Raw genomic sequence first — 70,328 nt, 5'->3', positions numbered from 1 at the left:
CCGGATCGGGGCCGCATGCACTATTGCCGTTGCATCCAAATTTCCCCTCCTCGGCAAAGCCCATACCTTGCGATCGCTACGTAGTCCTAGCAGCACCCAAGCAAGTTCCCGTGGGAAAGACGACGACGGGACAGACGGAGCGAATAAACAGCGAGATTAGAATAAGGGGGACTCTTATTATGATAGAGACGCGCAGCGCGGCGCCCCCCGAGCATGCTCACTAGCAGTCACCGAAGGTTTGGCTTTGCCCTCATTCTGCCCACACTATCTCCTCCCCCAGTCTCCCCTTTCAAAAAGATTTTGCTGACGCAGACCCACCTAGGGTTCCCAAATCCCCCGCTAGGCCTGGAGACTTCCGATTTGGAGCCTCCTCCCCCCGCTGGCCATAAAAGGGAAAGCGGGGGGGAGGGGAGGGGGGAGAACGGCAGCCCTTCCCACCCAGCCCCGATCGCAGCAGCCAGAGCTCTTCCGTTTTCTCAGGCTGCTTCCCACCCCCAGTCAGCTGGCCGGTGAAGGGAGGGGAGCCCAGCCACGCCCCCAAAGGACCATGTGCCTTTGCACCTCCGGAGGTGAGTTCTGTTCTCCTGCATCAGATTTCCCAGAAACGGGGGGGGGGGGGGGGGGGGGGTGGAGAGGGAAATGTCTTCTCATAGGGTATAATGGGGAATTGATCTGGAGGTTTCGGTGGCTCTGGGGGAGCTGTTTTTTGAGGTAGAGGCACCAAATTTTCAATATAGTATCTAGAGCCTCTTCCCAAAGTATACCCCAAATTTCAAAACGATTGGACCAGGGGGTCCAATTCTATGAGCCCCAAAAGAAGGTGCCCTTATCCTTCATTATTTCCTATGGAAGGAAGACATTTAAAAAGGTGTGCTGTCCCTTTAAATGTGATGGCCAGTACTCTCTTGGAGTTCAGTTATGCTTGTCATACTCTTGTTCCTGGCTCCGCCCCAATGTCTCCTGGCTCCACCCCCAAAGTCTCCTGGCTCCACCCCCAAAGTCCCCAGATATTTCTTGAATTGGACTTGGCAACCCTAGACCCACCCCCCTCCGGATGAGGTGTTGTCAACAGGCCAGGTGAAAAATATCCTCCCCCTTTAATAGACATATGGCACTGAAGCCCTCTGGGATGGGGGGCTGGAGGTCGCCTCCAGGTGGGACCTGGGGATCCCAGTCCAGACTACAGAAATCAGTTCCCCAGGAGAACATGGATGCTTTGGAAGATGGGCTCTATGTAGCATTGCACCCCACCGACATGCCTCCCCTTCCCAAACTAGGCCCCTCCCCAAGTTTCCCCTCCAAATCTCCACGACTTTCCCCAACCTGGATTTAGGGAAAACTATGCTATTTAGGGTTGCCAGGTTCCCCCACTGCAGCCACTGACAGGGGATGAAGGGGTAGAGTTGCCATATCCAGGCTGGGTAACGCCTGGAGATTGGAGGAGGGAGACTGGAAGGACAAGGACCTCAGTCGGGTGCAGTGCCACAGAGCCCACCCTCCAAAGCAGCCATTTCCTCCAGGGAAACTGATGTCTGCAGTCTGGAGATGAGGTATAATTCTGGGGGATCCCCAGGTCCCACCTGGAGGCTGGCATCCCTATTTAGGCCTCCATTAAAGGGGAAAGACTTTTTCCCTCTCCAACGCAATTGCCTTCCCTAGCCCAGTGTTGAATCCACTGCCTGCCAATTTCATTAGGCATCCCAATTTCGAGTGCTGTAAGAAAGAAGGAAAAGAGCCCCGTGGCGCAGAGTGGTAAAGCTGCAGTACTGCAGTCTGAACTCTGCTCATGACCAGAGTTCAATCCCTGGCAGAAGCTGGTTCAGGTAGCCGGCTCAGGTTGACTCAGCCTTCCATCCTTCCAAGATCGGTAAAATGAGTACCCAGCTTGCTGAGGGGAGAGTGTGGATGACTGGGGAAGGCAATGGCAAACCACCCCGTAAAAACGGGGTGAAAACGTTGTGAAAGCAACGTCACCCCAGAGTCGGAAACCACTGGTGCTTGCACAAGGGAATACCTTTTTAAGAAAGAAGGAAAGTCATCACTATCCCACCCCTCCCCGTATGCATAATGTTATAACCCTCTATCAGGTCCCTCCCATCTCAGTAGTCTTGTTTGATAAAGGGAAAAGCCCCAAAGTCTTCAGCCTCCTGGTAGGGAACTTTCCCACTATTTGATAGTGAGATAAAAGGAAGTACATCTTCACCCAAAGGGTGATGAACACATGGTATTCACTGCCACGGGAGGTGGTGGCAGCTACAAGCATAGACGGCTTCAGGATGGGATTGGATAAATATATGGAGCAGAGGTTCATCAGTGGTTATTAGCGACAAGATATAGATGGAACTCTCTGTCTGGGGCAGCAATGCTCTGTATTCTTGGTGCCGGGGGTGGTGGGGAGAGGACAGTGGGAGGGCTTCTAGTGTCCTGGCCCCACTAGTGGACCTTCTGATGGCACCTGTTGTTGGGTTTTTTGGCCACTGAGTGACACAGTGTTGGACTGGATGGACCGCTGGCCTGATCCAACATGGCTTCTCTTATGTTCTTATAGTAGTTGCCCTGTTCATAAGTTATAGTGAATGCATGTACAATCCATGCACAGTGTACACTTTATTTTTCTTTGTACATGCGCAAATTGATTCTTATGTTACATTCAACACTTATACAGCTGAACATATGATCCAGACTGTGGCATGTATTTGTCTTGGTGACTTGGTGAAGTTGTGGGCTGCATTTGTTTTGGTGCCTCAAAACTTGCACAGGCCTACTTTCAAAAAAGCAAAAGCTCTTTTTTCTTCAGATGTGCTTTCTTCCTCACATTACGAGTGATGCTTTATCTCAGGAATAGATGACCTCATCATGAGACAAGTGTAAACACAGAAAAACAGTGTGAAGCAGTGGCTAGCCTGCTGGAACAAGAGACTCAGGTTCAAACCCCCACTCAGCCAAGACCCTCAACTGGGTCTTGTGGGCAAGTCATTCTCTCAGTCTCACCTATCTCACAGGGCTGTTGTGATGCTCAAATGGGGGGGGGGGGCGGTGAGATAAAATGGAAGCGTGGGGACAAGAACTATGTATGTCACCTTGGGATCCTTGTGGGGAAAGTGGGATAAAAATGTGATAGGTATGTTTCCCCCCTCTTCTGCCTGAATTATTCTCTTTTTCGGTATTTTTGTATTTTGTGTGTGTGTGCATCTGCACCTGGAAGTCATGACAACCTCTGGTAACTGACCCCTACTGAGGGACTAGAGGCTATTCTGAGTAAACTGAGTAAAGCCTGCCTCTGCCTCCTGACTGCTGGTATTTCAAAGAGGTCTCTCATCCAAGTACTAACCAGAGTTGGCCCTGCTTAGCTTCCAAGATCTGATGAGATCGGGCTTGCCTGGGCTACCCAGGACAGGGCTGCCTGAATTCTTTTTAAAGTACAGCATCCAAGAACAGCTTGTTCCCCACTGTAAAAAAAGAAGAAGAAGAAGATATTGGATTTATACCCCACCCTCCACTCCGAAGAGTCTCAGAGCGGTCACAATCTCCTTTACCTTCCTCCCCCACAACAGATACCCTGTGAGGTGGGTGGGGCTGGAGAGGGCTCTCCCAGCAGCTGCCCTTTCAAGGACAACCTCTGCCAGAGCTATGGCTGAACCAAGGCCATGCCAGCAGGTGCAAGTGGAGAAGTGGGGAATCAAACCCGGTTCTCCCAGAGAAGAGTCCGCACACTTAACCACTACACCAAACCGGCGGAGGGGGGAAATATAAAGATTTTTGACTGCTGGAGATGAAATATTTATTGATTTATTTGTCCCACTGCTCTTCTGGAGTGCCCCTAGTGGCCTCTCTGCCCCCAGGAGACAAATTAGGGCCATATTTATTTACCCCTCATCTGTGGGTAGCAGCAACTGTTTTAAATTACTGGTTTTATTGATTGTATGTGTATTTCTTGTTGTACATCACCTAGAGACCGGCATTGGCTGGGATGAAGCAATATATAATAATAATAATAATAGCGTTGACTCTCCAAAACTTATACCCTGAAAATCTTGTTGGTCTCTAAAGTACTACTGGATTCGAATCTAGCTCTTCTACTGGACACCAACACAGTTGGCGTCTGAAACTATCAGCAGTATCAGGTCATGTGGTGTTCTTAGGCCATTTACTAGACCCCCTTTGAGGGATCTTCCCAAATAGGGAATAATCATGGACTGTCCATCTTGTGGGTTCTTTCGTGGATAAGAAGCTGTGTTTTTTGAATGAAGCTTCTGCCGCAGTCAACACACTTATAAGGTTTTTCTCCGGTGTGTGTTTTGTGATGGTTAAGGAGGTGCGATTGTCGGCTCAAACTTTTCCCACAGACGGCACACTTGTACGGCTTCACTCCTGTGTGGGCTCTGCGATGGCTGAGAAGGTTTGATCTCGCACTGAAGCTTCTGCTGCAGACTGAGCACTTGTGTGGCTTCTCGCCCGTGTGACTTTTCTTGTGTTTCTCACAGCCTGATTGGTCAATGAAGCGTTTCCCACAGACTGCGCAAGCGTAGGGCTTGTCTCCTGTGTGGCTTATCTTGTGTCTAATGAGGCGATAGCTTTCACGGAAGCCTTTCCCACAGACAAAGCATTTGTATGGCTTCTCCTCCATGTGTGTCCTCTCATGTTTCGCCAGCTGTGAGCTGTCACTGAACCTTTTCTCGCACTCAGAGCACTGGTATGGCTTCTCTCCCGTATGGGTCCTTTTATGCTTGGTGAGGTCTGAAGTGTCGCTGAAGCCTTTCCCGCAGGTCAGGCATTTATACGGTTTCTCTCCCGTGTGGGACCTTTTGTGTTTCGAAAGAGCCGAACTGTTACTGAAGCCCCTGCTGCAATAGGAGCACGTGTACGGTTTTTGCCCCGTATGGATTCTCTCATGAACAGTCAGATCGGAATTGGCAATGAAACTCTTCCCACACATCAAACATGAAAACGGTTTCTCTCCTGTATGGATCCTTTCATGTTTGGGGAGTTGAGACCTTTGCTTGAAGGTTTTCTCGCACCATGAACATTGATATAATTTCTCTCCTGTGAGGGTCGTTATGTATTTTGTAAGAGGTGACCTCTCCTGGCTTTTCTCACAGCCTTTGCCCCCTCTCTCCCCTGTGTGGCTCTTCATGTGTCGGGAAAGGACTGAACTCTGGTTGAAGCTTTTCCCACACACTGTACATTTATACGGTTTCTCTCCCGTATGGGTTCTCTCGTGGATGGCAAGATGGGATGCCTGAGCAAAGCTTTTTGCACAAGTTGAGCAGCCGTACAGTTTCTCTCCCGTGTGTGTCCTCTCATGCCTTGTGAGGTGGGATCTCCAGAGGAAGCTTTTCTCACAGCGAGAGCACTGATAGGCTTTCTTTTCTTCGGCAAGCTGGCTGTGCTCAGGCTCTGTAGGAAGAAGCGGAAAACGTGAAACAGGCTTTGTTTGTGAGGAGAGTAGACAGTAAAACAGAAAATACAGGAAAATGAGAAAACCTACTGCCAAAGAATCAGCTGAATTCCCCCCTGTACAATACATAGCCTGTTGCGATTTCAATGTGGTCACTTCAAAACCCCTTCGAAGTCTGCTGGATCTCCTCCACCCATTTCACTTTCACCCATCCGCTCCTTAAGTTCTGGTATCTCAACCAGGGCTTGTTTTGTAGAAAAAGCCCAGCAGGAACTCATTTGCATATTAGGCCACACCTCCTGACACCAAGCCAGCCAGAACTGCTTTCCTGTGCGTTTCTGCTCAAAAAAGCCCTGGTCTCAACTGATTGTGTACGCTGCACCCTTCCATCATTCATCTTATCTCTGACATTCTTTTAGACTGAAGAAGAAGAGATTGCATTTAGACCTCGCCCTTTACTCAGAGTCTCAGAGCAGCTTACAATCTTCCTCCCTCCTTCTCTCTACAACAGATACCCTGTGATGTGAGGTAGGTGGGGCTGAGAGAGCTCTTTCGAGAACTGCTCTTGAGAGAGGAGCCCTTTCAAGAGCTGTGACTGATCCAAGGTCACCCAGCAGGCTGCATGTGGAAGAGGAATGGGGAATCAATCCAGATTAGAGTCCACCACTCATAACCACTACACCAAACTGGCTCTCTGAAGCTGATCTCCTCTGTGGCACATAGCATCTTAACCAGTTTTTAGCTGTTATAGCCATTTAAGGATTCAAAGGGTTAGTTGTTATTAGTAGAAACCTATGCCATCTGGGCTCAGGAAACCATCTGAGCAGTCACTGGCAAAGTGGGTGAGCAGAAAAAGCAGGCCTTGCTCTGGGGTAGCACCAAAGCTTGTGAACACTCTCCCCCCAAAAACTGGCCTGGTGCTAGTTCTGCAAGCTCAGGCATGCCAGGAAAAACACTTTTCCTCTCTCAAAGTCTTTACATCTGCCTCAAGATACTTTAGTGGAGCGTTATATCATCTGACTTCAGCTGTGACTGAAGGCTTTTATAGATGCTGACAGTTGTCATCTATTTTATCTTCTGTCTGCTGTATCTGGTTTCTCTAAGGGCTGTTGTTTTAGCATATGCACTCTCTTCTTGGTTGCTTTTATTGCTTTTTGTTGTTTTTATTTTTTATTTTATTGCGTTTATTGTTTTAATGGAAGGTTGTACACCACTTTGAATGTATGTTTTATGGGATGGTAGGGTATACATATTATACGTAAATAAAATAAGGGTTCTCTGTCTCCAGGAATCTCTTCCCAGCCTACACCAGAAAACTACCTAATGAATCGGAATTTGCTTTGTTTCCTCTTCCCTTTTCTGACCCCCTGTTGTGTATATTGTATTGCAGGTTTAGTTCTTAATTGCAGGGCTTTTTTTATAGCAGGAACTCCTTTGCATATTAGGCCACACACCCCTGATGTAGCCAATCCTCCAAGAGCTTACAAGGCTCTTAGTAAAGGGCCTACTGTAAGCTCCAGGAGGACTGGCTACATCAGGGAGGTGTGGCCTAATATGCAAAGGAGTTCCTGCTATAAAAAAAGCCCTGCAATTAAGAACTAAATGCTCCAGGAGGACTGGCTACATCAGGGAGGTGTGGCCTAATATGCAAAGGAGTTCCTGCTACAACAAAAGCCCTGCTTAATTCTAAACCACTTTGAATGAAGTAGCAGAAAAGCCCCACTCAAATGGTTCAAATAAACAAATAAACATCCTCCTACCCCAGATGCCTCTTCCAGCTGGCTTTTTAATGCGGAATTATACCATCACTATGCAAAGCTATGTTATATTTGTAGCACCAAATTAATCTGTGGTTTTAAATTTTGTTTTATTGATGTTTTAATGTTTAACTGAGGATGACCTTGACAGGCTGGAAAACTGGGCTAAAATCAATAAAATGAATTTTAACAGGGATAAATGTAAAGTTCTGCATTTAGGTAGGAAAAATCCAATGCATGGTTATAGGATGGAGGATACTTGTCTTAGTAACAGTATGTGCGAAAAAGATCTAGGGGTCTTAGTGGATCATATGCTGAACATGAGTCAACAGTGAGATGTGGTGACTAAAAAGGCAAATGCAATTTTGGGTTGTATCAACAGAAGTATAGTGTCCAGATCATGTGATGTGATGGTATCGCTTTACTCTGCTCTGGTAAGACCTCACCTGGAGTATTGTGTTCAGTTTTGGACACCACATTTTAAGAAGAATATAGACAAGCTGGAACGGGTCCAGAGGAGGGCGATGAAGATGGTGACGGGTCTGGAAACCAAGACCTATGAAGAAAGGTTGAAGGAACTAGGCATGTTTAGCCTGGAGAGGAGGTGGCTGAGAGGTGATATGATCACCATCTTCAAGTACTTGAAGGGCTGTCATATAGAGGATGGTGTGGAATTGTTTTCTGTGGCCCTGGAAGGTAGGACCAGAACCAATGGGTTGAAATTAAATCAAAAGAGTTTCTGGCTCAATATTAGGAAGAACTTCCTGACCATTAGAGCAATTCCTCAGTGGAACAGGCCTCCTCAGGAGGTGGTGGGCTCTCCTTCCTTGGAGGTTTTTAAACAGAGGCAAGATGGCCATCTGACAGCAATGAAGATCCTGTGAATTTGGGGGGAGGTGTTTGAGTTTCCTGCATTGTGAAGGGGTTGGACTAGATGATCCTAGAGGTCCCTTCCAACTCTGTGATTCTATGATTCTAGGGTGGCTTGCTTAGGGCCACCTGGTCAGTTTGAGGCAGCTGCCAAGATTTGAACCAGTACCCTCCCAGGTCCTGATTTGTTCTCTGCAGCGCTTTCCTAAGCAGCGTTTTACCTTTCTAAGCTTTAGTGAAAGTGGAAAAGTGCAATTATGCTTGGAATTACACTGTTAGTCATTAAACTATGCTAACCAGGGCAGATAATTCCTTCAGAAGATTTTTTCTCAGCCCTAATCTGACACTTTGTGTAGCACACCACAGTGGAGAGTGTGTTTGTGTGTGCATGCTAGATTTACTCCAGGAACTGTGCAGTATTCAGTAATTTAGGCCTGTGACTTCTTACCCTTCAAGGTGGCGTCCCTGTCACTGTCCTCTCCAGTGGGCTCAGCTTTCACACCGTCCAATGGCTGCTGCTCAGTCTTGGACAAATTCTCCAACTTCTCCTCCTTGGCAAACGACACCAATGCCTAGAACAGAAATATCAACAGAATGTCCCAAAGAATGTCTGACTTACCTCAAAGGCCAGGGCTTTTTCAGCCCTGGCCCCGACCTGGTGGAATCAGCTCCCCATGGAGATCCGGGCCCTACTGGTAACCATTCCGTAGGGCCTGTAAGATGGAGCTGTTCCGCCAGGCCTTGGCTGAGGCAAGCGGGCATCCTCTCTTTTTATTGTCTATAATATCACCTATTGTCTTCCCCCACCATGACTTACCATCTGAACAATTATATTTGGGCTGTTAACTATGTTTTAATTTGCAAAATGTGCCCTGTCCCGCCTGTATTACATTTTTTAGTGAGTTGTAATTGTTTAATTGTAGACTATTAATTTATTGTGTATTTTATCTGTTTTTATGCCTGTAATCCACCCTGAACCCATATGAGAAAGGGCAGAATATAAATCCGCTAAATAGAATAAATAAAATAAAATCCAGAAGCTGGTGCTGGTATATCAGGGCTAGGAGGTAGTCACACTTCCTCTGTATTAGTTAGGTGAAGTGTTACTGGTTTGTAGGATTACTTGACAGAACGCCAAGTCTGCACAAGTCATGGCTCAGATATATGGATTATGTGGACTTCCCCCACTGGAGGTGGGAGTGTGTGGGAAGGTACCAAGAGCAGCAGATAACGGACTGGTTTTATTTGTGACTCCCTGCACAAGTAAAATCTCTCCAAGCATGACATTTTAGAAAAGAGCTGGGGCAGCAAAAGTCACACTGTTGAGTTGTTTGCTTATAAAATGTTTTTATTGTTTTTTATTGTTTTATCATATGTTGTACCTACGAGGAATGGACAGAATACAAATATACTAAAATAAATAAAGAAAGTATAGATGAAAAACCCTCCTGTAACACCTGTGCGGCAAATACTTCCTGACCTGGCCAGTCAAAATCTTTTCCACCCGTGTTGTAACACGGTAAAGGCTTTCATCGCTGTCTCAGCGATGAAGCCTCTTGTGACCCCAAGAGGCTGTCTTGGAATGTTCAGAAACATTCCATATTCTTGGGGAATTTGCTGGTATAAACACCTAGGTACATAGGTCACAGGAGCCCTGTAGTGCAGAGTGATAAGCTGCAGTACTGCAGTCCAAGCTCTGCTCACTACCTGAGTTCGATCCTGGCAGAAGCTGGGTTCAGGTAGTTCAAGGTTCAAGGTTGGCTCAGCTTCCGTCCTTCCGAGGTCAGTAAAATGAGTACCCAGCTTGCTGACTGGGGAAGGCAATGGCAAACCACCCCGTAACAAAAAAGTCTGCCAAGAAAACATCATGATGTGACATCACCCCATGAGTCAGTAACGCTTGGTGCTTGCACAGGGGACTACCTTTACCTTTTTTTTACATAGGTCATACACATGACATCAGACAGACCATGAGAAAGCTCAACGGAGTTCCTGCCATTCTGCATGAGAGGGACAGAGGCGTGGAAGCCATCCTTGGGCCTCCAGGGATTGTGATAACAGCCTCACCTGTTGTTCCTGCGTCTCGGTTTCTTCGGGCCTTCTCCTCAGGAAATCCTCTGCCAAGCTCACTGCCCAGGTGCAACTCTTGGGGTCATGTTCCTTCACCCAGCTTTGCATTTCCTGTGGAAGGATGACTAGGAACTGTTCCAGGATCAGCAGCTCCAGGATCTGCTCCTTGGTGTGCCTCTCTGGTTTCAGCCACTGATGGCAGAGTTTCTGGAGATGGCCGAAAGCGTGTCGAGGACCCCCGTGCTCCTCATAGCAGAAAGTCCTGAAGCGCTGCTGCCATACTTCCAAACCAACATCGTCCTCATCCACAGTCTCTTCTTTCACTGTCCCAGAAGAGTCTCCCAGTCTCCCAGAGACCTGCAGAGTGTCTCCATTCAGGCTCAGCAGGCTGTGGGACTCTCCCTCTCCCCCAGACCTCTGGTTGGCAGCAGTTTCTCCATCAGAGGAGGGCTGAAAATCTTTAGTCTCACCCCCGCCTGAGGACTCCAGCTTGCATGGATTTCCACCTTGTGAGGGGGGAGATGCCACTGCCTTGAGAAGTGCCTGCCATTGGTCTTCCCAGGGCTGTTGAAACCCCTCTTCAGTTTTCTGCTTAACTTGTTGTAGGCCGGGCCCAGGGAGAAATTCCCTCACAGTCCCAACCTTCAGGACATGAAGGTCTCTTCCTCTTCCTTCCAGCCTCTCCCGAAGAACTGCTTTTGGTGCATTCGCTTCCTCCATTTTCACTCCTGAATACACATAAGACACTGGAAGAGAAAACCAATTTGGCTAGGTATGCTTAGGGAAGCTGACCATTCCATGCCTGCACAGTTAAGGTACATGGTAACCACAGATGGGGCCTTTTTAGGGGTGGCACCGTACCCTGGAATGTTCTCCCCACTTGAGGCTCACCTGATGTTCTTTTAGACACTAGACCAAAACACTTCTTTTCATCCAGATTTTTAACTAAGCAGTTCCATTGTTAGTTGTTTTCATGGCCTGCCTAACATGTTTGTTCAAAAAAATATGTTAACACTTGCATATTTTTGTCTTTGGGATTTTCCTTGAACACACGTAATTACATTTTGAATCTTTATTAATGTGTACAGTCTAGTGATTAGCTTTTGATCATTTGTAGATACTGTTTTATGGCATTCATGCTGTTTTTATATCCTTGGTTTGTTTTTAATGTCTCATTGTAATATTGATGATTCTTATTTTTTAAATGATTGCATGATTTATTTTTTTAATCATAGTTACCTTAGGGAGATCCAGGGCTTTTTTTGCATATTAGGCCACACACCCCTGCTGTAGCCAATCTTCCAAGAGCATACAAGGCTTTTAGTACAAGGCCTACTGTACGCTCCAGGAGGATTAGCTACATCAGGGGGAGTGTAGCCTAATATGCAAAGGAGTTCCTGCTACAAAAAAAGTCGATTTAACAAATACCCAGTCAAAACTTTGGCCTACATATTTCAATATTGTCTACTTTTGCCAGAATTTCAAGAAGAGAAAGATTTTCCCTCACACTGTCTGAGAAGTAACAATATATAATCCAAATGTCTCTGAGCATATACATGATGCTTTTCCTTCATCACTGAGCACTGGAGTAAAAGGGTGAAAGAAGTACTTCTCAAAAAGTCTTTTAATATATTTTTGACATTCAGAGAGCTGGCATTTAATAACCTGTGCAAGTCCACCATCATTTTTAACTTGCTGAGGTGCCTGTTCCAGGTTGGTGACCTGGAAGCTCGCATAGTTCCAGCTCAGGTAGTTCCAGACACAGAAATGACCACGCAAACTGAGAGGTCTGTTCTTCATTGCAGCTAGTCACAAAGAAAACTGCTATGTAGAATCATAGAGTTGGAAGGGACCTCTAGGGTCATCTAGTCCAACCCCCTGCCCAATGCAGGAAACTCACAAACACCTCCCCCTACATACACCTGCTATGTGGTGTAGTGGTAGTGGGAGGAAACCATAAAGAAAGCATCTAATTTGATGCATAGAAAACCATAGAAGCATCTGCAATGGGGTTAGATAAAAATATGGAGCAGAGGTCCATCAGTGGCTATTAGCCACAGTATGTGTGTGTGTGTATATATATATATAAATTTTTGGCCACTGTGTGATACAGAGTGTTGGACTGGATGGGCCATTGGCCTGATCCAACGTGGCTTCTCTTATGCTCTTATGTTCTTAATGCTGTTGCTGTAGTCACCAATTCAAAGTCCTCCCCTCCCCTCCAAAAAAGCGTGGAAAAGCTTTTAAAATTAACTTTTGAAAGAGAGAATGTGGAAGCCCCTTCGGCTTGCGCAGAAGGGACGTGTGGGGCTATCAGGTCTGTGTTGGAAAATACCTGGAGACTTTGGGGGTGGATCCAAGAGAGGGTTTGGGGAGGGGAGGGGCCTCAACATGGTGCAATACTACAGAGTCCACCCTTCAAAGCTGCCATTTTCTCCAGGACAGCTGATCTCTGTCAGGTGGAGATCTATTGTGAAAGCGGGAGGTCTCCAGGCCCTACCTGGAGGCTGGCAACCCTAGCGGACGTGGGATTCAATCCCTACAACGCCATAGGGGGACTTCCAGGCAGCCAGTCGCTCTTTCTTAGCCTACACTACCTCACAGGATTGTTAAGAACAGAATCCCAAGACAGACCAGGGATGGGATAGCAGCACCACCATCCCTATTCCCCGCCTTCTGCCTTACCTGGGAGCAAAGCTCAGCGGTCCCCTGGCCCAGCCGGAAGATCCCTTTTGGCTCCGTGATCGTCTCATCCGTTTCCATCAGATCGGATTCCGCCCGCGCCGGTCTAAACGCGCAGCCAAAGAAAAAGGGATTTCTTTAATGCATTTTTTTCCAGGCAACGGAACCCGCGTTCTTTTGCAATTTCATGGGGGGATCATTTAAAGACTTGTTACTTTTTTCCGCTTCCCGTCATGTGACAGAGTAGCGGGAAAGCCAACTCTTTGCATTGCTGGAGCAGGGTGGAGGTGCGAGAGCCGGTCATTGGGGAATAGCGAGAAAAGCGTTTCGCTTGTACGGGTGGGGCTGGGGCTGGGGCTAGGCTTTCGCCCCCTCCGCGTAATCATCCTTAACTCAAGACACAGGTCTGCAAAGATAGGGTTCAATACTAATGCAGATGGGATTGTCCCTGAGAATGTGCAGAGTGCTTCCCCTCTCGCTGCTGAGGAACCACAGCCAGTCCACTCTGCACACTTAAATGGAGCAGATCAGAATTAGGGATGCCATCCTTCAGGTGTAATTCCTGGGGATCCCCTGGAATTACATCTGATTTCTAGACTACAGAGATCAGTTCCCCTGGAGAAAATGGCAGCTTTGGAGGGTGGACTCTATGGCATTGTACCTACCCCCCCCCCCAAAGGTCCCTGTCCTCCCCAAGTCTCCAGGAGTTTTCCCACCTGATCTGGCAACTGTACCCCGCCCCTCCCAATCCCCTGCTGGTTGCAAGGAAGTACCTGACAACCCTAGGGGGCATTCTAGAAAGGCTTTGGCCCCCGCATCTCTCTAGCTGCTGCATACAGACATTTCATCCTTAAAACACAGAGCAGAAGAAAGATGCAAACCTAGTATTTCTCCCTCTAGGCTACCTGTTTTGAGTTTAACCAGCATGATGGGGTGGGGTGGGGGAAATTGCAGGAGGGCCCCTGTAGATTGCCTGGCTTGAGGATAATACAGGCCTCATTTTGGGCAGGAGCTCACAGGAGCAGAGCTCTGGAACCTCTAAATTTTATTGTGCTCTTTTTTTCTTACCTGCTCCCCCAAAATACTTGCTTCTGGGCTTCATTATTCAAACCCCCTGTGAGAATTTTGCCAAACTCTTAAGATTTGACAAATTTTCTGGTATTTCCCCCCCCCCACACAAAAAAATGGGAAAATAATCAAAACGTATAAAGCAGACAGATGGAAATCTTCATCATGCCACTGTGGCCATATAGGAGAAAGTAATTTTAAAAGTCTGATGGGAGCAAGGTTTTATGCCAATTATAATTCAAGAAGTATTTTAGGGTAGATGCTGAGGTGATATAATTTAGTACACTGTCCGGTGATGTCAGGGGTGTGTGGCATGTGCAAATGAGTTCCAGCACCTCTTTTTCTACAAAATGACCCCCATAGGTATTGATTATGACGGAACCTCCATGTTCAGAGGCAGTGTGCTTACTGATGGCCGGGGGATAGCAAGGAGACATTTTGGCCTCTGTAGTCCTGCCCTGTGGGCTTTTTTGAGGGCAGCTGGTTGCCCACTGAGTGAAAGAAAATATCTGACCTGTTGGGCTCATCTAAAAAGGCAGAGTTTCACCTATCAAATTCTCCTGATAGAAACAGGCTTTGACTGGAGGAAGTCTTATTAAGGATTCACTGGAAAGGTGCAAGAGATGTGTTTGCCCAGTTGAGGTCCATGCATCTTGAGGAATATTTCTCTCATGTCAATCAGAAAACAACACTGGTTGAATTTTTTATTATTAAACAACAAAATTCAAAAAAGAACAGCATAAAATTTAACTGTACAAAACTATAGTCATTATTGGTTTTGACCACCCCACTTCAGTCTCTCCGGTTGTTTGGCGGCTCTAACCATTTTGTCCTCCATAGCTCTCAACTGAGCCTCAAAGGCTGACTGTTAAGGAAAAGGAACATCTGTAAGTGTCTGTTGCTGGACATTAGGATCCTCTACCTACAGTACCCTCTGTAAGGGAAAATGCATGTTTAACTTACTAGCTTTTATTACTTTCCATCACATGGACTCAGAATCTGTCACCTGCCTGAATGAGGCAGCGCTCTCTATTTGCCTGGAAGGAAAGGAAAAGTCCCCTGTGCAAGCACCAGTCGTTTCTGATTCTGGGATGATGTTGCTTTCACAATGTTTTCATGCCAGACTTTTTACAGGGTGGTTTGCCATTGCCTTCCCCAGTCATCTACACTTTCCCCCCAGCAAGCTGGGTATTCATTTTACCAACCTTGGAAGGATGGAAGGCTGAGTCAACAGCGAGCCTGCTGCCTGAAACCCAGCTTCTGCCAGGGATCGAACTCAGGCTGTGAGCAGAGCATAGGACTGCAGTACTGCAGCTTTAACACTCTGCGCCACGGGGCTCTTTCCCCCACTGGAAACAAACATGGTAATCAGTAAGTACATGAGCACAGAAAGCTACCCTGGTGCATCAAAAGCACAGTCATCCTCTTAGAATGAAAGTGGCTCTCCTGGTTCACCAGCAGGGGTTCTTTAACATCACTTGCCACCTGATCCTTTTACCTTAGCATAGCAAAGATTGCACCTGGAACCTTCTGCATACTAAGCAGAGGCCTTCCCAGCAAGCCATGTCTCCTCTCTACAAATCACGGTTGGAAGAGACCTCCAGGGTCATCTAGTCCAATCCCCTGCACAATGCAGGAAATTCACAAGTAATTTCCTCTCACACACACCCTGCTCCGTGCCCAGAAGACTGCAAAACACCCCTCCATGATCCCTGGCCAAACTGGCCTGGAGAAAAATCTCTACCTGACCCCCAAGTGATGTACAACATTTCCCTAGGTGTGCAAGAAAGGGCCACAAGAGCTAAGCACTGATGCAACCCCTCCAGCCCGCCCTCCCATGATCTGCCCAAGTTCACAGAATCAGCATTGCTGTCTGTCAGAGAGCCATCTAGCCTCTGTTTAAAAACTTCCAAAGGAGAGCCTGCTACCTCCCGAGGAAGCCTGTTCCACTGAGGAATCATTCTGTCAGGAAGTCCTTACGTTTAGTCGAAAACACTAATTTCAACCTGTTGGTTCTGATCTGACCTTCTGGGGCAACAAAACAACTCCGCACAATCCTCTATATGACAGCCCTTCAATTACTTGAACATGGTGATCATATCACCTCTCAGCTGCCTCCTCTCCAGGTTAAACATACACAGCTCATAAGAACATAAGAGAAGCCATGTTGGATCAGGCCAATGGCCCATCCACTCCAACACTGTGTCACACAGTGGCCAATATGTGTGTGTATGTGTGTGTGTGTGTGTATATATATATATATATATATTATATATATATATATATATATATATACACACACACATACACACACACTGTGGCTAATAGCCACTGATGGACCTCTGCTCCATATTTTTATCCAATCCCCTCTTAAAGCTGGCTATGCTTGTAGCCGCCACCACCTCCTGTGGCAGTGAATTCCACGTTAATCACCCTTTGGGTGAAGAAGTACTTCCTTTTATCCGTTTTAACCTGACTGCTCAGCAATTTCATTGAATGCCCACGAGTTCTTGTATTGTGAGAAAGGGAGAAAAGTACTTCTTTGTCTACTTCAATCTTCAACCTTTCTTCATAGGACTTGGTCTCCAGACCCCTCACCATCTTCATCGCCCTCCTCTGGATCTGTTCCAGCTTGTCTGTATCTTTCTTAAATTGTAGTGCCCCAAAATGAACACAATACTGTTTGCAGCTGGGTGCTTACTGCTTGTGGCAATTCTTGGGGCTGGCTGTTGGTTCAGCTTGCTCATCTGCGCAGAACGCTTTAGGTCAGTGAATCAAGGCCGCCTATTTACCGCTATTTACCACTCAGGAGGTGGTGGGCTCTCCTTCCTTGGAGGTTTTTAAACAGAGGCTAGATGGCCATCTGACAGCAATGAGGATCCTGTGAATTCAGGGGGCAGTATTTGTGAATTTCCTGCAATGTGCAGGGGGTTGGACTAGATGACCCTGGAGGTCCCTTCCAACTCTATGATTATTTTCCCAGTCCCATTCATTAACCTAAGGAATATTCACATACCTAGAGCCAAGGGCATCGCCATTTCTGGCGGGGGAGGGGGGGACTTGGCAGCTATAGGTCCTTTCATCCGGAGGCTTCTAAAGGGCTGCTGCGAAGATTACAGATTCGAAAGCCTTTATTAATCCAGTCACAATTTGAAATGCCCTATAAAAGGGTTCCTTAAGGACAGTGTGAGAACATTCTTTGTAGCTATGGGCATAACCAAATGACTTGGCCCTAGAAGACTGAGGCACAGTAAATTGGGATAGTGTTAATTTCCATTCCCTCAAATGTTCCGTTTCTATAGAGATACAGTTATTGCTATGCGGAATAACCGGGTATCCCCCTTCCCTGTATTTTGAAGGTGGGGTAGGTCTGGCTTAATCCTTTGAGGAGGAAGAAAATGGCTGCTTTGGTGGGTGAGCTCTATGGCATTATATCCCACTCTACCCAGGAATTTCCCAACCTGGAGTTGGCAATTGTAATGGTTTAAAGGGATCTCTGAAACAAAGCTTGAGCCTCCGCCCAGCTAGATCCCGTTGTTTCCTTTACACCCGTGGGCTAAGCATTCAGATCAGATCAAGCCCACCGATCTTTGGTTCTTGCTAACTGTTGAAAGTTTTGTATAGGATTCAATTCCATCCTCCCAGTGCCGCCTCCCGGGGTAAATTCTGGGTGCTCGCTTGCTCCGACCTTCCGCTCTTTTGGGAAAAGCTACAGCCCTTACCAATCGGAGATCTGAGCGATGGATGGGGAAGGACTCGGAGGAGGCAGGATGCTGTACGCGTCTTCCGGGGGAGGAAAGACGGGGAAATGATGGGACGCCTATTGGGGGTGGGGGAGACGCTGTAATACTAGATTGGCGTAATCCCGCGAAGGATATATCTAAATGAGTTATTTTGAAACCCTTGCACGCCTCCTCCTTCTGGGGTGAAAAATCCACTAGAAGCATAGTAAAAAAAGCTAAAGGTAGTCCCCTGTGGAAGCACCAGTCGTTTTCGACTCTGGGGTGACGTTGCTTTCACAACGTTTTCACGGCAGGCTTTTTACGGGGTGGTTTGCCATTGCCTTCCCCATAGAAGCATAGTAAACTGAAATAGAATTTTGATCATCGGGTGTGGAGGGATTCGAACTCGCCTTATCTCGGAAGCAGCAACTGTCTGCAAAGCCGGAGAATACCACGACCACCACCGTCCTGCCCTGTCACTCCTTCCAATATATTGGCGTCTGGAGGGGTGCTCAAGGAGTTAAAGGGAGAGGGGACTCTAAAAGCTTGGGGGAGCGGGTTGGGGGGCTGCCGAGGTTTCTATGCAAAGCTTATATAGATCGGGTGAGTAAAGATAGAACGGGAGAGCGAAGGAGGAGGAGAAAAGGGAACTGTGCAAAGAGATCTGTCTGCCTTGCAGTCGATGTTCCTTCTAAACTGCAGAGTCTTGTGAGCAAAAAAATCTACTTTGTGAGCTACTGGCATTAAAGTTATGAGCTGCTGGCATTTAAGTTGTGGGCTCCTGCATAAATTAGTGTGCTCTGGGATCATCCTTCCTGAGCTAAGACAAAAAATGTGCGAGCTGGAGGCTAAAAATCTGTGAGCTAGCTCAGGCTAACTCAGTTTAGAGGGAACACTGCTTGCAGCAGATCCTGCCTGAAGTCCCCTGGTCTTCTCCCCTTCCCCTACTGGACTGAGATCAGGAGCAGAGCAATTTGATTAAAGGAGCCGCCCTACGGAAGCACTTTGATTCAAGGGGGTAGCCGTAATGGTCTGGAGCAGAAGGACAAAGTTTTGAGTCCAGTGGCACCTTTAAGAGCAACAAAGTTTAATTCTGGGTAGAAGCCTTTGTCAGAATGAAGTGCACACACAGGAAAGCTTCCACCCAGAATTAAACTTTGTTGCTCTTAAAGGTGCCACGGGACTTGTTGGTCTTGTAGGGTTGCCAGATCTGTGTTGGAAAATACCTGGAGACTTTGGGGATGGAGCTGGGAGAGGGTGGGGTTTAGGGAGGGGAGGGGCCTCAGCATGGTTCAGTGCCATGCCATTTTCTCCAGGGGAGCTGATCTCTGCCAGCTGGAGATCAGTTGTAGAAGCAGGAGATCTCCAGGCCCTACATGGAGGCTGGCAACCCCATTTTCCATGCATCTTCAGGAAGAATTCTTAAGTCCTCTTGGCTTTTAAAGATAACGAAAAGGAGATTTGATAGCTCAGCTAAACTAGGGTTCATTAACTACGGAGGTTTGGAAGCCATACTTTTCACAAAAGCATAGAAAAAACTAAGCTTGTGGAACATAATTCAGCTTCCTGAGAACCTATGCTTGAAGTCCAAGACCTCTCAAATCACAGCATGTTGTAGTGTTGCCAACCTCCAAGCGGTAGCTGAAGATCTCGGGATTACCACCAATGTTCCCTCTAAGCTGCAGAGTTTTATGAGCAATGCCAGTGAGCTACTGGCATTAAAGATGTGAGCTACTGCATAAATTATCATGCTCTGGGGTCATCCTTCCTGAGCTAAGACAAAAATCTGTGAGCTGGAGGCTAAAAATCTGTAAGCTAGCTCATGCTAACTCAGAGCGAACACTGATTACCACAGACTGTTGGAAATTGTGCCTTCGGAAGGTGGATTTTATAGTATTATGCCCTACTGAGGTCCTTCCCCTCACCCTGCCCTACTCAGGCTCCACCCCCAAAATCTCCAGGTATTTCCCAACCCAGAGCTGGTAACTTTATGAGCCACGTTTTAGCTGCAATTTTCTTATGCTTTTATTCAAATTTATGCTGAAATGCAGGTGGAACAAGCATTCATAAATACACCTGGCCGACTAATGGACCTCCTGATGGCAGCTGGGTTTTGGCCACTGTGTGACACAGAGTGCTGGACTGGATGGGCCATTGTCCTGATCCAACACGACTTCTCTTATGTTCTTAGGTTCACCAATACCAAGGTGAACCTGCACCACTAGGGTTGCTACTTGCCAGGTCTGTGTGGAAAAATATCTGGAGATTTTGGGGGTGGATCCAGGAACAAGTGGGGTTTGGGGAGGGGGAGGGGTCTCAGCCTGCTGCATTGCCGTAGAGTCCACCCTTCAAAACAGCCATTTTCTCCAGGGGAGCTGCCGTCTGCAAGTTGGGAGATCAGTCGTAAAAATGGAAGATAACCAGGCCCCACCTGGGGGCTGGCAACCCTATGTGCCCGTTTTGATCCAGAAGAACTCCCCTAGACATGAGCAAAGCAATGTTTTTTGTATTGACATACTCAAATAGGGATACTGGCTGTTTATCTCGTTACATATACGAACCCATCTTCCACTATATTTTAATGTATTCTTTTTTTCTAATGGCGAACTAGAATTATGTTTATATGTGTGTTGCATGTTTAAATCAAACCTCTGAGAAACCTATGCCCTCGTTTTAACCCAGAGCTAACATTACAACAGACTCTCATTTATTGCACTTCACACCCAGGATCCGTAATGGACATCAATCTGCTATTCCAACTTAATTGTTGTTTCAGCCCAGTTAACATAAACTAACAAGCACCAGACCCCAATTTGTGACTCTTTTAATCTGCTAAAAAACATTTCCATGACTCTGCCTACTAGCTCACTGCCCGCTTTCTCTATATTTAGGACTGCTTGCCATTCCATCCTACTGTCTGATGAAGTCTGCTTAGAACACACAAAGGTTACATTCTGAATAAAACTTTGTTGGCCTTAAAGGTGCTACTGGACTCTTTCTTTGTTCTACTGCTTCAGACCGACACGGCTGCCCACCTGGATCCATCAGACAGAACAACAGTCCACTGTGATCAACTGCAGAACTGAACATTTCCCCTTTCCCCCTAACTGCTGCTCAATCTGTTCTGTTGTCTTAGGAGGAGTTGGCAGGGGCATTGCAAAGGCTGGCAGCCCTGAAAGCGGCTCCTCACTTGTGTGAATTAAAGCAAAGTCCAATGAGTTGGTTGGCAGAGGGAGGGCTTGCTGCGGCCCTCCAGCCATCCATGTTCTCGGGCAGCGACTTGGTAGCGCTTGCTTTGCCCGGCTTCTGGCTTTGCTTCGGTCACATGATAGGAAGCGGAAAACAAAGCAAAAGCCGCCTGAATAAGCAAGAAAGGGGAGGCTGAGCTTCCTGAAATGCAGTTTTCCCAAAACGCTTAATCCGGATCTTTAAATTTACAAGCCGTTTCCCTCCCACCCTTTTGTGCGTGTGTGTTTATATGCGTGTGTGCGGGGGGAGTGCATGTATGTTGGGCATCACTTAATGCGGATTAACTATTCCGCTGCGTTCAGAAGGAGGAATTAAAAGATTGGATTTTCTTTTCTCGCTCCCTTAAAAAACCCGAAAAATTAATGCATGCTCCTGGATGAATCCGGCTTTAAAACTCCGAGTAAGGAAACCGGGGGGAATGTTTGCTAGTTGGGATTTAATCCAGGCGGAGTGCAAAGCTTTTTCGGCGTTTTGACATTGAAGGCGACGAAGGCGGGCGGGGAAGGTCTTCGGAAGCTGCAGGAACGAGAAAGCGGGGAGACGAACTGCTGAAGAGGTGAGAAAGGCGGAGGAAGGACTGTCTCCTTTGGGTTTGCAAACTATACCCCAGCTCGGTGCAACCCCGCTCCCAATGCAATCTTGCCGCAAGCCCCTTTCAGTGTTAGGTAGCGCGTTACAGACTGTCTTTAAAAGGAGCAGAGAAGCTGCCAAGCTGGTAAGGACGTAATGCGTACTTGACCCTTGGAACGCACTGCCACAGGATGTCCACAAGCTTGACTTTGAAAAGGGAGGAGGATGAATCCCTCAATGACTGTTAGCTAGGGAGCTAGATAAATAGAGTTGCCAGATCTGGGTTGGAAAATACCTGGAGACTTTTGGGTGGAGCCAGGAAAGGGCAGGGTTTGGGGAGGGGAGGGGCTTCAGCAGGGTACGATGCTATAGAGCCCACCCTTCACAGCAGCCATTTTCTCCAGGGGAGTTGATCTCTGCCAGCTGGAGAGATCCCCAGGCCCCACCTGGAGGCTGGTAATGCCATAGATAGACCCTCCCATTTCAGAGGCACTGTTCCTCTGGATGCCAGCTGGTGAAGGGGCAATAGCAGGTGAAAGTTTGGGCCGGTCAGGCTATATAAGCCTTCCCAGACATTTGGTTTCTCACTGTGGGAAACAGCATGCTGGATCCAGTGTGCCCTTGGTCTGATCTAGCAGAGCTCCTCCTAGGTCAGCAGTAAGCACATTTCTATCCCATTGTGCTTCTATTATGAAACTCAAGGTGGCACATGTGGAGTCTCTCCCCTCCCCCCCCCCCATTCACCAGAGCCAGGCCTGTTGAACTTTGGCAAGGTTGCTGAATCAGGTACCTTCCTCTCATAAGAGATCTGCGTTGATACAGTATTTATAATTTGTGTGTGTGATGTGCAGTCACCTGCTTCCAACAAGAGGGCAGCCCTATGGATCGATGAACATAAGAGAAGCCATGTTGGATCAGGCCAATGGCCCATCCAGTCCATGTCACATGGTGGCCAAAAACAAAAAACCAAGCACCATCAGGAGGTTCACAAGTGGGTCTAGAAGCCCTTCCACTTTGTCCCCCCCCCCCCCCGCACCAAGAATACAGAGCATCACTGCCCCAGACAGTTCCAATAATATACTGTGGCTAATAGTCACTGATGGACCTCTGCTCCATATTTTTATCCAGTCCCCTCTTGAAGCTGGCTATGCTTGTAGCCACTACCACCTCCTGTGGCAATGAATTAACATGTTAATCACCCTTTTGGGTACTTCCTTTTATCCGTTTTAACCTAACTTCTCAGCAATTTCATTGAACGCCCAGGAGTTCTTGTATTGTGAGAAAGGGAGAAAAGTACTTCTTTCTCTACTTTCTCCATCCCACGCATAATCTTGTAAACCTCCATCATGTCACCCCACAGTCGATGTTTCTCCAAGCTAAAGAGCCCCAAGCGTTTTAACCTTTCTTCATAGGGAAAGTGTTCCATACCTTTAATCATTCTAGTTGCACTTTTCTGGACTTTTTCCAATGCTATATCTTTTTTGAGGTGTGGTGACCAGAATTGTACACAGTACTCCAAATGAGACTGCACCATCGATTTATACAGGGGCATTATGATGCTGGCTGATTTGTTTTCAATTCCCTTCCTAATAATTCCCAGCATGGCGCTGGCCTTTTTTATTTGTGACCTCCAAAACATTGTATTATTAACAGCATTGTTCAAGTCTTGCAAAGTTTTAGTTTACAAGATAATAATTACAGAGGGGTCTTTGTGTCTAGCCCTTAAAGATAATGTAAAGTGCCTGGTAACACTTTAAAGATGCTTTTGTTCCAGAGCATTGGCATGCAGCCTTTTTTGACTCAAGTGCTGGTGGGGGGAATTCTTTGTCTGCCTCTGAAGTAGTGTTGCCAGTCCCCAGGTGGGGGCAGGGGATCCCCTGGTTTGAAGGCCCTCCCCCTGCTTCAGGTCATCAGAAAGTGTCAGGGTGGGGGGGAAATGTCTGCTGGGCACTCCATTATTCCCTACGGAGACCGATTCGCCATAGAATATAATGGAGAATTGATTCTGGGGCTCTGGGGGAGGGGCTGTTTTTGAGGTAGAGGCACTGAATTTTCAGCATAGCATTCAGTGCCTATCCCCAGAATACTGTCTATGTTTCAAAAACAGGCGGTCCAATTCTATGAGCCCCCAAAGAAGATGCCCCTATCCATTATTTCCAATGGAAGGAAGGCATTTAAAAGGTGTGCAGTCCCTTTAAAGGTGATGGCCAGAACTCCCTATGGAGTTCAATTATGCTTGTCACAACCTTGCTTCTGGCTCCACCCCCAAAGTCTCCTGGCTCCACCCCCAAAGTCCCCAGATATTTCTTGAATTGGACTTGGCAACTCTACTGTGAAGATATTTTGTGTGCTGGCAAACCAAATGAGAGGGGGGTGGGATTGTATTTGGCCAGGCCTCCAGGAAGACTGCAAACATCTCAGAGATTCATCTTGGTCTCAGCTGGTGGGTGTGCAGGTTTGGGAGGAGATCATGGGCATATGATGTGCTGTTGCCTTCTCTCACAATGGCTGGCCCTGAGTTGTTTGGTCAGAAATCTGGTTCTGGGTGCTAAAGGAAAATGGCTCAGTGAGCTGCTGTCAGCACGTGCCAAGGGCTGTGTACCCTTGAGCTAGAATACTGTCTTAAGAACAAGAGAGAAAATAGGAACATAAGAGAAGGAGGGGTCACAAATACAGTAGAAGACAGAGTCACAGTACAGGGTGATCTTGACCGACTGGAAAACAGGGCTAAAACCAATAAAATGAATTTTAACAGGGATAAGTGTAAAGTTCTGCCTAGGAAAAATATCAGACGCATAATTACAGGATGGGGGAGACTTGTCTTGGTGGCACTACGTGCGAAAAGGACGTAGGGTTCTTCATAGACATGAGTTAGCAGGGTGACGTGGTAGCTAAAAAAGGCAAATGCAATTTTGGGCCACATCAACAGACGTATAGTGTCCAGATCATGCAAAATGATGGTATTGCTTTACTCTGCTCTGGTTGGACCTCACCTAGAGTATTTTGTTCAGTTTGGGGCACCACAATTTAATAAGGATATAGATAAGCTGGAACGTGATGAGAGAAGGTCCTATGAGGAAAGGGTGAAGGAGCTGGGTATGTTTAGCCTGGAGAGGAGATGACTGAGAGGTGATATGGTCACCATCTTCGAGTACTTTGTCATGTAGAGGATGGAGTGGAACTTTTTTCTTTCTATGGCCCCAGAAGGTTGGACCAGAACCAATGGAAGAGTTTCCAGCTAAACATTAGGAAGAACTTCCTGACAGAGGGGTTCTTCAGTGAAACAGGCTTCCTCAGAAGGTGGTGGTCTCTCCTTCTTTGAAGTTTTTAAAAGAGAGGTTAGATGGCCATCTGACAGAAATGCTGATTCTGCGAACTTAGGCAGATCATGAGAAGGAAGAGGGCAGGAAGGGTTGCATCAGGGCTTAGTTCTCAGGGCCCTTTCTTACTTGCCCAAGGAGATGCTGATCACCTCTTTGGGGTCAGGCAGCAATTTTTTTCTTGGCCAGTTTGGCCAAGGATCCTGGAGGGTTTTTTTGGGGGGGGTTGGCATCTTCTGGATATGGAACGGGGTCATTGGGGATGGGGGGGGGAGGTACTTTTGAATTCCCTGCATTGTGCAGGGGGTTGGACTCAAGGACCCTGGAGGTCCTTTCCAGCTCTATAGTATGAGAAGCCATGTTGGATTAGAGCAGTGACCCATGCAGTCCAACACACTGTGTCACCCCATGACCAAAATCCAGATGCCATCTGTTTCTGACATCCTTTAATCTTGAACCTGACATCCCAAGGTCTTGAACAATCCAGGTGCCATCAGGAGGCCCAACAGTGGGGCCAGAACACTAGAAACTCCCACTGTAGCCCTGAAGCACCAAGAATACAGAGCATCACTGCCCCAAACAGAGGGTTCCAGTAGACCTTGTGGCTAATAGCCACTGATGGATATCTTCTCCATATGTTGATCCAATCCCCTCTTGAAGCTGTCTATAATTGTAGCTGCCACTACTTCCTGTGTAGTGGAATTCCATGTATTAATTACTCTTTAGATGAAGAAGTACTTCCTTTTATCTGTTCCAAGTCTACATCAATTTCATTGAGTGTCACAACTTCTTGTATTGTGAGAAAGTCAGAAAAGTACTTCTTTTGTCTCATTCATAATTTTGTAAACCTCTATCATGTCATCCCACAATCATCATTTCTCCAAGCTAAAGAGCCCTAACCTCTTTAACCTTTCTTCATAGGGAAGGTTTTCGTCCGCATAATCATTTTAGTTGCCCTTTTCTGCACCTTCTCAAATGCTATATTTTCTCCTGTGTTGTAGAGCAACAGCGATGAAGGCTAGATTCATATTCCCAGTGCTATGAGGGCTATTAAAGGCTCTCTGCTCAAGTGCCCCTACCAACCCAACATCTGGCACTCTTGGTGGCAGCAGCTTTGAAAGGACCCATAACCCAGTGGTCAGAACACCAGCTGTGGATGCCAGGGTTCTCATATCCATAGGTAGCATCTCCAATTTTAAAAAGTAATGGTGCTGAGAAGGCAAGCCTTCCTGAAACCCTGCAGAGAAAGTTGGCCCCTACAGAAATTGCCTTATGAAAGACACAAGAGCCCTCTCTGTCTTTGCACCTGATCATCCTGTTACCAGTGCTGAGAAGCAAGGAAGGGAAACCAGGCCTGGCCCAAGCTTCCCAAGACCAGCGCTCCATGGTACAGTATGGGGTTTGCTAATGAAAGGTCCCAGGTTCATACAATGATGGAATCATAGTGTTGGAAGGAGCCATTACAGGCCATGAGTTGTAAACCCCTGCTCAATGAAGAATCAACCTAAAGCATCCCTGACCAGAGTTCCTCTAGCCCAGGGGTGTCAAACATGTGGCCTGGGGACTGAATCAGGCCCCCAGAGGGCTCTTATCAGGCCCTCGAGCAACTGGCTCTTGTCTGCTTCCTTCTCCCTCTCTCTTGCTTCCTTTTGCATCTCAGCTTGCTTTGCAAGGCTTGCTCAATCGCACAGGAGCTACTGAGCAAAACCACAATTTTCTGCATTGGTTGAGGCTCCTCCCCTTCCTGGGGAAGGAAGGAAAGAGCCAGAGCTTCCTTTGCCCAGTTCCTTGGATCCCATGGGAGAAATAAAAGAAAGCACCTTTAAGACCAAGAAGTACTAATGTTTTAAGCATGTTTTTTTTAGTTGTTTTTGTCTGTGTCCTTTTAAAAGTTTATATCTCTGCTACCTAATATTAAATAGATACACACATAGCCCAGCCCGACAAGGTCTCGTTTATAACAGATCCGTCCTCATAACAAATGAGTTCGACACCCCCACTCTAGCCACTGCTTGAAGACTACCGGTGAGGGGGAGCTCACCACCTTCCTAGGCAGCTGATTCCACTGCTGAACTACTCCATTATTGCAAGTCCCACCTCTGCCACCAGCAGGAACATCTCCCTGCCCGCAGCTTTTCACATACTTAAAGAGAGAAGAAGAAGACTGCAGATTTATACCCCGCCCTTCTCTCTGAATCAGAGACTCAGAGCCGCTTATGATCTCCTATATCTTCTCCCCCCACAACAGACCTCCTGTGAGATGAGTAGGGCTGAGAGGGCTCTCACAGTGGCTGCCCTTTCAAGGACAACTCCTATGATAGCTATGGCTGACCCAAGGCCATTCCAGCAGCTGTAAGTGGAGGAGTGATGAATCAAACCTGGTTTTCCCAGATAAGAGTCCGCGCACTTAACCACTACACCAAACAGAGCAGTCATGTCCTCCCCTCCTTCAACCTCATTTTCTCCACACTGAACATTCCCAAATTCAATCCCTCCTTTCTCCAGTTAATGCTATGGAAAAAGGGTTCTTCTTGAGAACTACCGCTTGTCAGAATAGAAATACCTGGCAAGATGAGCCAATGATCAGATAGCATCAGCACTTCGGTTTCCTCCTTTGTAAATCTGGTGTGATGACCATTCATTCCTCCAGGATGTTGTGGTCTCAAGTGCAAAACCCAGATCACTTTGTAGATTAAAAATAAAACTATATGTCTTCACTAACAGAAGTGGATAAGATGCATTTTCTTTCTTTCTTTCTAGGCCTGCCCAGTCAGATTTGGAGGATGTGGCAGGGCGTTCCATAAATTAAGGAGTAAGAGGTGCTGAATACCAACCCATGAATTTTCAAGTGGGTTTTGTACCAACAGGAGAATTGCAGCAACATGGCTTCTTTGAGTAAGGATTCTTGTCTTGTAGTTTTGGAATTGAAATTGGCATATAGAGATGGTGGATGAGAAAATAAAATGCCATAGTCACGGACAATATTGGGGTAGGGAAGGCAAAATTATTCTCACAGTGTCATGTGGCCTGACTGGAGTTCTCAGGGTACATCCTGCTTGTGTTCACAGAGCAGTGCTATACCTGCTCGACATCCTGTTCCCCCCCACCCCGCCCCCCACGCGTTTTAATTTTGTCATGTAGAAATTCCAGGAATAGAGAAACCTCTCTCCTAAAAGTCCTGATACCCCAGGGGAGGTTTTAGAGGCTGAGTTAATGGTGCCATTTGCTGGAATGTTAATGAAAATAATATGAAAACTTTGGATCTTAAAGTGTAATCTTATGCAGAGCTCTTCTAGTTTTTGCCCGTGTGTTTAGTGTAGGAATGAAGACTCCCGACACGTGTATTGAGGAAGTGAGGAAAGCTTGCTTGCTCTCTGCAAGTCCTCGTTTTATTTATACATCTCTAGCGGATGCTAATAATAATCAGGCAGTTAATGAAACAGGAAGCTTTTGTTCAAAAGCATGAGGTTATGTCTTCATAGCCTCCAAGATTCGATACAGCCAGCAATTTATCAAGAATACATGTGTCAGCAAAAGGAAGCGAGAATACGAGTGTAAGATGTCTGCGCCCTTTTAGCCTTTCAGACACAATGTGGGCGGCTCAGGCTGATATGCCAAATGCGTGATCCACCCACATTTCTGTCTTCAGGCTTTGTGGGGTCTGAGGGCTCAAGCGCGTGAGCCCCACAGTTTAGACCTTTGCAGAGATGGGTTTGTGCAAGCGGGGGTGGGTGGGGTCTTCCCTTAACTGCAGGAGATTGTTATATATTTTATCATTTATTTATTTAACAGTAGAAAAGGAAAACAATCCAGTAACACCTGAAAGACTATCAAATTTTATGACAGGAGATGAACTTTAGTGAGTTGCTAGAACAAAGCAGGAGTCCAGTAGCACTTTAAGACCAACCATGTTTTATTCAGAATGTAAGCTTTCGTGTGCATGCACACTTCATCAGATGAAGGAATGGTGTGCAGTGAGCAGAGTTACATACAGCTGGTGGGCAGTGGTTAAGCATGCAAAATGGCACAAAGTTATAATCCAGTAGCAAAACAGTGAAATTAGCAAATTGAAAGGGCATTTGGTCTGGATAGCTCCTGCATAGGAAAACAAAAGTGACAGTTAACATGTCAGAATTGAAGAAGGTGTTACAGGGCAATAAAAGCAGTCTGTTAATTGCTCTCTGGCTCTTAAAGTCTGGGTTAAACGGAGAACTATTTTCTCAGTTACACTGTAAAACTGAAGAACTGAGCAGTGACTCACAAAAGTTCCTCCCCTGCCACAAATTTTGCTAGTCTTTACGGTGCTACCGGACTCTTGCTCTTTCCTACTGCTAAGGACAGACTAACACAACTACCCAACTTTATTTAAGACATTTATTAGATGCCTCTCTATCTTATTAGGAATTTAAGGCTGCTTACAGTGCAAACAACAACAAAATGCAATTTCTCAGTGCCTTATTTCTCAAACATTGTTGCCTTCTCCTGATCAGACTTTCCCCATGTGGTGATAAAGCTCGAAGATGAAGAGGTCCCCTGGCTGCCAAACAACCAGGGATCGGAGGAAAGCGAGACCTTCACTGGTACCTGCTCAGGTGAGGGCTGGCTCCAGTAAATTGTGATGCACAGATGAATATGCTGAGTCTCCTCTTCTTTTTAACCTTTCAAGGTGTCAACTGCATGATAAATCAGCCTTTGCTCATTGACTCTGAACATTCTCAAGGCTGGACTGTTGGACAACAAAACTTAAGGAACTGCCTGGTTTTCTAATATTGGTAGCATGCAGAGGTGGACTGGACTGTAGTACAGCATTTTGCAGGGAGTGGCTTTCTGTTCTGAATGATCCACATTAAAAAAAATTATAGAAAACAAGCCCAGCAGGTTTCCGATGCTCTTAATTACATCTTCTCAGGATTTGGTTTTGTAATCCTGTTTAATTGCACCAGTTGTTGTATTTACTATGCCATTAGAGGCAGGCAATGGGAAATCACCTCTAAGCGTCTCTTGCCTTGAAAATCCTAGAGAGTAGCCATAAGTCAACTATAACTTGATGGCACTTTCTACCACCATTTCCCTGGTGTGTTTGTGTTCTCTGAATTTATCACTGGGTGTTCTGCATTATTTGAATCTATTATACTATATAGAACAATTGCATTGTTTTTAAATTTTGTGATCTGGTTTTATTACGTTGCTTATTTGTATCAAGCCATGTTTATTGCATCGTGTTTTAGTTGTGTGATCCGCCCTCAGTCTCAGCTATAAAAGCGGACTATAAAGGTAGTCAATAATAAGGGGCTGGAGCAAACCGCTTGCCCTCCTTTAATTGCACTGACTCTGAATTGCTCTCCACTTTCCATGACTGACTCCTGGAAAGTCCATTCCTCATCAAGGTTTCTTGGGGGGAATATTCTGTTAATTAACCAAATGAAATGCAGTCCTCCTTCCCTCCCTATCAGGAAGCCCATTGTGAATGTGCTTTCATGCCTTCAATAGGGACTAGTCACTTGGTTATCAGATAAATAAAAAGCCCCAAAGCAATTAACTATATGTTCCCTTCCTCTAATTCCAACTGATTCATCACCCTTTGGATGAGGGAACTCTCATGACTGCAGCCTTCCTCCAGAGAGAACAACCCTCCCTCTCTAACTGGGCCTTTAATTTCCTTCCTTCCAGGTCCCACCCCTCTGGCCTCGTTTTCCCTCCAAAACTGCTGCGCACCCAATCAGAGGGTCAGAAGGGATCCTAGGAAACTCCTGAAGCCTAGAATTCAGAGTCAGTGCAATTAAAGGAGGGCAAGCAGTTTGCTCCAGCCCCTTATTATTTATTTAATATAGGCTTCCCTAGAGTCTGTAGGCCTCACTAAGCCTAGGATCATGACTGGAATTTACAACAACATACCTGTTTCTCTACCCCTCCAACAGCTCTGTGAGGTTGTTAGGCTAAGTGGGAGTGACTGGGCCATGGATACTCAGTGAACTTCATGGCCAAGTGAGGATTTGAACTCAGGTCTGACAGTCTAACCATTGGTTCTCACAAGTCTTGGGAGATGGTTTTCCTCTAACCTTTCCACAAACTCTTTGTACAATCTGGTGATTAGTTCTGTTTCCAACCCAGAGATAGCTCCATCTGTTCTAGAATCAGAGCATGATTAAGATGCGACAGGTATTGGACCAAATTCCTTTTGATCAAGTCTGCTTCCTTCCTTCCTTCAGCAGGATTTGCCATTCCCAAATCTGAGGTGGTCCATGGAGGAGATCCATGGATTCCAGAGCCTGTTTCAGAGGAAAGGGAGATCCCAACGGACTATGGGTCAGGTGAGGGAACATAAAAAACATGGGGACAGAGACTCCTAGAGCCGAGCTAAACTTTCCTTGTGAGAAAGAGTCCAGCTGCCCCTGTCCAAAACTCAAAAGCCTGTTCCCTGACAGGAATCTGGCAGGGCTTCTTCTCATGACAAAGAAGCTTCCAGTTGGGCTTTTCTCTTTTGTTGTTTTTTATTAAATAATATTTGCCCGATGCCTTTTTTTTAAAGCCATCACCAAAAAGTTTATAAGATTTCCTTTTGATCACTAGTAGTCCTTCTCAGCCATTTATATTCTGTTCTTTCTTCCACTCCCAACTGCTAAAGATAACAAGGTGGAGAGAGACAGAGAATCAGAATTAGACACCAGATAAACCAGCTGGATCTCCTTCCCTGGCAGGTGGACGTCCCACCCCTCCAGTCTTCCTTGGCTTTTTGGGACAGACCCTTAACATTCAAAATGGTCAGAGCTGGACTTTGTCACCTGGGAGGCATGATACAGAGACTGGGTCTTGAGCCCATCAGGACACATTTTAGGGCAGGGGTGTCAAACATGCGGCCCGAGGGTCGTATCAGGCCCCCGAGTGACTGGCTGTCATCTGCTTCTTTCTCCCTCTCTCTTGCTGCCTTCTGCATCACAGCTTGCTTTGCCAGGCTTGCTCAATCACACAGGAGCTACAGAGCAAAACCTCTATTTTCTCCATTGGCTGAGGTTCCTCCCTTGGGGGGAGGCAAAGTTTGCTTTGCCAGGCTCTCTCAATGGCACAATAGAGCTACTGAGGCAAGCCCCGCTTCCTTCTGTTGGCTGAGGCTCCTCCCTCTCCTAGTCCCCTGGGGAAAGAAAGAAAGAGCCAAAGCTTCCTTTGGCCAGTTCCCTGGATCCCATAGGAGAAATACAAAGAAAACACCTTTAAGACCAACGAGTGCTAATGTTTTAAGCATGTTTTATCTTAAGTAGTTTTAAAGAAATCTTAATTGTGTTTGTCTATGTCCTTTATAAAGTTTCTATCTCTGCTACCTAATCTTAAATAGGAATACACATGGCCTGGCCCAACAAGGTCTCATTTATGTCAGATCCCTCCCTCATAATAAATGAGTTTGACACCCCTTGTTTAGGGTTTGCACTGAAACTGTTTCCCCTGCAGCTGGAATATTTTATCTGTCCTCTCCTCAGAGCTTCCTGATGTGATTGTGAAGCTGGAGGAAGAAGAGGAGCCATGCGTTCCGTATCGCCAAGGATCAGAGGGAAGCAAAATACTCCACGAGGCTCTCTCAGGTAAGAGAGATCACAGGGACTAGCACCATTTTGACAAGTAAAAGAATAGCAGAGATTGGATCAAGCCAAGGGTCTGTCTAGTCTCCAACTCCTCACATTGTTTTCACTGGTGTTCCATATGGGGCAGTGGTAGGAATGCTGGACCACAAGTGGGGAGACCCAGTCCAAATTCCCACTCTTCTACAGAGTTCACAGAAGTTGGAGTCCTATGTAGACTTACTGGTGTAGTTCCACTGAACACAAGAGGATCTTGGTTCTGAGTAAACATCCACAGAATTGTATTTCGTGTGTCATATGGGCTAGTCACTATCTCCCAGCCTAATCTACCTGACAGGATTGTTATGGGGATAAAGTTTGTTTGTGTGCCCTGAGCCTGCTTCGGCGGGGAGGGCAGGATATAAATTAAAAAAAATTATTATGATGATGATGATGATGATGTGGGAAACTATGCCCTCCCCCCCCCCCCCCCCCGGAAGCATAGAATGAAATTCTAGTTAATAAGCTGAAGTTAATGGGCCTGAAGCTTTTCTCTGTGGTTTGTTTCCAATAACTGGTACTGTATCTCAGGGCAGCATACACAGTTCTCCTGCTCTTCTTTTTATCTTCACAACAACCCTGTGAGGTAGGTTAGATTTAAGAGTGTGAGATTATCTCAAGCCCACCCAGCAAGCTTGCATGGCAGACAGAAATTTGAACCCAGGTCACCCAGATCCTTGAATGATACTTTACCACTACTCTCTACTCTACACTCTACTCTACACAGGCTGGCTGATATACTGTCTCTGAACTTGGAAGTTCTGTTTGGTTGCCATGTCCAATAACTGTTGATAGATATTTTCTTTTAAAAAAAAATCAAATGTTTTTATTCATTCCTGAGGAATCCTCAGAGAATTCTGTGGGCAGCCCCATTTCACTACCCTCCTGATGGGCACAGAACTTTGAAGTCCTGTTATTTGCTATTGTGATGTAATGTTTGTGTGGTGTTCTTTAGCCTCTGGACAGGGCTGGCCCTAGGGTGCGTGGTGCCCCAGGTGGACTTACTGCCTGCGTGCCCCCCTTTGCAGTGGCACCCCTGGGCCATCCCCTCTTCTCTGTGGAGAAACGACGTTAGACTCGTCCTTACCCGCTTCAGCGGGCATCACAGTAGACCATTCTCTTAATAGAGAGCAGGAAGAGGCTTCGCGCACCCCTCCCTTCCAGAACAGGAAGGGCGTCACTCCTCTGAGTGCACTGGTGGGGGGTGGCCTGCCTGCTGTCCACGGCCGCCTAATTGCCGCCATGAGCCAGTGACTGCAGCAATTAGGCCTTTGTCTTGGGTGCTGGGAGGGGGGGAGAGCCCAATTCACCCCCCCCTCTCCTGGCATCCTAGGCAAATGCCTAATTTGCCTAGTGGGCAGGTCAGCCCTACCTGTGGAAGCCATTTTGAGGGAGGAATTCAGATGTAGGTCTGAAAAAGGCAACCTCTTCTTATCATCGCAGAAGTGAACAGCATTGGATCACAGCAGGGCCCATCTTTAAGCCTGTCATTTGCTTCTCGGTTGGAAGCTCATGCAGTGATTACCAGAATAGCCTGAGGAAGGCCTCTCGTTCCTGTTCATGCCAGGCCTGTAGCTATGGAGGGGCAGTGCGGGGTCATTCTCCCTCAGTCATGAGCTCTGCCCCAGCTGTTGCCAATGAGAGGGTGGAATGCTGCTCCCCACCTTCTTTTCATGGGAGGCCAGCGATCAAGCTCTCTCTCCACCACCACCACCAACCCGGCTCCCCTGCCCACCACCCAAAATGGACTTTTGCTCTTTTCCACTGGTACAGACAGACTATAATAATAATAATAATAATAATAGTAATAGATTTTATTTGTATCCCGCCCTCCCCGCCAAGGCGGCTCAGGGCGGCTAACAACATTCCATACATTAACATAAATAGGTAAAACTTTAAATTTAACAGTTAAAAAATTAAACATAAAAACCAGTTAATTGAGTTAAAATACATAATTTAAGTTACATTAAATGTATCTGGCAGCAATAAAACTGTTCTGGCGCTTACAAACGTGTCTACCCATCTTGATCTATCTCTTGGGGAGAGTGCGGTTGAAGAACCCTTTGCCTTCCTCCTGACTTGGAAGAAAGCATCTGAGGAGCACAATAGTGTGTGAGAGAATTTTTAGGAACAGGGGCAATGTCTGGGGCCAGATGGAAAGACACTGGAGCTGAATTTGGCCCCAGACCTCTAGTTGTGTATCCTGTTCCTAGGGCAATGTCTGCAGAGAAACAGTAGGAGATTCCATGCATGCATCTTCCTAAAGTTTTGTGAGACTTACTCAAAGACTGAACAAACTCAGAGATCCCTACACTAAATTCTTCCTACTAGTTTTTGACTGAATTTGTTTTTGATTGACAACGAGCTGGTAAAGACTTGCATATAATGCCCTGGCTCTCTGTTTCTTCCAGCAGGAGATGGCCGTGAAAGAATCCACGTGGGACAAATGCCATATTACTCAGGGTTTGGGAAAAGCATCAGCGTTAACCCGAATCTTATCAAACAAGAAACGCAGAATGCAGCAGAGAAGCCTCACAAATGCTCGTGCTGTGCAAAAAGCTTCATGAAAAGATCCAACCTTCGCACCCACGAAAGGATCCATACGGGAGAAAAGCCATTCCGGTGCTCCGAGTGCGGAAACAGCTTCAGCGATGGGTCCAGCCTGATCAGGCATAAGAGGAAACACACTGGGGAGAAACCCTACAGCTGCTCACAGTGTGGGAAGAGATTCAACCAGAGTTCCAGCCTCATCAGGCACGAGAGAAGCCACACAGAACAGCGTCCTTACAAATGCTTGGAGTGTGGCAAAAGGTTCAACCAGAGTTCGACCCTGGTTCGACATCAGAGAATCCACCGAGAACAGAGACCGTATAGATGCTCAGACTGTGGCAAAAGATTCATTCAGAGCTCTAGCCTCCTTGCACACGAGAGAATCCACCTGGGGCAGAAACCTTACGGTTGTGCCGTCTGTGGCAAGGGCTTCGTTCAAAGATCGAACCTTCTTATCCATGAGATGAAGCACACCGGTCTGAAACCGTTCAAGTGCGCTGACTGCGGGAAGGGGTTCAATCAGAATTCTAGTCTCGTCATACACCGGAGAATCCACACAGGAGAAAAACCGTACAACTGTTCCCACTGCGGACGACGTTTCAGCGACAAATCGAGCCTTAATAAACACGAGAGGGCTCACCGAGGAGACAAACCATACAAATGCTCAACTTGCGGGAAAAGCTTTGTGCGGAGGTCTCATCTTCTCACCCACGAAAGGATTCACACGGGAGTGAAACCATTTAAGTGCTCGGACTGCGGGAAAAGCTTCAGTAGCCGATCGCACCTCATAAGGCATGAGGGGACGCACACTGGAGAAAAACCCTACGACTGCTCTTTTTGTGGGAAGAGTTTCAACAGGAAATCAAACCTGACAAACCATGAGAGGACCCACACAGGAGAGAAGCCCTTCAAATGTTCGGACTGTGGGAAGAGCTTTAGTGATCGGTCGAGTTTGATCAAGCACGAAAGGATCCATACAGGCGAAAAGCCATACAGTTGCTCGGCGTGTGAGAAAAGCTTCAGTGACAAATCAAGCCTCATCCGCCACGAAAGGATCCACACAGAAGAGAAGCCGTATAAATGCTCAGACTGTGGGAAGGGGTTCAATCAGAGCTCCAGCCTCATTGTTCATGAGAGAACCCACACGGGGGAGAAACCGTTTAAATGCTCAGATTGCGGGAAAGGCTTCATTAGGAGAACGATCCTTAACAAACATGAGAGAACTCATGTGGGAGAGAAACAGTAAAGGCTGGAATTATGGGGGATGACTTGATAGGATGATGGAATATAGATACAAGTGTGCTCTTGCAATACACAGGAGCTATTGTATGATGCTGGCTGTCAGATTAACTTAAGAAGACATTGAAGGTCCTTCATGTATCTCTCACATTTTCACCCAGTGGCAGCTGCAATGGAGGCTGCTTTGGGCTGCTCCTAGCAAAGGGTGTTAACACTGTTTTCCCATGAAATCTCCGCACACACACCCTTTCTCCTGCCCATTTCTTGTTACAATGCAGCCTTCAGGACGTGCTCTTTGCCCCGATAGGGGAAATGTACATTTCCACCTTTTGGGAGTAAAGAGTACCTCTGGACAGAGCTGATTCCCATCTAGAAGACTCAAGTTATTTCATTAGCGTTTGGGGCGGGGGGAGCTTCTGGAGTTCTGGCTCAGCTGGTGGACCTCCTAATGGCATCTGAGTTTTGGCCATTGTGTGACACAGAGTGGTGGACTGGATGGGCTATTGGCCTGATCCAACATGGCTTCTCTTATGTTCTTTTTTTAAAATCCCAGCTGTCCTCCAGCAAACTCAGAGCAACTTTTTCCCTCCATTTTCTCCTCACACCAGCTCTGTATTGTGGGTTAGCTGAAATGGGCAGGGGGAGGGGTTCTGTCCTAGATGAGTCCCCTACCCCACCCTACCATCATGGCAGCCCAAATTAGAGGGCCTCCCCATAACTGATGTGTTTAACAAATTTTGATGAGAGATCTGCTCACAGTCCGCCAACATCAGTCTGGCTTCAAGAGGCTGTGAAACCTGTCTAAATAGCATCTTTGTTTTGATTTAGGAGGCCTTAGGCAAGCTATTCTGTCTTGGCTTTGGCACCTCAGGTCCCCTGATGAGATGTGACTGTGTTTGGTACAGTCCTATGTAGCGGTTACCTCACTGAAATTGGTGGGCTAAAAACAACTCTGTGTAGAATGTGATTAAGAAACCATTGTAATCCAACCATGATTTAGAAGTTTGACAAAGATAACTTTAAGGGGTGGGGTGGGGGGAGTTATGTTATTTGAGGGGAGAAAATGGACGTTTTGGTTTTAAACGAATGAGTTTGCTTTGCGAGACACAGGCTGCAAAAATAACAATATTTGACGTAGGTAAAATAGGACATAAAGAGTGTATTTTTGTAAAATGACAAGTATCTAGACGAAGGCTGCTTTAAAAGAATTGGTATGGGATTTGTGATGGACTATAAATATACATCACTTGGACAGTAGCACTGATATCTTTTCATATGCAGAGTTATTATCTATAAAAAGGGGAATGTACAAAATGGCTTCCGAACTGATACAAGACTGAGGTACGCTCACACTTGACACCATACCTGTTTTGTACCCTGTGCTTTTTCCCTGCCTCACCCTTTGAAACCACCCAGGAAGTTCCAAAGCTGAGAAAGATTGTTTTATGGAAAAAAGATTATTCTGGTGTTTTTTTTCAAAAATACTTCATTATCTATCCTAATAAATCACTTCTAAATGCTGGCTTTCTGATGGACCTGGTAGCAGTCGCCAAAGAACTTTGCAGCAATAATTACGGTAGCTTAACGAATTTCCTGCCATATGAGATGATCTACCTAAAATCAGGGCTGTAGCCAGGATTTTAAAAGTCGGGGGGCTTTTTTAAAAGTCCGGGGGCCCCCTTTCCCACCCACTGTAGGGACTTGCCGCTTCTCAGAAGCTTTCTGGGGTAGGTGCAAAAGCTGGAGGCTCTGAAAGTGGCCAAGTCGAGGCAGCCAATCCTAAAACTCTGGAGTGAAGAAGGGACTCCACCTTGCTTGCAAGCAGGGGGGTTTCCTTCCACTTCCCTTTCCCCCATCCCAGCACTTTACAGCCAGCAGCTCCATCCTTTCCTCCCCCCCCCCCCCCGCTCCCTGGCCCATTCCACGCAGCTTCCTCCACTTCCTTCCTCTCTGCTTGCTGTTTTTGCTGCTGCAACGCACTGTACCCTGCTCAGCTCTCCTGGCTCCAGCTACTGCGGATGACACTTCAGCAGCTCAGCAATGGCAAAAAAAAAAAAAAAAGGAAAAGAGCAACATGCCCCCCAGAAGGCTTCTCTGGAAGTCAGGGGGCAGTGCCCCCACAGGCCCCGCTATGGCTACAGACCTGCCTAAAATAATCTATGATAGTTTTTGCAATGGTGCATAGTTGGGAACAGACGAAATAGATCCTCCACCTTTGAAGGCTAGTGGGTTTCCTGAAGGTATCTGGTTTGAGATTTTTGTTTCTAAGGTGAAAAACAGATTTTAAAGCCTGCGGGAAGCACTTTGAATGCTCGCTGATTCATACTTTCTCTGAATTCTGAGGCGTCTTTAATTCAGGGCAGCAATTGAAGAAGAAGAGTAAGTTTTAATACTCCACTTTTCTGTACCCTAAAGAATCTCAAAGCAGCTTACAAATGCCTATCCTTCCCCTCCTCACAACAGGCACCTTGTGAGGTAGGGGAGCTGAGAGAGCCCTGAGAGAACTGTGACTGGCCCAAGGTGACCCATTGTGTGTCCAACCCACTTTCCTCACACTTCATGTCTGTTTCCCCCCTACTGTTAACTATTCCCCACAGCCTCAAATTTCTTGAAAAAAAATAAAGCAAAGTATAGCATTTTCATTTATATAACTAATGGCCAAATATGGCAAATAGCAAATGACCAAGGCTGATTCCACATTAGCCTTTGCTCCGGCCACGGTGCTTAGTTTCCCCCGGGGCAGACGGTTTCCGCATCTCTTGACCTGGAGCAGCAGTTTGACCCACCTCTAAAGCGGTGTCACCCCGCGTCTAGGAGATCGTCATTTTGTGAGAAGTTTATTTTTGATGTGGTTTCAGGGCTGGAGATTTATGTGCGGAACTCACACCAATGCGCTGTCAAACTTCCCGCATCAGCAGAACACACCCACATAACTCCACGTCCATGATTCCACCCAGTTATTTCATCATACTTCCTTAATTTTACTCCCTTTGAAAATTATCCAATATCTGAAATAAAGTAATTTTTTAAAAACAAATCACGTTTCGCGTTACAACGCAAAAAATATATAACAATGTAACGCGATTTTCTTTTACTGAATACATCCCTTGCTTCCACCTGCCCCCACTCTTTATGGTATTCCACATGCTTTTGATCATGTGTCTTTGCATTGTGATTACAGGCTAATGAGATCTGAGTTCCCCCACAATCGCATTCAAGAATTGCATTGTGGGATGAAGAGAGATCCCTGTAATGCTGCTCTCCGTTATCTGCACTTATTTGGGATAGCTGTCTAAGCCGGTGATCATCCATCATGCACAGCACGCAAGCAGGCAAAGATAACTTAGAATTTAATTAAATAATAATGGTATAAATAATAATGGATCGCCAACTCAGATTTCCCGGGGCTTAGATAAACTGCCAATGGCAGGGCGAAAGGAAAACACGTGACTTTGCTAGTATTATGCCTCTGGCATTACATCGTAACGCAAACAAAAACGATCGCGTTGTGACGCAAACATGCATGCGTGTTTAAAAAAAAAAGGAAAACGTATGCATGAGTAAGGAGGGAGGGGGAAATTGCTACGGTTGTGGGGGAAACTCCGGGAGCAGCAGTAATGCGGAATCAGAACACACGGAACAGATTGGGAATTGAATCCAGGATAAATTCTCTAGTGCGGAATTGGGAAATCACACCCGCATGGAACAACCCCGGAGTGAAAGGGAGGCAAACGGCAAATGCGGAATCAGCCCAAGTTAGGCAATTTTAAAAACCCTGCTCAATACAACTTTTCCTGCATCAAGCAAAAACCTTTTCAAGCAAAAATTTTAGAATGTTTTTAGAGCAGAAGTTTGGCGCCTTCTCCTTTAGAGCATTTTGTGTTAATTTAGTTCCCTGAAGCAGGAGGCCTCTGTTACCGTTTCTGATCACCTTGGTGAGTACTCAGCTGTTTATAGGAAAATGTAACCCCTGAAGTGTTGTTGCTACGAATTAAGCATTTTACTGCACCATGCACTACAAGAAGCAAACTGGAAGCTGAATCAGATGCAGGATACAGGAATACATATGAAAAAGACATGGATACAAAACCACCAGAACAAGCACTCAATGCTGCAGAATTAGCAGAAGTTGCAGTTTGTGCATCAGCTACACATAGGGTCTAACGGGGGGCGTTTTGTAGAAAAATAGGTGGTGGAGCTCATTAGCATAACGTATTAGCATATTCTGCCACCACCCCTAGCCAAAAGCAACCCAATGCAAGAAGGGAGAGTCCCAGGTGAGTGAGGCCTGCTTGGGCTGGCTAGAGATCCAGCCAACCCAAGCAGGCCTCACTTGCCTGGGGCTCTCCTGCCCCCCTCCAATCAAAAGGCCAGCAAGCCACCTGCTATCCCAAAATTACATAAGAAGTGGCGAAAGGGTGGCATAGGCTTCAGGGGTTAATGAGGGCTGCTGGGTGTGTGGCAAAGCTCGTGCTGGCTGGCTGGCTGGCTGGCTGCCCATTCTCCTAATCCAGGGATTGTTATGCAGCTGCACCTACTATTCAATGGACAAAGTAGGTGGGGAGGAAGAGGAGGAACTGTCAGGTTTAGGAGCTGTGCTGTGAGCTCCTGCTGAATCTGAGGCCTCGGGTCTAATTCCATTTTGTTCAAAGATTGAGGCTGTAAGTGGGCCAATTCAGTGCCAAAAATGTACCAGCTCAACATTGGGCACTGCAGACTCATCTTTCCCCAAATCCTGCATCATATAGTATTCCTCTGTACTTAGGCCTGCAGCTGAGGTTCTGGGGCAGCCAATATCAATTCATCCTCAAAAAACCCCCCAGAAATGGGCCACATTCTAACTTGGCTGGTAACTGCACTGCCCAGCAACAGTCTTCTTCATTGCACTGAACACCCATTCAGAGTAGACACTGGTGGGGAGGCATATCACGTTGCAGCATAGTAGCATAACTGCTGAAGTCAGGACTTTTTTTTTGTAGCAGGAACTCCTTTGCATATTAGGCCACACAACCCTGATGTAGCCAATCCTCCAAGAGCTTACAGTAGGCCCTGTACTGAGAGCCCTGTAAACTCCAGGAGGATTGGCTACATGAGAGGGTGTGGCCTAATATGCAAAGAGTTCCTGCTACAAAAGAAGCCCTGGTGCCACTTCTTCTTCTGGCATGTCAAGGGATTGCTGAGTGGTCCTCATCATAATCTCTGTTGTATGCATAATCTCTTGTATGCATCCAATTCGCACTTTGCCACAGGTTTGACACACCTCTGGTGGCCACATACCTGGCTTGTCCAGTCCAACTCTGTCTGAATCACGTGCCTATTGATTTGTGCTGTCCGTTGGGTGGGAGGAGAATGGTAAAAGGCCAGTCATTTGAAAAAGTGACCAGAGATTCTTTCGTAATGTAGCTAGCTCCAGGTTGGGAAATGCCTGGAAATTTGGGGATGGAACCTGGGGAAGAGAAAGACCTCAGTGAGGTACAATGCCAGAGAGTCCACCCTCCAGAGCACCCATTTTCTCCATGGGAACTGATCTCTGTAGTTATGAAGAGATAACTGAAGAAGTGAGTGGTGATTCATGGCAGCTCTCACCCTGCCACAAATTTTGTTAGTCTTTGAGGTGCTCCTAGGCTCTGGCTCTTTTCTCTTGCTACAGAGACACTAACACAGCTACCCATTGTCAGAACTTCACACGAGGCCCATAACTCTGGTTAAAGTTTAAGCGTTTATTGAGAACTGTGTTCAGGTAGAAGACGAGTTGATTCTGATAACGAGTTCAGCAGTGGTTAGATTCTTTAAGCTATTCTAGTTACAATAACAAACTGGCTCCCACCCTTCAGGAGGCCCTGTTCGGTTTCCAAGGCTCCTTATCGTCGTGAGAGGAGAGGGGGAGGCAGAGCTTCAAAGGGTACTGGCAGATGTTTCCCAAGGACTCCCCGTCACCCTCCGGTGATCACAGTTCGCTTGGAATGCAAAGCATTTAGGCACGATGCTAGACACAGAGCTGGCTATTTCTTAACAGTTACAATATGGACTCAGCTAGGCTAAGCAGGCACAAGGTTCAACAATTACAAGTTCTGACACCCATCTTGATCTATTCAGATGTTATAAAGACATTCAGAAATTATTACACTTTACTGGGACTGTAAGAACATAAGAGAAGCCATGTTGGATCAGGCCAAGGGCCCATCCAGTCCAGCACTCTGTGTCACACAGTGGCCAAAAAAACCCCAAGTGCCATCAGGAGGTCTACCAGTGGGGCCAGGGCACTAGAATGATGATATTGGATTTATATCCCGCCCTCCACTCCGAAGAGTCTCAGAGCGGCTCACAATCTCCTTTACCTTCCTCCCCCACAACAGACACCCCGTGAGGTGGGTGGGGCTGGAGAGGGCTCTCACAGCAGCTGCCCTTTCAAGGACAACCTCTGCCAGAGCTATGGCTGACCCAAGGCCATTCCAGCAGGCGCAAGTGGAGGAGTGGGGAATCAAACCTGGTTCTCCCAGATAAGAGTCCATGCACTTAACCACTACACCAAACTGGCTCTCAGAAGCTCCTCCTCCTTCACTTGCACCTGCTGAAATGGGCTTGGGTCAGCCATAGCTGTGGCAGAGGTTGTCCTTGAAAGGGCAGCTGCTGTGAGAGCCCTCTCCAGCCCCACCCACCTCACAGGGTGTCTGTTGTGGAGGAGGAAGGGAAAGATTGTGAGCCGTTCTGAAACTCTTCGGAGTGGAGGGTGGGGTATAAATCCAATATCATCATCATCTTCTTCTTCTTGTGCCCTCCCCCAAGCACCAAGAATAGAGCATCAGTGCCTCAGACAGAGTTTCAACGATACTGCCCCTGCTGCAGTTTGTGGAGATTACATAAGAGGAACTACATTATGTGGTTGCTCAGTGAGGCATTCGCATGTTGAGATTGTTGCCAGCTAACACAAGAGTGTTTATAAGCCTGGGCCAAAATGAGGGATCTACTGATCTCAAAGGTTGTTGTACTGCCTGCTTCAGACCAACATGACTGCCTGCCCATTTGGTTAATAAAAGTGCGAGAGTTCTGCATTTTTCAGTTCTAAAATATTGTCCTGGAGTGTCTGCGATGCCATTCCCACTAGGGGTGTGCGTGTGTGTGGTGGCGGGGGGGGGGGGGGCGGTGTCGGGTGGTGTAGGGTTGCCAAGTCCAATTCAAATATCTGGGGACTTTGGGGGTGGAGCCAGGAGACATTAGGGGTGCAGCCAAGATCAAGGCTGTGACAAGCATAATTGAACTCCAAAGGGAGTTCTGGCCATCACATTTAAAGGGACGGCACACCTTTTCAATTCCTTCCTTCCATAGGAAATCATGAAGGATAGGGGCACCTTCTTTTGGGGCTCATAGAATTGGACCCCCTGGCCCAATCATTTTGAAACTTGGAGGATATTTTGGGGAGAGGCACTAGATGCTATTCTGAAAATTTGGTGCCTCTACCCCAAAAAAACAGCCCCCCCCCAGAGCCCCAGATACCCGTGGATCAATTCTCCATTATTTTCTATGGGAATAAATCTCCATAGGGAATAACAGAGTTCCCAGCAGACATTTCCCTCCCCTCCCCCTCCCCCCCCTGCTTTCTGACGACCCTGAAGCGGGGGAGGGCCTCCAAACCGGCCCCTGCCCCCACCTGGGGATTGGCAACCCTATGTCTGTGCGATTTTGTTAGTTTTTCGCGGCACTTCTGTTCATTAGGAAGAACGTCGCCCGGCCTTTTTCTTTCCCGCGCTAGTTTTCCTCTTTTGCCTGGAGTTTCGTGCAATACAGAGAAAACAGGCGCGCCTCGCAGGCCACTCCTCCTCCTCCTCTCCAGCCGCCTCCCTTTGCAACTCTCGTCGGAAGGAGGGGGGGTGGGGGGGTGGGAGAAGGTCGTCGTGCTTTGGGATCGCTGCTTCGGGGACGCCTCTCTGAGCTGCACGGCAGGCGCCGCTTGGGGTTGCCTCCTGCTCCCGGCGAAAAGTAAGAAAGGAAAGACCCGGGTTTGGAAAAGGAGGAACACCGCGCGCGGTCCCATGTCTCGTCGCTGGGTAGGTGCTTCACTGCGCGCGCACTGCCTCCTTTTGCGAAGCGCTTCTTTAATCCAGGCTTCAGCTATGCTTATTTCTCAGTTGCTTTTGCATCTTGGCTCTAATTAGCCCTTTTTTGGCAAGTAAGCCCCTCTCCCGGGCCCATGCGTTGCGGAAGTCAGTTTCAGTGTACCTGAAGAGATGTGCGGGCGCGCATGAAAGCTTGTACTCAGAATTATGAACGTACGAAGCTGCCTTCTACTGAATCAGACCCTGGGTCCATCAAAGTCGGTATTGTCTACTCAGATCGGCAGTGGCTCTCCAGGGTCTCAAGCTGAGATTTTTCATGCCTATTTGCCTGGACCCTTTTTAGTTGGAGATGCCGGGGATTGAACCTGGGACCTTCTCAATGCCAAGCAGATGCTCTACCACTGAGCCACCATCCCTCCCGAACTAACTTGGGCTTAAAGGTGCTGCTGGACTTGAACTTTGGTCTCTCCTCACTCGTTACTTAGACTGTGCCTTGTGGTGTCTTCTGTTTGGGTGTGGGGTCCTGTTCCATAATTGTCACTGGGGGGGGGGGGGAGATGTATCTGTCACTCCTCCTGAGCAGTGAGATGGAGGAATGCAGTCTGCATATACTCAGGAGCACGCCTAATTTGCCAGAATTAATTTGGGCACTTGAGACCAATTTCCTCAGAGCTGCACTTAAGTTTAAATTAAGTCCTACAGCAACCAGTTCTTAATAAGTTATTATGGATTGAAGATTAGTTTAAATGTGTAGATGTTGCAAATGGGACCAGTGCTCTTGCTGGACTGAAGATCTGGAGATGTGCAGTGGCAGAGCATCTGCTTGGCATGGAGAAAGTCCCAGGTTTGATCCCCAGCATCTCCCACTAAAAAGACAAGGTAAGAGGTGAAGTGGAAGACCTCTGTCTGCCTGAAACTCTGGAGAGCCCCTGCCTAAGTAGACAATACTGACCTTGATGGACCTAAGGGTCTGGTGTCCATGTCTGTTCTTGACTTTGCTGCACAGGTGGGATCACATCTTGGAGTGTGCCCCCCCTTGCTAGAAGTCCCTGGAAAAACAAACAGGAACCCAATGCTGCAACAGACAATCACAGCTGCCTTCCTAAGATTACTGTCACTGAGACACTGAAGTCTAATTTGTCATAGAGACCTGTAACATTGGCTGTGGCCACACGCACACAATAATGCACTTTCAATACACTTTCGGTGCACTTTGCAACAGGATTTTACTTATTATCATATATTTCCATCTGGTTGTTATGTTTTTGGGCTGATAGCTGTTTTATTCTGTAAAACGTGCCTGAGCTGCCTATATTGTAATATATTTTATTGGAGAGCCAGTTTGGTGTAGCGGTTAAGTGTGCGGACTTTTATCTGGGAGAACCAGGTTTGATTCCCCACTCCTCCACTTGGACCTGCTGGAATGGCCTTGGGTTAGCCACAGCTATCACAAGAGTTGTCCTTGAAAGGGCAGCTGCTGGGAGAGCACTCTCAGCCCTATCCACCTCACAGGGTGTCTGTTGTGGGGGAAGGAGATAAAGGAGATTGTAAACCACTCTGAGTCTCTGATTCAGGGAGAAGGGTGGGGTATAAATCTGCAATTCTTCTTTATTGTCTTTCGGTTTTAATATTGCGTTCGTTTTAAACTGTATGTTTCAATTGTTATTTAATTTATGTTGTAATCTGCCCTGAGCCCGTTCATGGAAAAGGACGGAATATAAGTCCGTAAAATAAATAAATAAATAAAATACTGTGTGAACTGGCAAAATCCAGTTGGAAAGTGGATTGAAAGTGCATTATTTAGTGTGTGTGATCTCAACCTTTTTGGTACTTTCTTTTACCTGCTTATATCCCGCTTTCACTTCAGCAGGGGCCCAAAGGGACTTACATCATTTTCCTTTCCTCTGTTTTATCCTCACAACAACCTTGTGAGGTGGTTTACTCTCAGCCTAAACTAGATAGATAGATAGATAGATAGATAGATAGATAGATAGATAGATAGATAGATAGATAGATAGATAGATAGATAGATAGATAGATTTATTGTCATTGTTCTCCACAAAAAAGAGAGCACCTCATTTCGTTGCTCTCTTTTTGTGGAGAACAATGACAATAAATTTATCTATCTATCTAGTTTAGGCTGAGAGTGTATGATGGGCCTAAGATCACCCAGTGAGCTTCCGTGACCAAAGTGGAAATTCAAAGCTTCCAAGATTCTAGTCTGATACTTTAACTCAAGGGTGTTGAACTCATTTGTTTTGAGGGCCAGATCTGACATAAATGAGACCTTGTGGGCTTGGCCATGTCAGGTTGGGCCATGTGTGTACCTATTTAAGATTAGGTAGCAGAGATATAAATTTTATAAAGAACTCAGACAAACACAAATATATATTTTAAAAAAACTTTAAACATGCTTAAAATGTTAGCACTCATTGGTCTTAAAGATGCTTTCTTTGTATCTTTCCCATGGGATCCAGGGAACTGGGCAACGGAAGCTCTGGCTGTTTCCTTCCTTCACCAGGGGACCAGGAGGGGTAGGAGCCTCAGCCAACAGAAAGAAGAGAGGCTTGGCTCAGTAGTTCTGCTGTGCACTTGAGAGAGCCTGGCGAAGCAAGCTATTCCTTCCTCCCTGAGGGAGGAGCCTCTGCCAGTGGAGAAAACAGAGGTTTTGCTCTGCAGCTCCTGTGCAATTGAGCAAGCCTTGCAAAGCAAGCTGTTATGAGAAGCAAGCAAGAGAGAGGAAGAAGGAAGCAGATGGCAGACAGTTGCTTGGGGGCCTGATAGGAGCCCTCTGGGGGCCTGAATCAGCCCCCAAACTGCATGTTTGACACCCCGGCTTTAACTGCTACACCAAGCTGGTTCAAAAGGAGTCTTTGCCAAGCATGTTAGCTTGCTTTCGATGTCCAGGGTTTTAAAAATTTGTTTTGCTTACTGATGTGGCAGCAAGGCTGGGGGTCAACTGTGGAGAGGCCCAAGGCAGAGAGTACCCAAATCCCACCTTCACCTACCACACCACTTGTGGCACCCTGCTGTTGGAAGAAACCAACCTTCCTGTTGTGACTGGACCACATCTGCCAGAGGTACTATACTGAAATGTACAAGCAGCTGCAGGGAGAGAATTTAGTTACAATAGAGTGAGAGCAGTCACCAAGAGACCAACAAAAATAAAAAACTGACCGATTTTGCACTCACCTCATACCGCTCTCACAGTCGTTTTCTAAGCATGGTTTCCTTCTGATTTCCCACTATCTGCCCCGGGGCTGCAGCAAGCATTGGTGTTTTCGTGCAGTAAACAGAAACCGCTAAAAACCATAAGAACATAAGAGAAGCCATGTTGGATCAGGCCAACGGCCCATCCAGTCCAACACTCTGTGTCACACAGTGGCAAAAAAAATTATATACACACACACACTGTGGCATAAGAAATAACCAGTTTCTGTTTACTGCGTGAAAACTGCGATGCTTGTTGCAGCCCCGGGGCAGATAGTGGGAAATCAGAAGGGAGCCGCGCTGAGAAGACAAACGTGAGAGCGGTATCAGGTGAATGCGAAATTGCCGACTTAAATTACTATACAAATTGGTCAATACCCTTGTTGAGAAAATTACAAACACCTTTACTTCAATAAACAAATCTAGATAAATCCACAGGGGTTCACAGCATCTTATTCCTTTGCACGTTCATCCATACCCATAAATCAATATGCAGTTCTGTTGGAAGCCTTCCATTTCAGCAAATAATAATAATAATAAAACTTTATTTACATCCCGCCCTCCCCGCCGAGGCGGGCTCAGGGCGGCTAACAACATTTCATAAAATTATACAGGGTTTAAAATCACATTAACTTTAAAACATTCCAATTAACAGATTTCCAGGTGCTAATTCCAATTATAAATGATAATAGCGAAGTCTTGATTGCAGATAATCTTGATTGCAGATAAAATACAATCCTCTCAATTTTCCGTTTCAAATGAAGGCACAAAATTCATATAATCAGATTGTCAGTCTTCCAATTAAAATTATGTAAGTACTGGTGTATGCTGGCTGTCTTCCTGTTTCCAGACCAAATTCTTTGTCAGGCAAAGGATTAATCATCATCTCATATAGTAGTAAAGGCTCATTTGGATCTTGCTGCCAGTTTAGAAATTTCTATGGAGACTTTTTGTCCTTTCATCAAAATCATGCCATCTTTACAGCATATTCTGGTTACATGAAAGCAGCTGTTTCCAGATAAGTTTGTCAAAAGAAAAAGAAAGCAGTGTCTGAGAAACCCTCCTTATCAGTGTCTGGTGGTTTGAGAATTTGTAGTTCTCAGAACAATCAACAATTCTTCCTTTGTCTTTACTTACCCCTCCCACCTACTACTGCATGTAAAACTTTCTGGACCAAAATGTGGGGCCTACTTATTTTAGTTCCACACTAGTAGCAGAGAAATTTTCCAGGTTCCCCATTATAGCCTATGGGGACCAATCTCTGCAGGGTAGAATGGAATGCCTAGTGAGCATCCCCCTGCCTCCACTTTCTAATAACCCTGAAGCAGGGGGAAGGCCTCCAAACCAGGGGATCCCCTGCCCCCACCTGGGGATTGGCAACCCTAAGTCATCAGGGCTGTCAGGATAGGGATCCTGCAATAGATTATCTCATGTGTTTGTCAAGCACGCTCATTTCTGGACTTCATTTTTCTATGTAGAGAGCAGGTCATCAGCTCTCCATCTCTCCCCCCTTATTTACAGCCAGCAGGCAAGTAGTAAAACCATCTGGCCCTGAGATGTTTATGTTACAGACTGGCCATTAGTACCTTCACGTCGCCTCTCCCACCTCTCCCACGGTTTCACACAGACAGTCCTTATCTCTCCCCAAAGAAGTGTGAGGTTTGATGTTTCCAATAGCCTAAAATTCCTTAGTAACAAAACAGATAGTTGCTTAGTAACCTTTGAACCCGTGACTCAAGTATGCATCTGTAGTGTAACCTTTGATGATATCCTATATAGCAACTGTGTAACTGTTTGTACCCATAAACTTACTTTTGATTTAAAACAAAGGACTTGGTTATTGAGAAATCAGCGCTTGACAGTGTTACTGTGTATCACTCTGTGCTTCATGTTAAAAAGTATATTAGGTGGATAGGAACACTTCTGAGAAAAACTTATTCCCAGTTTAACCCAGACTCGACAGCCTATGTAGCAATTAACAGATTCTGCTTTTAATTTACCTTGTGACACCCTCACCGTCACTCTTCAGCTCTGACATGTTTAGGAACTTTGCTGATGACCAACACAACAAATGGTATCTAAACCAAACTGGTTGTTGATTCAATTTGTGAATTGTACTATTTTGCCATTGGAGTCTAACTGTCATATTTTGCATGCTCAACCGCTCCCCATCAGCTATATGTAGCTCTGCTCCCTGTACCCCCATTTCATTGTAAGATGAAGTGTGCATGCACATGAAAGCTTACATTCCGAATAAAACTTTGTGGGTCTTAAAGGTGCAACTGGACCCCAACTTGGTTTTGTTGCTTCAGACCAACACAGCTGCCCACCTGGGTCTACCTCTGTGTTCCTCTGTTATTGCTCTGCTTTCTGTTTGTGGTTCCAGCCATATATTACCATTGCCATTCCTTTTGCTATGGATTCTGTTGTAAAGGGGGTAGGGACTGGGGGGACCCTACATTTCACGTAGCCATGCCACTTTCACGTAGCATTTCACGTAGCCATGCCACTTAACTAGTTACCAAGGAAACAGACATTTGGATCTGGGGGAATGCACTGCCTCCCTTTTCTTTTAGTGTGAGTAACCTTGAAGAATGCAAAGACAATATACAGCACCATCTCTCCATGATATGTAACGTGTTTATGTTAACGGTTGTGTTGGGGAGTGGATTCAAAATTGCTTGCATTTTTGAATACTTATTTGCTGAATGTAACCTTTGGACTTTAGTTCTAGCAAGAACACCTTAGTGCATGGATCCAGCTCTTGTATCAATACTAATAAATTTCACTTGTGCTTTTATAAACAAGAGTTTGTTTTATTGATACCTGGCAGAACCTTACAAGGGTATTCTCCTGATGTTGGGCCTGTGTGTATTACTGACATCTTCCCCCACCTTTAAATGATACTTTCTAAGAAAAGACTTTAAATTCTCCCACAATCCCTCTTCCTTGTTCAGATTTTCTGTTTTACATAAGACACTAAGAAGCTCCCTGCTGGATCAGATTGGTGGTCTGTCCAGTCCAGCCTTCTGTTTCACATGACAGCCCAACCAGTTGCCCTGGAAGACCAAACAGACAACAAGGGCATAGAGGCTGAGGCCTGTCCCTGATTTTGCCTCCTAGCACTGGATTTCAGAGGCTTGCTGTCTCTGAATATGAAGGTTCCCTTTATTAACTGTCTAAGAAAGGACTTTAAATTTTTCAGCAATTCCTCTTCATCAGTGAAAACCCTATATTACGGGACACCACAAGATGCCCCCTGCTGGATCAGACCAGTGGTCTATCTACAGTTTTATTATTCATTGATGAAAAAGTGTTTGCTTTTATCTGTCCTGTACCTATTAGCAGTCAACTTCATTGGGTGCCCCAGAGTTTTTAGTATTATGGAAGAAGGAAAATAAGCTCCCTCTATCCCCTTTCTCTATCCCATGCATGTCAAGTCTGCTGTAGTTTCTATAAAACGCATCTTTGGTTCAGGAAAAGGATCCTGGGTAAAAACCACACTGTATACCAATGCTGCTAGCTTGATCTCTCCTTTTCCCCCCTCCTTCCCTTTGTTATGTAGTAATGCTTTGAAATGGGAATATGGGAACAAGATAGCAGTGCTTTCTCAGGAGAGCGTGGGGGAAACTGGTGCCAAGAAGACGACCAGGCCTGAGAACGAAATAGTAACATCAATGTGTGAATGTAGCCTGCATAGAGTACCCCTCCCTCAAGAATCCCTTTGATGTATACCTTACATGCTTGCCTTGATTGTATACTCGCCAGTCTTTCAATCTGGCTCTATAGTCTAACAACATGTTACAATAAACTAGAAACTTTTATCAAGAAGGTCTCGTTATTGAAACATCAGACTTGACAATGCATAATTTTCTAATCCTCTGCCATGTCCTCCCCTTAGCCTTTCTTTATAAACTAAGAAATCCCAAGACACTCCAGTCTTGTTTGGCTGCAGGTCAGGTATTTTCTACACATGCCTGGAGATTTTGGGGGTGGAGCCTGAGTTTGGGGAAGGCCAGAGTTTGGGGAAGGAATGAACCTCAGCAGAATATAATGTCATAGAAGCCACCCTCTAAAACAGCCATTTTCTCCAGAGAAACTGATCTTGATTGTCTTGAGATCAATTATGGTAATAGGGGAATCCTCAAGTGGCACCTGGAGGCTGGCAACACTCCTTCTGGTGGTTTTTCAGTGATGATGCCAGGGGCGCCCTTGGACAATCATTCTCTCTTGTTCCCTCTTTTTCAGGACCCTGTAACTTTTGAAGATGTGGCTGTGTATTTCACAGAAGACGAGTGGGCCTTGCTGGATCCATGGCAGAGAGCCCTCTATGAGGAGGTCATGCAGGAAAACTACAGCACTGTGGCCTCCCTGGGTAAGGCCTACTTATTTCCTGGGTCTGTGGATTCCACCCAGTTTATGCCTCAGTATCCAATTGGACAAGACACTCTCCTTTTCTTCCCCTGTCTTCTAATTAACAGGAGGTGGCTGCTGACAGAGGAAAACTTCTCATATGAAGTTGCTTTATATAGAATGCAGGTGGTGGCTGGAGATCTCCCACTATTACAACAGATCTCCAGGCAACAGAGATCAGTTAACCTGAGGGAAATGGCCACTTTGGAAAGTGGACTCTATGGCGTAATATTTGAAGTCCCTTCCTTCCTTGGACCCTGCTCTCCACAGTCTCTATGCCTAAAATCTCCAGGTATTTCCCAACACAGAGCTGGCAGCCCTAATAGAATCAGATTATCAAGCAAATTATTTTATTAGGCAGGAAAAGGCCTTTCCTGGCAACAGCTACCTGATTCCTGGGGACTGCTTTGGATGCAAGGCGTGGATTGTGTGTCTCTCAGCCATGGCCTTTAACATAAGAACATAAGAGAAGCCATGTTGGATCAGGCCAATGGCCCATCCAGTCCAACACTCTGTATCACACAGTATATATATATATATATATATATATATATATATATATATATATATATACACATACGCACACACACACACACACACACACACTGTGACTAATAGCCACTGATGGACCTCTGCTCCATATTTTTATCTAACCCCCTCTTGAAGCTGGCTATGCTTATAGCCGCCGCCACCTCCTGTGGCAGTGAATTCCACATGTTAATCCTCAAAAAACAGAACCCAACAGAAACATCAGGGTTCAGTGCTATAGCATGAAGCCTCGAATTTTATGGTGAGCCAGTGCAGAAAACTAAGTAATAGTAATGACTAGAAACTAATAGAGAGACTTTCACTGACTGATAACCAATGCCTCACTCCTGGGCTGTGAGCGCTAAAATGCTGAGACGTCAAGATTCTCCCAGATTGCCAAGTTGTAGTTCCTTACTTCAAGGCCAAGTAAACATCCTACAGCTAGCTGGAATCCCTAAGAAGAGTTGGCAAGTTCTGAGTATTCTGATTATTCAGACAAAGAAGAAAACCAAAACTTGTGGGAGAGTCTCTGATCAGAACTGTTACTGTGCTGCCATTTTAGTCATCTTTCCAGTGGGGGGGCAGTGTTGGTCTAGATTAATCTGGAGTCTCCAATCCCTACTCTGCCATGGAAGCTGCCAGGCCCAGTCACACACTCTCACCCTAACCTACCTCATAGTGTTGTTGTGAAGATAAAATAGAGGCGAGGTGAATGATGTAAGGTGCTTTAGGTCTCTGTGAGGAGGAGAAAGTAGGGTATAAATGAAGTAAATAAAGCTGGGCTTTTTTGTAGAAAAAACCCCAGCAGGAACTCATTTACATATTAGGCCACACCCCCTAACAACAAGCCAGCCAGAACTGCATTCCTGCTAAAAAAAGCGCCCTGAAATAAAGAAAATCTCTACTGGCTGCCTTTTCTCTAAGAACAAGGCCTTCAAACTGTTTTGGACACCTCTGGGGCGGTTTCTGTGAAAAGATCAGAAATGGCGGACAAATGTATGTGAAAATTAGCTTGCGCACTCCTGCTGATTGTTCCCTGTGTTGTGCTTTGGGGACAAGTTCTGTGTGTATTTTAGGGCCCATTCTCAGAGATGGGACAGAGATGACACCCAGTTGTTCTTCTCAGTGCCCTGACAAGACCCTAAAAATGGCCCAGAATCCTCTGCAGTGTGCAGAGCTCTGACAGAAGCTGCTGTTGAGAGGAACAGCTCTGCCAGAACTTGTGACTGACTCAAGGTCACTTCAACAGGTGCAAGTGGAGAAGTGAGGAATCAAATCCAGTTTCCCCAGATAAAAGTCCATGCACTTAACCACTACACCAAACTGGATGTCATATAGTTATAACTCAGAGGCAGAACACCTGCTTTGCACACAGAAATCCTTGAGTTTCCCCCTTGTTACTGCCCAGAGACTGAAACCATCTTGGAGACTCCTGCTTCAAACGTTACAAAATTTATTCAACTTTTTTGGAGTATAGGAAGCAAGGATCAGTCATTTATTACAACCCTGTATACCTCATGATATTACCAAATTACACAAGTCAGGGTTTTGTTTTTTGTTAAAAACATGTTGCAACTGTCTTTTGAGCTATGATTATAGAAGAAAAAAACTGGATTTATATCCTGCCCTTCTCTCTGAATCAGAGACTCAGAGCGGTTTACAATCTCCTATCTTATACCCCCCACAACAAACACCTGTGAGATGGGTGGGGCTGAGAGGGCTCTCACAGCAGCTGCCCTTACACGGACAACTCCTGTGAGAGCTATGGCTGACCCAAGGCCATTCCAACAGGTGCAAGTGGAGGAGTGAGGAATCAAACCTGGTTCTTCCAAATGAGAGTCTGCGCACTTCACCACTACACCAAATTGGCTCTCTTTGTACCATACCACCATAAAATGTACCATACTACATTTGTCCCCTGTGACTACTTTTGCATTATGTGGAAAATCCACTGTCTTCAGCCCCAGCTTCTTAAAACTGAGATTTCCCTACTGACAGCTGGGTTTATTGAGCTGATGTCAGCTGCAGGTCATATGAAATGAATCTACCATCACTGGCCAGTTTAGTGTCGCAGTGATACTTATCAATATGCAAACAACCACTCTTGCTGGGGCTTCTTTTTGTTTCTTGTTTTTCTGGTGGCATAATGGTTTGATTTCTGTGACCAGGTGGCCCAGGCTAGCCTTGTCATAAGATCTCAGAAGTAGAAGGAGGAGGCTGGCCCTGGTAAGTAGTTGGATGGGAGACCACCAAAGAAGTCACTATACAGAGGCAGGCAATGGAAAACCCTCTCTGAACATCCTTTGCCTTCAAAATCCCACGGAGGTCACCACAAGTCAGCTGAGATTTGATGGCAGTTTCATTCAACAATGGTTTGTTCTGGCTTGTAGGTCTACATTAGTGAAAAGATGGTCTTCCAGTTCTCTAAATAAATGAAGTCAGCTGTTGTCATCATCAGACAGATTCTTCCTTTATTGGCAGAATATAGGATTCTTTCTTATTGGATTTATATGCCACCCTATACTCTGAATCGCAGAGCAGTCACAATCTCCTATATCTCCCCCTCCCCCACAACAGATACCCTGTGAGGTGGGTGGGGCTGAGAAGGCTCTCACAGCAGCTGCCCTTTCAAGGACAACTCCTGCGATAGCTAAGGCTGACCCAAGGCCATTCCAGCAGCTGCAAGTGGAGGAGTGGGGAATCAAACCCGGTTCTCGCAGATAAGAGTCCGCACACTTAACCACTACACCAAACTGGTTCTCAAACTGGCTCTTATTAATCTTCTTGGTTAATTCCAGCAGGTAGTGGCCATCTGAATGAGAACAAAGAGGTGCCTCGCCGATCAAATGAAGACAAGAAAACATTATTGCACAGAGCCCAGAAGAGCCTTTCCAGACATCAAGAGAAAGGAGGAAATTCTGGGGTACCCCATGGGCCAGAGAGACCCCAAGGGAAGCACCCTGGAAAGAAAAGGGCTAAAACATCTTTTCACAGGGAGAACAGGGGGGAATTTAGTGATGAAATGGAAGACCACAAGAGAAGTCCCAGGAATGGGAGGCTAAAGGCATGCACAGGACGGGTGGAAGAATCCTCTCCACAAGATGGTAAGAGCAAATAGTTGTTTGGCAGAAGGGTGGGCATAGATAGTGGGAAGAATTTTTTATTTATTTATCCTGCAAGCCCCCCTCCCATTTGAATTGCTTAGCCCCAGTTTTAATTGCCTCATCCATAGTCCTGTGAAGCCTAGAGCTTGGAAATATGTCAAACACCCAGAGAAAAATTACCAAGCAAAAGCTAAAGTAGAGTTTTATTTTTTCTTTCTTTTATACTTCCCCCTTCACCCCGTCTTTGCCTTTCAACCCACGGTGACTGGTTTGAGGCAGAAAACCACATTCCTTCCGATACCTTCTGTGTTAAGCTTATTTGCAGATCCTTTAAACCTTGTGGTTTCTGGGAAGAATCTCTTCCGCTTGTCAGGCAGCAAAGATGGCCCAGCCAGTTATGGGGGTTGGTCAGTAACATTAACCACAAGGACATATGAACATATATGAACATATGAAGCTGCCTTATACTGAATCAGACCCCCTTGGGCCCATCAAAGTCAGTATTGTCTTCTCAGACTGGCAGGGGCTCTCCAGGGTCTCAAGCTGAGGTTTTTCACACCTATTTGCCTGGACCCTTTTTAGTTGGAGATGCCAGGGATTGAACCTGGGACCTTCTGCTTCCCAAGCAGATGCTCTACCACTGAGCCACTGTCCCTCCCATTGTATCCAGACAGCGTTTGCCTGGAGATTCTCCTTCTGGGGGCATCGAATTGTGCACCCCCCCTGTGATTTGATGATGTTATCAGCACAGGGTGTGTGTCAGGGGTTAGCCTTGCCTAGGGTTCCAGGCAGTCTAGGGCAGGGGTGTCAAACATTCCGTTTGGGGGCCAAATCAGGCCCCTGGAGGGCTTCTATCAGGCCCTCGAGCAACTGGCTGTCATCTGCTTCCTTCTCCCTCTCTCTTGCTTCATTCTTCATAACAGCTTGCTTTGCCAGGCTCGCTCAATCGCATAGGAGCTACAGAGCAAAACCTCTATTTTCTCCATTGGCTGAGGCTCCTCCCTTGGGGATGAAGTGGGGAGGAATAGCTTGCTTTACCAGGCTCTCTCAATTGCACAGTGGAGCTACTGAGCCAAGCCTCTCTTCCTTCTACTGTCTGAGGCTCCCCCCTCCCCCTATCCTGGGGAAGGAAGTAAAGAGCCAGAGCTTCCTTTGCCCAGTTCCCTGGACCGCTTGGGAGAAATGCAAAGAAAGCATCTTTAAGACCAATGAGTGCTAACGTTTTAAGTTTTTAAAAAAATATATTTGTGTTTGCGTTCTTTATAAAATTTGTATCTCTGCTACCTAATCTTAAATAGGTACACACATGGCCTGGCCCAACACGGCTCAGCCCAACCCGACATGGCCTGGCCCAACAAGGTCTCATTTATGTCAGATCCGGCCCTCGTAAAAATGAATTTGATGCCCCTGTTCTAGGGCCTGCCCCAGCAGGACGCTATCAGCACAAACAGCTTCTTTCGTCTGTCAGAAAAACAGCAGTAATCTCTGAACTTTGATGAAGTGCTAGTCAATTACTCCTTTCACTGGTTGAAGACCGCAAGGGGCAAATCTCCTACCTTTTAGAAAAGGGGTGGGGACAAGCAGAAGTGTTTGGAGAATTCTCTGCAAATACATGGACTAAAACAATTTTTTTTATAAGGAATTGCATTATTTCTAGGCAGCATTATAACAATAATAATAATAATAATAATAATAATGATAATAATAATAATAATAATAATAAATTTTTATTTGTACCCCGCCCTCCCCCGCCGAGCAGGCTCAGGGCGGCTAACAACACAATGACCAATGGTACATTAATAAATAAAACATTAATAAACAACATAGTAACCAATGGTGCATTAATAAAACAATTACATTAAGAACATTAAATTAAGCATTAATTTAACCTTAAAAAACCAGTAGAACATTAATTAAAACAAACTATAACATTATCATTGACGCTATTCTAGTTAGTGCTAATGGCGGATTTTCTTCGTTGTAAAATTGTACTTCAGCTGTTCATAAAAGCTAATTTAAAAAGAGTGGTCTTGCAGGCCCTGCGGAACTGATCAAGGTTCCGCAGGGCCCGCACCTCCTCTGGGAGTTGGTTCCAGAGATATGGGGCCGCAGCCGAGAAGGCCCGTGAGCGGGTGTTCTGTAGTTTAACTTCTCTTGGCCCAGGGGTAGTCAGTCTGTTTTACTTACATGGCTAAAAACTAAAAAGGAAAACAGGGTGGGCTGAGAATCCTGAGAGCTGGGCCGTAGCTCCTGGGATTCTGTAGCTGTTAAGAGTGTCAGGCTAGTATCTGGGAGACCCAGGTTTGAATCCCCACTCAGCCATGGAAGCTCGCTGTGTGACCTTGGGCCAGTCACACTCTGTCAGCCTAACCTGCCTCATGTTGTGAGGATGGAGGAAGTAGAGGAGAAAGATGTCAGCTGTTTTGGGTCTTCATGTGGGACAAAGGCAGGGTATAAATGAAATAATAAATTAATAAATTACATGAGAGCACAGTGGGGAGGGGAGTTCAGTGCACATCTGGTGTAAAAGGAAAACCACAGCTAAAAATGGAAAGGAAACCTGATTTACCCTGAATTGTCTGGAATCTTCATTTCACAGAGATGGATTTTGAGTAACCAGACTACCACAGAAAACCATCCTGGTGTGGAAGCAGCCCTGGTGCTGAGGTGGCTATGACTTGATGTCACACGCAACTTGCCTGGGCCCAGTAGCTGCCTCCACACAACTTGTGTGACTTAGCCAAGCCTTGCAGTGCCTCTGTACAGCTCACTTGAGCAGTCTGTTACCACACAACTTTTACAGCTTGGCTGGCCTTTGGGGGATGGAAGGAGGGAATGCTGAGTGTGTATATGACTAAGATCTGGAAAAATGATGGAGAGGAGAATGAGGTTCAAAATGACAGCGAGGAGAAGTAAGTTCCTTTGGATTGCCATTGGGAAGAATGGTGGGGTATAAATGAAGCAAATAATAAAGTTCAAGACCAGGGGAGTTCTTAAAAGATAGATTAATTGGTAAGTGGGAAGGCCGGAAAGAAGCAGGGAAAGGGAAGAGGATATGGGGGCTGCTTGGAGGAGGGAAAGAGGAAATACAGGGGGGAGGAAATACAATGGGGAGTGACCCCTGGAGGGCCTTGTGGGTTCCCTGCTTCTGATGTGTAAATTTGGATCTTAGCTTCTAAAGGGAAGAAAAGAAGTAACTGTGATCCTCCTTACTTTTCTCTCAAATAGGTGCTAAGCAAGTAAAAGAGAAGGAGAAATCACTTCAGGGAGAAAATGCACCACCAGTGACCCCAAAGGGGACAGCACTGCAATGGATCAAAGAGGGAACTTCCCAAGATCATGGGAGACAAAGTGTGACTCAGGGAGGGCCAAGGAGGTACCAACAGAAGATTTCTCAGAAGAAAGCCGGTCCTTTTGTGGAAAGCCACAAGGACCTCCACAAAGTTAGAGTGCAAGAGAGGATTCACACAGATGGGACAGAAAAGCCTCTCAAAGATCAGGCCAGAAACTCCACCCTTAACACCAGCAACACAACCAATGCAACAGCAAAAACATTCCAATGTTCAGAGTGTGGGAGAAGTTTCAAGTACCGCCGTCCGTTTATTATACACATGCGAATTCACACAGGAGTGAAACCGTATTCATGCTCAGTCTGTGGGAAAAGTTTCAGCTCCACATCAAACCTTTTCAGCCATGAGAGGTTGCACACAGAAGAAAGACCCCATCAATGTTCTGATTGTGGGAAAAGTTTCAGAGCTGCTTCAGATCTCAGACGTCACAAAAAGATCCATACTGGAGAGAAACCATATCCATGTCCAGAGTGTGGGAAAAGCTTCAGTAGCAACGGGCATCTTGTTAGACACAAGAAGACCCACACACAAGTGAAACCGTTCAAATGCTCAGAGTGTGGAAAGTGCTTCGGAGAGAAAGAGCACCTTGCTGTTCATGAGAGAATCCACACGGGAGACAAGCCATATAAATGCTCAGACTGCGAGAGAAGCTTCAATTGCCTGTCAAACTTCAATAGGCACAAGAAAATCCATGGAGGAGAGAAACCGCATAAGTGTTCAGACTGTGGGAAAAGCTTCAGATACAGTACAGACCTCAGAGTGCACAAGAGGATTCACACCGGAGAGAGACCTTATCAGTGCACAGTGTGTGGGAAAAGCTTTTGGAACTCCTCACAATTTGTATGTCATAAGAGAATCCACCGAGCAGACAAACCATATGAGTGCCAAGAATGTGGGAAGTGTTTCCGTCATAAATTTACCCATTTTAAACATGAGCAGAGAATGCATCAGTATCGGTGCTCCGATTGTGGGGAAAGTTTCAGCCAAAGTTCAGCCCTTCAACTTCATAATATTAAACACACAGGAGAGAACCCGTTCAACTGTCTAAAATGTGGGAAAGCGTTTACAACAAAACGTAAACTTACTCAACACCAGAAAATCCACAGAGAGAAGCTGTACAGCTGTCTAGAATGTGGGAAAGGATTTATAACAACACAAGATCTTATTCAACATGAGAGAATCCACACAGGAGAGAAACCATACTCTTGCTCAGAGTGTGAGAAGCGCTTCACTGTAAAGTCAAACCTTATTCAGCATATGAGAGTCCACACAGGAGAGAAGCCGTACAAGTGCTCCCTCTGCGGGAAGAGCTTCGGACGGAAACGGCAACTCTCTGAGCATGAGAAATTCCACACCGGAAAGGAATTGCATGAGTGTTTGGAGTGTGGGAAAAGCTTCAGCAGTCCTTTATGCTTGCTGAGACATCAGAAGCTGCACACAGGTGACACTCCATATAAATGTCTGGAGTGTGGGAAAAGCTTTTCCTCAAAGTCTTCTCAACAGATTCATCAAAGAATCCACACAGGAGAGAAACCATATCAGTGTCTGGATTGTGGGAAACAGTTCCGTGACAGTGCACACTTGAGGGTACATGAAAGAATACACACTGGAGAGAAACCATTTAAATGCATGGAGTGTGGCAAAACCTTTATTAATAGTTCAGGCCTCATAAGTCACCATAAAATCCACACTGGAGAGAAAGCATCTGAATCAGGGGTGGCCAAACTTGCTTAATATAAGAACCATAAAGAATAAATGTCAGATGTTTGAGAGCCAAAGACATGAATGTCAGATGTTTGAGAGCTGGAAGGAAGGCAAATAGATTGGAGGGAGGGAAAGCAACTGATGACTGACTCGGCTTGGAGGAGTGATTTAAAAAGAGAAATGCCTTCTAGCTGGTTGATGGGCTGGTGGGGGCTTCAAGAGCCACACAATATGTGTGAAGGAGCTCCCGAGCTGCAGTTTGGCCACCTCTGATCTAAATGCTGAGATGAGGGAGAATGTTCCAGAAAGAGGACTGATCTTTTCCAATGTGTGAGTTTCCACACACAGAAAAAAGCTTTTCAATGTGTACCCTTTGGGAAGAAGTTTGCGAAGAAAGAAAATATGCACATGAAAAAATTCAGAGAATAAGAAAAGCTTTTTTTTATTTTAAAGACTGAAAGAAAAATTTTGCTGTGTGGTCATAGATAATTATGGGTTGAAGAGTCTGTTGCAAGTTAAGCTTTTCCACCAGAACAGGCTGATGTTCTCTTTTTAATTCCTGTGGGTCCACCCTGGGTTGCTTTGCTCTGTGCCCCTCAGCACATTATTTTCTAGAGTCTCTGCTGCTCCATGTCCTCCATGGGCTAATCAGGGCAAGTGCTAGGCTTTCTAGGTGAATCACCCCCCACCCCCCTTTATTAAAAAATATAGGGAAATTGAAGAGCACAAAACTTGAAACTTTTCACATTTTTAATTTACTGGTTTTTAATTTTTTTTTTTAAATGTGATGTTATAAAAAAAATTGTGAGAATAAGTGCTTGCCAGCCATGTTAGGAAGGAGGGATTTATAGGAAGGAGATTTATACCCCACCTTTCTCTCTAAATCAGAGACTCGGAGTGGCTTACAATCTCCTATATCTTCCTCCCCCACAACAGACACTCCGTGAGGTGGGTGGAAATGAGAGCTCCCACAGCAGCTGCCCTTTCAAGGACAACCTCTGCCAGAGCTATGGCTGACCCAAGGCCATGCTAGCAGCTGCAAGTGGAGGAATGTGGAAACAAACCCAGTTCTCCCAGATAAAAGTCCGCCCACTTAACCACTACACCAAACTGGCTCTCTTATGGTAGGACTATCAATCCTTGCTGCTATCAAAGCCTTGCTATCATAAATATTTTTGCTCTTTAATTTCCCTAGTTAATTTTAACATTGGTAATATAATTCCTTATTTGTTGTTGGTAATTACGTACTATAATTTTTAGCATATACATATACATTTAACACTATATGCCCCAAACATGTAATATTAAAATCCAAATGCTACAAATTTTCTAAAATCAGATGTTCATTTCTTTAACAGAATAGTTTTCTGTTCTGCTGTTAAACAAAATACATTTAAGAACGACATCTGAGTCCAGTGGCACTTTTAAGACCAAATACTCAGAATAAAACTTGGTTGGTCTTAAAGGTGCTACTGAACTCAAACTTTGTTCTGCTGCTACCCACCTGAAAATACATTTATAATATTAGCCTGTTTTGGAGATTAGTCCCAGGGCCGGTGTGTGGGAGTAGGCAAAGGAGGCAGTCGCCTAGGGCGTCACCAGGCCTAGGGGGCACCACAGGGAGCCCCCTCCCCGACGCATGACTCTGGCTCCTGACCACTGTCACCTTGTCCTCTCCCATCACCAAGCTGCCCTCAGCAAGCCACCCCCCTCTCCCCGATTTGTGACTTGGCCTCCCACCTCATCCTATCCGGCGGAAGCTGAGTTCAGGTAGCCTGCTAAAGCTTGACTCAGCCTTCCATCCTTCTGAGGTTGGTAAAACAAGTACCCAGCTTGCTGGGGTGAAAGTGTAGATGACTGGGGAAGGCAATGGCAAACCACCCCGTAAAAATCTGCCAAGAAAACATCATGACCCCATGGGTCAGTAACAACTCAGTGCTTGCACTGGGACTATCTTTACCTTTTTTTCCTTTGGGAATGCTGAGCTCTGTAGGTCTTCCAGCTCATCTACCATATTCCCCAGCTGGGGTTTTGGGGCAGCCAGTATCAATTCATCCTAAAAAAAACCCCAAAACCCAGCAACCCAGAAATGGGCCAAATTCTGACTTGGCAGGTAACTGCAGTGCCCAGCAACAGTCTTATTCACTGCACTGAACACCCACTCAGAGTAAACCCTCCTGGGGAGGCACATCACGTGTCGCACTGCAGCATAGTCGAGCAACTGCCACAGTGCCGCCTCACCTTCTGGCATGTCAAGGGATTGCTGAGTGGTCCCCTAAACTGTATGCATCCAGTTCCCCATTTGCCACGGGAGCTTTACCACACCTCTGGCCATATACCTGGCACAGCCAGTCCAATTCTGTTTGAATTGCATGCTCAGTGATTTGTGCTGTCCATTGGCTGGGGGGAGGTGGTAAAAGGCCAGTAAGCTGCGAAAGTGTTCAGAGATTCTTTAATAATGTTGCTTGCCCCAGGTTGCAAAATCCCTGGAGATTTCAGGGTGAAGTCTGGGGAGGAGAGAGACCTCAGTGGTGTACAGTGCCAGAGAGCCCACCCTCTGGAGCACCCATTTTCTCCAGGGGAACTGATTTCTGTAGTCTAGAAGTGAGCTGTAATTCCGGGGAGTCCCCAGGCCCCAACTGGAGGCTGTCATCTCTATATGTCGGGGTTTCTGCTACCAACGTTCTCCAGGAAGTTCCATAGATTCTGAGAGGATGTTGTTCTCAAGGGACTTGCTGGCCGTTCAGCAGCAGCCACACCCCATGAAAGTAAAGGAAGATACACTAAAAGTCACTGTTTTTCATTCAAATCAAAATGGGGCGTGTGTTATACAGCAACTGAGCTTGTACAACACCAGATTCTAGGGTGAAGGAAGGTGGCGGCCCAATGGATGTCATGATGTCTCATCTCCCTACGCTTTGCTGTTCACTCATGTCAGCTGACAAGCAGACAATCTCATCATGTGACTGCCTCGCTGAGTGGCCATCCCATGCTTCCTCTGCTATAATCTCCACAGACTGCAGCAGGGGCAGAGCAGGCCCAAGAGTTACATGTTGGAAAACTCTCCGATGGGATTTGCCCGTCACTTGAGGTCATTCTGCAATTGAAGTCAAGGAAGGAGGAGATTGGACTTACACTACGTTCTGCACTCAGAGTCTCAGAGCTGCCTACAGTCTCTTTCCCTTTCCAGTTTGGTGTGGAGAGCCAGTCTGGTGTAGTGGTTAAGTGTGCGGACTCTTATCTGGGAGACCCGGGTTTGATTCCCCACTCCTCCACTTGCACCTGCTGGCATGGCCTTGTGTCAGCCCTAGCTCTGGCAGAGGTTGTCCTTGAAAGGGCAGCTGCTGTGAGAGCCCTCTCCAGCCCCACCCACCTCACAGGGGGTCTGTTGTGGGGGAGGAAAGTAAAGGAGATTGTGAGCCGCTCTGAGACTCTTCGGAGTGGAGGGTGGGATATAAATCCAATATCTTCTTCTTCTTCCCACAACAGACACCCTGTGAGGTAGGTGGGGCTGAGAAAACTCTGAGAGAACTGTGGTTGACCCAAGGTCACCCAGCTGGCTGTATGTGGAAGAGTGGGGAATTAAACCTGGTTCTCCAGATTAGAGTATGCTGCTCTTAACCACTACACCATCCTGTCTCTCAGTAGCCTGTGATATTGTTACTGATCTTGCACTCTTGTTGAAGGAACGCTGAAAGGCTAACAGATTCCCCTGAAGAAGCCAGTTGGAAAAATGCGTAGATATTTTTCGCCGAGTAATGAAGTATAATTCTTACTTTACTTGCAGCATCGGTCTTGGTTGGCTTTCAGTGACTGGTACATCCCTTTGATTTTCTCCTTTCAAGTCTTTCAACTCTCACAAACCTATTAGGTAGCCTTAGGGAAGTCTGTCAAGTGTCAAAGTCCCCCCCACCCCTAACAGCACTAGCCTGCATTGCAGGGCTATGGCAGGCCATATGAAGCTGCTTTCTACTGATCAGAATCTTGGTCCATCAAAGACAGTGTCATCTACCCAGTCTGGCATTGGCTCTCCATGTCAGGCTCTGTTCATTAATACTATTGCCAAATGCTGATTACTAACTATATTGATTAATGCCTAGATATGCTCACTAACACAGGGCGTCAGCTTGTATACATTGAAGTTTACTTTATTACCTGCATTGTTTATTTACTGGTAACTAACCCTATGCCTTTTGCTGTACTAACCCCAGTATTGTAGAGGAATGTGAAGGATGGCCGGGAGGGGGGAGCCGAGGTGCCAGAAAGCCTTTTGAAGTGTAAAACATCTAGCCGGTTCCCAGGCGCCTAGCAAGGCCACAGCAGGGAAGGAGAGACAGTTTATGTAGGTGGGAGATAACAGATAGGCGCCCTGGCTATTCTCATCCGAGGAGCCCCAGTTTTATTATGGGAAATGATTTAAAACCCTTATGCTTTGATGTGTATCCATATATGCTCATGCTTGCACCCCTCTCGTTATTAGTATCAACGAACTTGCGTAGTGAAATGCATTGCTGTAATCAATTAAAGGAAACTTTGTTTTCAACAAAGCTAAGCCTGTTCATTGTTGGAACTTCAATGCCCCTTCGCTGACACAGGGGGGCGGAATAGTGAAGAGGGAGGGGGGGGAAAGTAGAGAGTAGCTTCCCAGGAATATCAAAGGTTGCCAAGTCCTCTTTGAAGTAGAAAGTATGTGCCAGATTCTCACCTCCTCCCTAGAGGCAGCAAGGACATTGCCGCCGGGAAAATGTAACCACCAACTGAAAAGATAAGGGGGGAGCGTTGTGAAAACTCTCACATGCAAAAGCAGCCTTTGTTTTGGGACTTGGGGGTAGATGCGATTGCTTTGATGTAGAATGTTAAATACCAATGATTTGAAGTGTTCTCCATCAGTTCCAATGCCTATCAAGCTGGAGTAACTGGAGTATCCAATAAATGCAACTTTGTTTCAAATAACAATCCTGCTTATTTGTGAGCTTCAATGAACCTCCGCCTGACACTCCAGACCAGAGTCTCAGTGAAAACAATCCCAGTAAAGATTAGCAGCAGAAAAGAGAGAGAGATCTTGGGGTCGTGGTAGATAACTCACTGAAAATGTCAAGACAGTGTACGTTTGCAATAAAAAAGGCCAACGCCATGCTGGGAATTATTAGGAAGGGAATTGAAAACAAATCAGCCAGTATCATAATGCCCCTGTATAAATTGATGGTGCGGTCTCATTTGGAGTACTGTGTGCAGTTCTGGTCGCCGCACCTCAAAAAGGATATTATAGCACTGGAAAAAGTGCAGAGAAGGGCAACTAGAATGATTAAAGGGCTGGAACACTTTTCCTATGAAGAAAGGTTGAAACGCTTGGGACTCTTTAGCTTGGAGAAACGTCGACTGCGGGGTGAATAAATTTTTTTGCCACTGTGTGACACAGAGTGTTGGACTGGATGGGCCATTGGCCTGATCTAACATGGCTTCTCTTATGTTCTTATGTTCTTAATGCTTTGCAACTTTGTCTATAGGAAGGATTATTTGGCCATGGCATGATAAAGTTGTCTTAAAACTTTCACACCCTCCAAGGGAACAGTTGGACTGTGAACCCCTCATCAGGAGTCAAGAATTTCACCATCAGCACTTATGGTTGCCAGCCTCCAGGTGGTGGCTGGAGATCTTCTGGAATTATAACCGATCTCCAGGTGATAAAGATCAGTTCCCCTGGAGAGAAAGGGTTAATAAAAGTAGAGCAAAGTGATGGGATGTAAGACCTCTGGCCTGCTGGCCACCACCCAATAACAAACAGGAGTTGAATCTCAGGGTGTTTTTACATTCAGTTTGATCCAGAGTTTTAGAGTCTTCAAATTGCCTGCCACCGTTCCACTTTAATTATTTCCCTTTTACATTGGTGGATTTGCTGTGCTCATTTTGTGTAGCTAAACTTCTATATTTCCTGCTGAAAGCATTCCAATTTGGGGAGGGGGTATCCGACGGAATACCAGTGCTTAGTTAAATGTATACAATTCAACATTGCAAAAACAATACAAATTTAAATTACAAGACAAGGCAAGCAATGATATGTAAAAATTTCAAGTGCTGTCAGTTCTCATGCAAATTACTGCACCTTGTGGCTTTTGGAGGAGTCTTTTAAAATGCCTGAAAACTTTTACAATACAAGTTTGAAACGCCTGTAGAGAAATGTCCGGAGCAAAACTAGCTTTGAGAAAAACATTACAACAGCAGCTTCGAAATCCATCTCACCAAAACAAATGTAGATGCTTCGGGCAGCAACGATACAAAACAGTTGTGAGAACTTTATGTAGTGTAAAAGGTGAGTTCCCAAAGCGGAGATAGAGAGTCACAAACTGTCAGTGTAAAAACACCCTCAGTCAAAAGCAGTTGCAGGAATTTATTGTGTTCCACGTAAACCCATGGACAGTTATGTCCCCAAGCCCAGTCAAGGAACACATGTGGAGTCCTGTGAGTGGAGATAAAAACTGAAAGAACTTTATTATTAGCACTAATAGGGAGAACTAGGAGCCCCGTGGCGCAGAGTGGTAAGCTGCAGTACTGCAGTCCAAGCTCTGCTCATGATCTGAGCCGTATTCAGGTAGCCGGCTCAAGGTTGGCTCAGCCTTCCATCCTTCCAAGGTCATTAAAATTAGTACCCAGCTTGCTGGGGGGAAAGTGTAGATCAGGGGTCCCCAACGACCAGTCCGTGGACCAGTACCAGTCCATGGTTTGCTAGCAACTGGGCTACGGAGCAAGGCAGAGGCACTGCACTACCTCCGCCCAAGACTTAAGCAAACGAAAGAGGCAGTGCGTCCTCAATCTGCTACCCCTTCTGCCCACCCGGGACCTGAGGCCGCACTGCCTCTTTCGTCTGCCTGGTCCCGGGCAGTGGAAGGGGCAGCATTGCTGCAACCTTAGGCTTCCCCTCATTTATAGAACCCCCCACTGATCAGCTGATCAGTGGGGGTCTTTAAATGGGAGAGGGAAGCAGATTGGCCTTCTGCTGCCTGGCCAGCTAGCAGGGAGGCAGCAGAAACAGCCCCAGTCTCCCCGCATTTAAAGACCCCCATGTGGGGCAAGAACAGGACATGGGTGGGGGGAGCCTGGGGCGGCAAAAACCCCAGTGCCACCCCCTCCCCACTGGCCCATGGAAAAATTGTATTCCACAAAAGGGTTGGGAGCCACTGGTATAGATGACTGGGGAAGGCAATGGCAAACCACCCCGTAAGAAGTCTGCCATGAAAACATTGTGATGCGATGTTACCACAGTCAGAAACAACCGGTGCTTGCACAGGGGACTACTTTCTTTTTTTTTTTTTTTACAGTTTGAAAGTTTTAGTTTTTCAAAAGGTTACTTTTTTTTTTAATAGGGAGAATAGGGCCCGCAAGGCACCAAGACCTCAGGAAATCCCAGAGTTTTCTGAGGAATACAAGGGTGACAAGGGGTCTAATAAACTTTGTGACGCAAGCATACATTATTTCAGGACTTTTCTTGTAGAAAAAGCCCAGCAGGAACTAATTTGCATATTAGACCACATGCCCTGATGACACCATTGTTTCACATAGGGCTTTTTATAGAAAAAGCCCAGCAGGAATTCATTTACATATTAGGCCACACCCCCTGACACCAAGCCAGCCGGAACTGCATCCCTGAATGTTCCTGCTCAAAAAAAAAAGCCCTGCATTATTCAAACATGCATTATTGGATAAACAGGTAACACTCTGCAACTTGGCAACCTTCCATTGGTGAATCCAAATTTTGGAATGGACTCAGATAAATTAGCTACGGTTTACATTTCAAAAGATACATTGCACCAAGCTGGCACCTCCTAACAATAAAACCTTTCCTGGAGATAGATCCAGGTAGGCAGCCGTGTTGGTCTGAAGCAACAGAACAAAGCAGGAGTCAAGTATCACCTTTAAGACCAACAAAGTTTTATTCAGAATGTAAGCTTTCACGTGCTCTAAGCACACTTCATCAAACAAGGAGTTTGCTCTTTGATTTAAGGGCATTGGTGTTATTCATGGGTTTATCAATTTCACATTCCAAAGAACCAGGCCTAAACTTTAAATCACTCTTTTTTCCCTGTTGAAATGTACCAAAGTCAATGTTCCCTCAAAGCTGCAGAATCTTGTGAGCAAAAATTCTACTTTGTGAGCTACTGGCATTACAGTTGTGAGCGACTGCATAAATTGGTGTGCTTTGGGGTCATCCTTCCTGAGCTAAGACAAAAATCTGTGAGCTGGAGGCTAAAAACCTGTGAGCTAACTCAGCTTAGAGGGAACACTGATCAAAATGTGTGCCATCAAAATCTGATTGCTATTTCCCATGTTTCTCTCGCTATGCCTCCTCCACGGCCAAAATTGCCCTGGGCCTGTAGAGGTAATTAAGCAGGGCTGAAATAAAAAAAGATATTAAATAAGGTAAATTGAAAGCCATCAATTAGGCACAAGGGCAAGAAAACAAAAAGTCAAAGAGATTTTAAAAGTGCTTGCTAGACGCCTCTGTGAAATAATCCTCCTAGACTGTGAAAGTAAGGAAAGGGACGTTAGCAGTGTGTCTGGCTTGTAGAAGCATAAGGCAGCAAAAGAGGAAGCTAATCCTTCACCCACCGGCTCTGCCGCAGCTGCCTAAAAGAGGAACTAGAAACCGGCTGGAACAAGCACTAAAATAAGCATTGAGCAAATGTACCTTGGAAAATGTCTCAGGAGCAGGTCAAAGGTGCAAATGTGTTTTTGATTAAGGGTATTGCTGCAAGAGTGTTAGCAACATCAATGCCATGTATGGAAAGACCTTCCCTGTCTCCTCCTTGTTCCTTTAGTAATATGACGCTTGTAACGATGTATGGGATATGGGGTGGTCCTTTCCTGAAATTGTGCAATTGTTTACTGGAAATGATTGTCTGTGACTATAAAACTGTAGACCTTCCTGAAATCGGGGCTCCCAGATTAGTTTAGACATGAGTCTGATCTGGGGTCCGTACACACGTTAAATAAACGGCTGTTCCTTCCTGTTTTCGTCTGTGGCCTCGTTTCTACCTGACCACCAACAGCTAAGGTTGCTGCTACAGTGAGACCTGAGTGTTATGTTGAGGGGGCCATAAAGGCCTATCTGCAAGAATGGAATGTGGTTTCATTTTTCAAGCCAACTCAAACCTCTACAGGAAAAGATCCACACTAGCGTGAAACTATATCTGTGTCCAGAGTGTGGGAAAAGGTTTGGTACCAAAAAGCATCTTGTTAGACATGGGAAGATCCACACACAAGTGAAACCGTTCATATGCTCACAGTGTGGAAAGTGCTTCAGAGAAAAAGAGTCCCTTGCTGTTCATGAGAGAATCCACACAGGAGAGAAACCATATACATGCTCAGATTGTGAGAGAAGCTTCAATTGCCTGTCAAACTTCAAGAGGCATAAGAAAATCCATGGAGGAGAGAAACTGCATAAGTGTTCAGACTGTGGGAAAAACTTCAGAAACAGTGCAGACCTTAGAGTGCACAAGAGAATTCACACTGGTTAGAGACCTTATCAGTGCACAGTGCGTGGGAAAGGCTTTCGGAACGCCTCAAACTTTATATGCCATAAGAGAACCCACCAAGGAGACAAACCATATGAGTGCCAAGAATGTGGGAAGCGTTTCAGTCATAGATCTACCCATATTCAACATGAGCAGAGAATGCATCAGTATCGGTGCTCCGACTGTGGGGAAAGTTTCGGCCAAAGTTCAGCCCTTCAGCGTCATAAAATTAAACACGCAGGAGAGAACCCGTTCAAACATCTAGAATGTGGGAAAGGATTTAAAACAAAACGTATACTTACTCAGCATGAGAAAATCCACAAAGAGAGGCTGTAAGGTTGTCAAGAATGT

At 46.0% G+C, this 70,328-nt stretch overlaps 4 protein-coding genes across 7 annotated transcripts in view; 2 read left to right on the top strand and 2 right to left on the bottom strand.

The window, feature by feature from the left end:
* The window catches only part of LOC132572166 (zinc finger protein 436-like), a 7,683-nt gene extending 7,418 nt beyond the window's left edge, over positions 1-265 (bottom strand). Inside the window, exon 1 of the mRNA XM_060238967.1 lies at positions 67-265. The gene's annotated coding sequence lies outside the window, so the exon portion shown is untranslated. The remainder of the gene's footprint in view (positions 1-66) is intronic.
* Positions 266-4,183: 3,918 nt separating this feature from the next.
* On the bottom strand, positions 4,184-12,822 carry LOC132571790 (zinc finger protein ZFP2-like). Its single transcript, XM_060238584.1, has 4 exons — positions 12,781-12,822; positions 10,093-10,841; positions 8,474-8,597; positions 4,184-5,397 (listed from the first exon to the last, which is right to left on the bottom strand). Exons 2-4 carry the CDS (start codon positions 10,813-10,815, stop codon positions 4,190-4,192), a joined length of 2,055 nt encoding a protein of 684 aa, XP_060094567.1. The 5' UTR covers positions 10,816-10,841; positions 12,781-12,822; the 3' UTR covers positions 4,184-4,189.
* A 14,643-nt stretch (positions 12,823-27,465) lies between these two features.
* Positions 27,466-37,627, top strand: LOC132572168 (zinc finger protein OZF-like). 4 transcript variants are annotated; one of them, XM_060238969.1, is made up of 5 exons: positions 27,466-27,601; positions 29,197-29,298; positions 30,919-31,017; positions 32,179-32,280; positions 34,728-37,627. In XM_060238969.1, the coding sequence occupies exons 1-5, from the start codon at positions 27,589-27,591 to the stop codon at positions 36,110-36,112; spliced, it is 1,701 nt and encodes a 566-aa protein (XP_060094952.1). In that variant the 5' UTR covers positions 27,466-27,588; the 3' UTR covers positions 36,113-37,627. The 4 variants fall into 4 exon arrangements, with proteins under 4 accessions (XP_060094952.1, XP_060094951.1, XP_060094953.1 ...); XM_060238968.1 differs by having other exon boundaries at positions 30,916-31,017; XM_060238970.1 differs by having other exon boundaries at positions 30,916-31,017; positions 34,731-36,124.
* Positions 37,628-45,138: 7,511 nt separating this feature from the next.
* LOC132571789 (zinc finger protein 345-like) lies at positions 45,139-69,980 on the top strand. Its single transcript, XM_060238583.1, has 5 exons — positions 45,139-45,165; positions 49,756-49,806; positions 51,618-51,744; positions 58,643-60,471; positions 69,624-69,980. Exons 1-5 carry the CDS (start codon positions 45,139-45,141, stop codon positions 69,978-69,980), a joined length of 2,391 nt encoding a protein of 796 aa, XP_060094566.1.
* Positions 69,981-70,328: the final 348 nt, after the last annotated feature.

The sequence above is a fragment of the Heteronotia binoei genome, chromosome 5, assembly GCF_032191835.1.
Source record: "Heteronotia binoei isolate CCM8104 ecotype False Entrance Well chromosome 5, APGP_CSIRO_Hbin_v1, whole genome shotgun sequence".
Lineage (NCBI taxonomy): Eukaryota > Metazoa > Chordata > Lepidosauria > Squamata > Gekkonidae > Heteronotia > Heteronotia binoei.
Note: the sequence above shows the minus strand (reverse complement) of the source record. Positions and strands in the feature narration are given on the sequence as shown.

Coding starts and splice junctions, on each gene's coding strand:
- LOC132571790 (XM_060238584.1), bottom strand. CDS start 10,815: ATGGAGGAAGCGAATGCACCAAAAGCAGTTCTTCGGGAGAGGCTGGAA. Junction 8,598..10,092: donor CCGAGACGCAGGAACAACAG/GTGAGGCTGTTA, acceptor TTTCTGTTCTAG/GCATTGGTGTCGTTTGCCAA. Junction 5,398..8,473: donor CAGGGACGCCACCTTGAAGG/GTAAGAAGTCAC, acceptor TTCTTCCTACAG/AGCCTGAGCACAGCCAGCTT.
- LOC132571789 (XM_060238583.1), top strand. CDS start 45,139: ATGTCTGTTCTTGACTTTGCTGCACAG. Junction 49,807..51,617: donor TGGATTCTGTTGTAAAGGGG/GTAGGGACTGGG, acceptor CCTCTTTTTCAG/GACCCTGTAACTTTTGAAGA. Junction 60,472..69,623: donor ACACTGGAGAGAAAGCATCT/GAATCAGGGGTG, acceptor AAACCTCTACAG/GAAAAGATCCACACTAGCGT.
- LOC132572168 (XM_060238968.1), top strand. Junction 29,299..30,915: donor CTTCACTGGTACCTGCTCAG/GTGAGGGCTGGC, acceptor TCCTTCCTTCAG/CAGGATTTGCCATTCCCAAA. Junction 32,281..34,727: donor ACTCCACGAGGCTCTCTCAG/GTAAGAGAGATC, acceptor TGTTTCTTCCAG/CAGGAGATGGCCGTGAAAGA.